At 38.4% G+C, this 72,089-nt stretch overlaps 1 protein-coding gene, 1 long non-coding RNA gene and 1 other non-coding gene across 3 annotated transcripts; all 3 read right to left on the bottom strand.

The window, feature by feature from the left end:
* Positions 1–38,400: 38,400 nt before the first annotated feature.
* Positions 38,401–43,708, bottom strand: LOC145220439 (uncharacterized). Its single transcript, XR_013858180.1, has 2 exons — positions 39,359–43,708; positions 38,401–38,783 (listed from the first exon to the last, which is right to left on the bottom strand). It is a non-coding gene; the product is annotated as an uncharacterized LOC145220439 (long non-coding RNA).
* Positions 43,709–43,930: 222 nt separating this feature from the next.
* Positions 43,931–44,004, bottom strand: Trnas-gga (transfer RNA serine (anticodon GGA)). The gene has a single exon. It is a non-coding gene; the product is annotated as a tRNA-Ser (tRNA).
* Positions 44,005–53,072: 9,068 nt separating this feature from the next.
* On the bottom strand, positions 53,073–55,279 carry LOC145218061 (galactosylceramide sulfotransferase-like). The gene is made up of 5 exons (XM_080085450.1): positions 55,089–55,279; positions 54,410–54,538; positions 54,115–54,309; positions 53,862–54,009; positions 53,073–53,345 (listed from the first exon to the last, which is right to left on the bottom strand). Exons 1-5 carry the CDS (start codon positions 55,277–55,279, stop codon positions 53,073–53,075), a joined length of 936 nt encoding a protein of 311 aa, XP_079941576.1.
* Between the last annotated feature and the right edge of the window lie 16,810 nt (positions 55,280–72,089).

Genomic DNA, 72,089 nt, shown 5'->3' with positions numbered 1-72,089 from the left:
CTATTGTTTAACAATGGAGACGGTCGATTCTCACTTTCACTTTGATTTCATCTTATCCAGTTGCACAAACTGACGCCAAATAAGGATATAGAATTACTTCCACCTTTTCGCGGTCCCCGCAAAATGCCCTAAAGGACCGCGGACCCCAGTCTGAGAACCGCTGCGTTGACCATTTTTGCGATCCAAACACTTCTATTCCGAAATAAATTAGAATATTGGGAAGTCACACGGACGGCGACACGAGAAAACGTTACATACGATACTCTGATCCTTGTCAATTAACTTTCTGCGCAGGCTTCTGTTCAGTTAAGTTTTTTTTTAACCAAAAAAAATAAACGATGGGAGTCACAAGGACCTTTTTAAATCTGAAGAAAAATGCCACTGTAAAAATGTTTTTATGTCTCACGCATTCGACTTTTAGTTGTGAGTTAGTTCCCTGCATAATAGGTACACAGTTAAATGAAAGTTCCCACGTTCTCACATAGCTCCGAATGCTGTGTTTTCTTGAGACGCGGATTTTTATTTGTGTATTTAACGCATATTGTTAAATATCTAGTAACAAACAGGTATTGTTACGCGCGCACACACATCAAACAGTAACAGGTACGTTAACCTGCGCGCCGCCAGTTTACCTCTTATCGTTTCATGGTATAGACGCGGTTGTAGCTATCTACACGAAACTTTCTCCGTTGGTACATTAATTTTATAATATATACAAGTAATTTTTCTTGAATTCCGGACTTTTAGGTACATTTTCACATTTCTCCCTGACGCAGATTTAAACACTAAATTCCCTGACATGTCAGGGAAAATCCGGACGAATGGCAACCCTAGTTTAAGGTAAATGAAAGCGGTTTTCACAGGTCAACTCTAAAATACATCTAGTAAACGCATACAAAATATCTTTAGAATCTAACCACCCCATCATAAATGAGAGGCGTACAACATAAGCGAACGAAGGCCATGACCGCTTTAAAATGATTTTTCGCCCTGACGACCCATGTAGGGTATACAGGCTCCAGATCACAAACAGTTTAAGGTAAATGAAAACGGTTTTCACAGGTCACATGTTCTAAAATTCTAACACCGCCCGATAAGAAATGGGGATTTTTGCGTACCACAAGCGCTACTAATCGGGGACTTGAGCGATCTCACTATCGCGTTCGCTTATGCGCATCGAAGCGTGCTATTTGCCTTTTTCTTTTATCACCATTGCCTCCTTATAAACGCCGTTTTCGCGTTGCTACTTAAAAAAGTTTCTACACGACTCGGACATTGAGCCGCTGCTCAATAAAGCTTCAACCGCTTCACTGGTGACCTTCAGACTCTAAAACGGACTTTGAAGGTCATGGAACACGCTGTCTGTCTCAAGCTTCCCACGTGTCTTGTTTCAAGTACGAGCTCTGTTCCAAAATGTGGCAGATAAAACGAAGTTTCTTTACGTCGACTCGGCACTGGAACTATACCTTAGCACACTGGAACTACGTACAGCAGTGTTAGTAATATTCCTGTTGGAACGGCATCTGCAACACATGCGTATCAAGTACAACGCCTACTTCCAAGCATTTGCGATTTCCTGGCACAAACAAGCAGCGCGACTCCTGTACGTGCCTCTGGATATTTGATTTGTTTGAAGGGCAGCTGGCAACAGTTGAGTGCAAAGCACACGCACAACGCTTGCTTCAATCGATTGCTTTACCCGGCACTACCGTGCAGCGCGACTCCTGCACTTGCCTCGGGATATACGATTTGTTTTGCCCGATGAAGACCCGACTGATCTTCATTATTTGGCTAATAAAGCAGCCGTGTTGCGCTATTTCGTGCACCTCAAGCTAGCTAAGAGCACCGCTTTGCTCTGCTACGCTACGTCATTCCGCAGTGCCCTAGCAAACACGTGCAGCACGCCATCCGAACTAGCTTTCGAACACACCTCTTCGGGCATCAAAAACCAACCCGTTTTTTGGATGAAATCCTCGCTCCTGAAACTGCCAGTCATCTGTTCTCCACGAACACTGTTTCCGCGGCACATGCCTGAGGATAATTAATTGGATTTTCGGCCAAGGAAGTACCGACTGTTCTTCCTAAATTATTGGAAGAAAACTTTTAACTTTAAAAAACGACTTGAAATTATTGCTTAATTTTTGCAAGGACCATCGCAAAGACATCGATGCGCATGCTCAATCTACCCTAGCAAAACAACAAAGCTGTAATTTCTTCCCAGTAAAGTGGTTGGCGCTTTCAAAAAAGTGTCGCACTACAAAGTTACAAATACGCGCCGACGCCAACTAAACTTAAAATGGCTTTCAAATGAAAGGTTTAGAAAAAATGTTCAATCGAAATATTGTCAGCTTTATGGGGTTAGAAACACGAAGGACAGCATGTCAAACACTACCAAACGCACTAAAAATCAACAATTTAACCACGCCTCCGCGTCTTCCATTGTTTACTGTACTTGCCGCAAACCCTGGAATGACGACGATCTAATGATTGAATGTGAAACATGCTTGGAATGGTTCCACCCAAAGTGTGTGTTCAATGACGTCAACGTTCTAAAGTACACAGCTGACGAGTGGAATGGTCTTCATTTTAAATGCAACGAGTCAAACGATAGTTCAAATTGGCCACCATACTCTGTATCATGAACAACCTACAGCGACAATCTGCCAAAGCGATTCCCCAGAAGGCTCGTTTTCATACTTAACTAACATAGAATCGGATGACGACGCCACCGTCTGCTCGTCAAATGGGCATTCCTCATGCTCTCAAACCACAGATAGCGACATAGAATCGTTGCCTGACTTCGTTACACGAACGCAACAACTGACAAATCTGATGACTGTTGGGTTCCCGCAGAAGTAAATAACGAGATGGGAAAGTATACAAAAAGTGTTGTAGACTACACGGCAGCTCTCGATAAAAATATAGATTTTTCTATTAGTCTCGAAGAATGGAAGAAAATGGCCGAATCCAGGGGAAAACATTCGTTTTCAAACGATTTGTACCAAGATGTCGTTATTTCAAATATTTGCAAGATATACAAATGCTGCGTTCCGTGCATTAGGTATCACTAAAAGTCCTTGCTCTGTTTTGTATATTTCCAATTTGGACAAAAGCTACAACGAAGGTTATGTGCAACTCTATTGTAATCATAAAAACTGCTGTAATTGCAACATTACCTTTGTGGTAACATTTTTTTCTTTTCAAACCCACATCAATACTAATGTTATAATCTCGGGGAAACGCCAACACGTTAGTGGGTGTACCCTCAAAAAAACGAATCCATGGCCTGTTTCGGGCCAAGGTTCGAAGATCGCATAGAAGTCGAAGTGCGGTTCAAGTTCATCGCAAGTTGTATAATTTATTAAGTGACGAGGAACGCTTACTCGGATCTCACACTTTCCTACCATCGCAATCACTTCTGCGGAACATAAAAAGCGAAGAAAACCTCAAACATCGCTTTAGCAACTTGTGGTACATCAATGCCGACATACTTCGACGGGCATGGGAAAAAAAGCCAGCAACCGTTTATCTGAATGATTTCTGTCCACCCTCCATCTCTTCAACTGTACACCAACCCGGAATAAAAATATTCAACGCGTTATGCGGTAAAGATGTTTTGTATTTTGATGCAAGCGGCAGTGTCTGTAGGCGACAGGAAGGGTACTCCAATTTTCAATTTTATACCTTATTGCTTCGAAATCCGATAAAGGGCCAAGTTCCATTGCCAGTTGCTGTAAATGTTACGACGCGCCATGATAGTGAGGCTATTGCCGCCTTCCTATCTGGATTTTTTGTTGATGTGACCAAACTTTCCTGCAAAGCCAAAAAACCGCATTGCTAATTGTTGATGGTTCCATGGCTATGTGGAACGGGGTTTAAAGGCTTCATGCATTGAAACGCGCCTTGACTTCTATTTCCGCTGTTGGCGAATTACTACAGGCGTTCCCCTGTTTCATGATTTGACCAAACCGATAGTACACAACTGCTATAGTCACTGATCGCTTGCAGTCATTGCTCATTAAACATCAAAATAAAAATGATGAAGTCAACGAAGAATCAGATTCATCTGCGACCGATGTTTTTTATTTTACACTCGTTACGACACCATGCAAAAGAAATTTATTATGTCCGACATCTGCAAGTCGCACCTCTCCCTCGAGAACAACTCCGAGAATGTTGTATATTATAATCAGATAATGTGTCGAAAGGTAATTGAAGTTAGTCTGTCCCGAGTTTGCGCGACTGCACACTTGATGCTGGGTGACTTGTCTCGCCATATTGACAACCAAAAACGCCTATGGAACAAGTGGACCAATATAAAAAATATTCAAAAAAGTGTGAAAAACTCTGTTCTTCTAGCTTTTAATCGATCTTCAAAAAACAACCAAACCCAGGGCATAGTTGAGCAACATTTCGGTGATCTCAAGAAAAACTACCTTTCTCGTACACGTATTGCTAGAATCGATGATTTTGCGGTTATTTATCGCAAAACCTTGTTAATACAAGAAAAACAGTTTGCAGATTCCCTGCAAGCGGGCAATAAACATTTCCGGCGTGCTGTCAAAAACTGGTTTTGAAACAACTGTGATGTTGCTGCACCTATGGTGGAATCAAAATTAAAAGAAAGCAAAAAAATGGTTATTATTCTTCAACCAATTGCGGCAGAGAAATTCGTTTTGAAAATGCACATGGTGCCGAAGGAATCCCGTTAGTCATCACCCCCATATTGCGCTTTTATTTGGTCGATCCAGAAAACCAATCTTTTAGCTTGTCTTTGGCCAAAACCGCCAACCATATTTGGCAAAGTATGACATTCGATAAAACATCCAAAAAAGAATCTGCACTCATAACGCCCCGACAACGCAAGTTGACCTGGATTGATCTGTGCTCGCTCTCAAAATCTCCCGGTGACAAGACATGTACCGCTCTGGTACAAAATATCTACACTCCCTAAACCATGGGCTGGCTGACAGATTCTGTCGTAGACGCCTCAGTAGTCGTTCAGTTTGGGCATTTAACAAAGTCGCAAATGACATTAAATTTTGTTCAATAGACTGTTCCCTAACAAAACAGCTTGTCATTGGCAATACGTTAAAAAAAACAGAACTCTCCTCCATAATGCGCAGCTCGCAGCATAGGGAATTGCGGGAGATTTTGTTCTATCCGTTACTGTGGAACAATCACTTTGTACTGTTGTACTTTTCCAGGCGTGACTTAAAGTTGCGTTTCATTGACTTTTACCAGTGATCTTTGCCTATGCGTGAAGCAAAACTTTTTTTCCCTACTGGAAAGATATGTCGGAAAAAGTATCACTTTTGAAACTGACGTGGTTGTGGAGCAAACCGACCAGTCCAGTAGCGGCATCTGTGTATGTTTTGCATTCGATGACGTCTGTTGCCAAATCACAGGATTACAAAATTCTCATTTTAATTCTCAAGCATTTAGAAGATGGATGGTATATGTGCTAGTGGAAGATTCGCAAAATTGTGACAACAATATTAAAAAAGTTGTAAAAAGGAACAATTTTGATTTAAAAGGGTTAGATAACGTAGCAAGTATTTGCTGGTTTAACAGTGTGATTCATGCAATTGTAAACTTATACAAAGGAAATGCATCTTTAAACAGTCCCCAAATATGTCTTACTAATCCAATTGCAAAAGTAATCCACGATTTGTCGACGAACGTACACTGTTAAAAAAGTTCGTAAATTTTACTGTGTGCGGCCGCGTAATATTTTTCAGTAAAATCGTTTTACGCATGCTGTTCCGTAAAAACGGCGTGGTTTCGTTGGTGCAGGAAAGCCAACCAATCACAATGGCGCAATTTCTTTTTTCTCTTTTGTCTAAGAGAGTTCTCTCAGAAGTTACGGGCAAAGTTGTCTGCTCGATTAAAAGTGAAGTGTAAATTTGCGTTTTTACATCTATTACCATTTGCGTTTTTACGTCTATTTTGAATCCTGATTTTGTGTATTAGTAACAAATGTAGGTTTCTTAGTTAAACGATCCAGTAGTTGTGTAAGACGCCAATACAGGTATGTGGTATGTAAACAACTTGAATTATTGTGTTGAGGCAAGTTTTAGGAATATGGATAGTGAATATAATTTTGTATGTTCTTTGGAGACATGTGAAATGTGTTTTGATTCCATTGGACCCCTAGTCAAACATATCAAACAACACTTGCGATTGGGATTTGAAGTTGCCTGTCCTGTTTCTACATGTAACAAAAAGTACGGAATCGTGTCGTCTTTTTCATCCAATTTGTCACGATGTCACATGGTTAACAGTAAGGACCCACAATGATACAGATATCACCCGATCTTTTTTGTGGTTTTATTTCATGCTCCAAAACAAGTACTTAGTTCCAGCAAGCACAGTAAAGAAAATTGTATTACATATCCAGGGACTGTTTAGTCAATATTCTGCAAGCATGCAAGGCACTCTTCAAACTGTGCTAGCAAACTATGAGCTGTCTGAAGATATAATACTAAAGGTCTCGCAAGATGTTAAAGATCAAGGCCACTTAAATCAGCCCATTTAAGGGAACAGTACTTGCAAAGTCACTTCCATTACGTTGCTCCAGTTGAAATAAAAGTGTTTTGGAAGTGGAATGCTGAAGCAACCTTTCAGTATGTTCCAATTATACAAACATTACAAGCTTTGTTCACTGATGAAACTGTACAATACCAGTTTCTTCACCCGAAAACCAGTTCATCCAATTTGACTGATTTTTCTGATGGTCTGGTGTGGAAACAAAACTCATTTTTCACAAGAAATGATATCACTCTAAAGATCTTGTTATACCAAGATGCTTTCGAAATTGCAAACCCTCTGGGGTCAGCTAAAAGAAAACAAAGTGTTGGGAGTTTATTTTACACTTGCAAACTTCTATCCATTTAATCGGTCTAAAACTGACAACTGACAACTTGTTCTGCTGTGCAAAGATCAACATTTTAATGCAAATACTATGAACACAGTTCTTCGACCTTTAATTATAACACTGGGCAACAAAAAATATTTTTTTTCTGGTGTCTGTAATGTTTTAACTGATTTTGACTAATTCTAGTGCCCTGATTTCAAAAATGCAATCGGTTTATCTGTATCACGTCTAGTTTTCCTGTTACGGTACATCCACGTTTGAAAAACAATCCATATGTATACACTATAGTGAAACTGGTTTTGAGTATTTTATTTGGAATTAACATTATTGCAAGAACAAAATTTTGAATTTAATTTTAAATGTAACAGGTAGACACACTCCTAACCAACAAAATTCAACACATAAAACAAAAAAATGGTTTCAAATTTGTAAGTTTTTAGGTATATCGGATATAGGCCTACTACACATGTACTTCTGTAACTTTCGGAAATGACTGGGAGCAATATCGTCCCGTTTAATTGACCAACGACAGTTAGCCAGGACCACATTATTTAGACACGTTTCGTTTTACTGATATCCTGTTGGAACCTTTCAGCTTAATTCTCATCATTTATATCCCCTACGTTTTAAGGGAAGTGTAGCTTTATACTCATTTTCGTACCAAATTTTTCAGATCTCTTAATAACTTAGTTATGTACTCATTCTAATAGATTTAGTCCCTTTCTACTGTTTTTGTCCATTACTGCAATATTCCAGTCAACATTAGGTAAGTGGAGCCCATTGCTTGTCCTAAACCCCTAAAGCCACATCGAAGTGTGCAAGATATGCACATTTGATACAGATCGTTTTTTTCTTTCTTTTTAGTTGTGTTGTATGGGTACTCACCAGTAATGTAGCATAAAACATCTTGTTAATTAATGCAACACCTTATAGATGACCTAGCCACTATTAATTTTAGTTTTACCACCTTGCTTTACTAGCCTGAAAATCACTCCATAAAACACGTATAGTTTAAAGCAGTAGTTCTCAACGGGGGCGCCAGCGCCCCCCTGGGGGCGTTTGCTCTCACGAAGGGGGCGGTGGAAAATAATTGGGCGATTGGGGGGCGCTGGAAAAATATAGAGCAGGTAAAACGAATCAAAACGTCAAAGTCATTTTGTCATATCTTCCATCATCGACCAGTAAAAGTAGATTTGACTATTCTCTTTATTGTGTAATGTACAGTGAATACTTTGTTTGCTGCATGTTTTTGATGGTGATGTCACAATGCATTTTATACAAATCACAATGCGTCATTTGTCGGGGCTTGTCTGCGCTTTGAAAGCTAAATTTGCAGGTAGCAATTGACTCGTGCTTGGCCGAGACGAGCTAGAACCCGAGTACTTGGTACTTATAGCATCGCGATTTTTGATTTTGATGCTTAGACCAGGGGTCACCAAACTACAGCAAACTTCGACGTCATTTCATGCGGCCTGCGCGAGTGTTTGATGATCCAAAAGATGTTTGTTTTTATCACAGACCAAACTAAAACTATCAATGACTTTATTATTGTGCGCGAACAAATGGCTTTCTATTGTTAATTGTGATGGAATAAATGAGTTTTGCCTGTGGAAGAGATTCTAAAATTTTTAAAACAATTTTACTATTTGACAGTACTTTAATAAAGATTGCACTTTTGTTGGTCCCGGAAAGACGCGCGTTAGGGCTTGCAACCTATGTGGCCCTCGAAAGATATTTTTAATGTTATACGGCCCGCAGCGAAAAAAGTTTGGTGATCCCTGTGTTAGACAATCACTACAAAATCAACGGTTTTTGTGGCATCTCAATTGAACTTTGTTTACTGCTAGCGTATAGAACAGGGGCGGGCAACTTCTCCAGTCGGCGGGCCTGATATGGGAAAATGAAGCTTGGCGGGCCGGATTCCTGAATCGATACATTAATCGCGTATTTATCCAGTGATAAAACGGATTTTTGACCACCTAAACCAGTGGTTCTTAACCTTTTTATAACGGCCGAACCCCTACTATATTCTTCAGCCTTTGGTCGAACCCCAAGTTACATCCTAGGTTTTTAACCCATTTTGTTTGGTGGGTCATAATTAGTTTTTGTTTAAACGTAGTGGCAACAGTTACTGTTTGTCATTTTGTTAAATTCTGACATCATAATACAAGCAACTTGTTTCAGGATTGCTTTAATTCCGGCAACTTTTAGTTTTTACCAAAATGAAGCATTGTATTTTTAGCATCTGTACACTAACATGAAAAAGATGAAGTAATAAGTTTTTACTGCCAACAAAATTTCGTTGTTTTTCTGCTTACGAACAACGCGAACAATGCTCTTTGTTACGTCAAAAAAAGAAAAGAAAACCTTAGTGCAGGGTTGCACAACCATTTTGCTAGGACGGCCGCGTCGCAGAATCTTCTTTTACCAACGGCCGCCATTTGCCTGCTTATTTTTGTTTTAAAATATTTGGTTTATATCATGCATTTACCATCTAATAGCGCCCAAAAAGCCCAGATTAATTTCTAGCTCGGTGCATAGATTGAGCTGCACAGCGAGGAGATCAGTCTTAAGTGTTTATGATGTCACAATCTATATTGTGATGCTTGTTGTGCCTGTTTTGTTCGCATTGTTGGCACACAATAGGCGTACAAAAAGTCTGACACATATGGTTATTAGGCTGGTAATCTCTTTTTAGTACCACAAAAACTGTTTAGAGCAGTTTAAAACACCCCTGCCTAAGTTTAACCTTCCAGTGTTTCGATATTAAGCAAATACAAATTGCCGTTTTTAGCGACTATAGACCCTAAAGTTTGACAAAAACGAGTATTTGTATTGTACTTCAAAAAGACCTTCGTCGAACCCCTGATTCGGCGTTGCCGAACCCCTGGGGTTCGATCGATCACCGGTTAAGAACCACTGACCTAAACCAAATACAATCAAGAACGTCACAATTACAATACAGTCCAAACAATCTAACTGATATAACATAAAATTATTCACCACAGCAAATTTAATGCATAAACCACAAACTTAGATACTGCTGAAACACTAACTAGGCTACACGTGTGGAAACAAAGGAAACCGTGGCCACACACATGGTTGGCAGTTATGTCGTAACAATGGATGTATGGTGCAATGGTAACAACGGCGGGATAGTTTTTTTGCTATTGGGGAGCGTTACTGTCCATTACAACTATAATTTGACGTAGTAAGCAAGTAGTGGGGGATTGTAGCAGACTGTGGCCGCGGGTCACATTATCATGTAAGACCAGAAACTGTCCGCGGGCCGCTCAAAATTCCGTCGCGGGCCGGATCCGGCCCGCGGGCCGTATGTTGCCCGCCCCTGGTATAGAAGGAGGGTACCCAAGAATAAAAGTGACTGTTAAAAAAACATCAACTAGTGTTAACAATCTCAGTTGCAATTTGTTACATAAAAAACGGTGTTTCGCTTGGCGTTGCCTCTCTTTACGTGTTATGCAGAAAGGACCCTAAGTACGGCCCTGGGGGGTGAAAAGGGGGCCTTAAAAAAGTAAAAACATGGAATTGGAAATGCTTCTGACGTCACAATACACCGAGCGTTAACGTGAGGTGCTCGACCAAACAAAACAATTGCGGTTTCGGCCCAACACGTGAACCAAGCTAAAAGCAATGAGCACTGTCTGTAGTCAGTGGTATCATGTTGAATTGACCATTAAAATACTTATGATTAAATGCTAAAACATAGCTTGTTAAACAGTCGGATCTTAATTATCGCATTGATATTGTTTGTGGAAAAAATCGTTTTGATTTTTGTCAGTTTTGAGGGGGGCGTTTATAAATACGAACACGTAAAAGGGGCGGTACAAGAAAAAAAAGGTTGAGAAACACTGGTTTAAAGTTACCGCTAGCCTGCACCAATCATTTTTAGACAGAGCATAAGCATAGAACGCATTTTCATGCTATAAAACTGACTGCACTGTAGGAAATTGATGTGTATAATGTAACAAAACTTTAACAAACACATAAAAGCATGATTTTAAAGTCATTGAATCAATATGGTCATAAATTTTGATTTTGTAAATAACTTAAAAAGTTGATCTGATTGAAGAAAACCGTAATGATTTTTAAAATCAGCACCCCAAAATTAGTCAATATCAGTTTTAACATTAAAGACACCAAAAATTGTGTTGGCCAGTGTAATCAATGATTTAAAATTTTTAGAAAGTAATGGGATCGATTTGGGATTTGCAACAAAAGTTTATGGAAGCATTTTATGCGTAGCTGGTGACAATCTTGGCAGTCACCAGATTGGTGGGTTTACCTCCAACTTTAGCACAGTATCTCATATTTGTCGATACTGTACCATCACTCAAGATGACATTGAAAGAGATTGGGCTGTTGAAAGTCCAATGAGGACAATTGAGTCCTACAATTTATGTTTGAATAAAGAATCTGGTTCTTCCTCCAGTCACAATCAGGGTTTTAGCAAAATAGCATTTTCAATGATTTGCAGTATTTTCATGTATGTTCTCCTGGTTTACCACCATGCATAGCCCATGATATGTTTGAAGGGGTGATAATACAGTATAACATGATGCTGTCTATTAATTATTTTGTCAAAAGGAAATGGTTTAGTGTTGATTATCTTAACTTTAAAGTAAAGGGGTTTAAATACATGAATCGAGATCGGATGAGCAAACCAGCCAGAATTGCTCTTAGTGGAAAAGGGCTGATAGGCAATGCTATTCAAAACTGGTGCTTTCTCCGCCTGTTTTGTTGTTGTTAATTTTTTCAAAAGTGAAAGATGTGGAAGACCCGATATGGAAACTTGTGTTAACTTTATGCTTAATAACTGAAATTGTGGCATCTTCATCAGTCAGCAAAGCTGCTGTTTGTCATTTAAATTTTTTGATTTTAAAGTATTTGCACAACAGAGTTATGGCATTTCCCAATGTGCCCTTAACGCCTAAAGCATCATTACATGAGACATTACTGTAGTGTTAAATATGAGTTGTCTCGGAATAAGCAATAAAAACCGAGTCACTATAAATGTTCGCTGATGAGTCTCATGGTTACAACCGTGTCACTACAAATTAGAAAGGTATACCACCGTCCTTAACCTCCCAAGCTCCTGAGCTTGTCAGGACCGGAGTCCTGGAAACTCCCCACACGTGTCTTGCACTTCAGTTCGTTTGTTTATTACTTCTGGAAGGCACAAGAAATAATAGGACCAGAAAGAGCAGAGAAAAGATCGAAATGAACGAGTGCGGTTTATATATATACTCCGGATAAAGGCGTTAAATCGTACACATGTGCTCTTGCGATTGGCTCTTGCACAATTACCACATAAAGCATCGTCCAATCACAGCACGAGACAAAACATACGGTTAATGCACATAAACACCAGATCACAAAGTTGCATCTGCATCCTAATTAACTGCGACAGGAAATATTACAAAGTCCGAACACGATTTGTCATTACAGTGGGATTTGGTTGCTATACATTTTAACTTCCTCGCAGCCTTTGGGCTAGCGAGTCAAAAACGAGCTATTTTGGTAAACAAATATTGCAAAGTTTGCACAAATTATGTCGCAACCGCTACTTTACCCTTGCTCTATACTTCAGTTTGGTCCCATAGCTCATACATCAACTCTCCAGTTTGAAAGTAAGCATTCTTACTTTAAACAGGTCATCCGACGCACAAAAAACTTTATTAATGTTTGTTCAACTTTAGCCCATAGCCATCAGCTTCTCCAGGCATGCTTGCTTGAAAATTCATTTTTTTGGCCCTGATATTGTTGCTGTTTCACCACCAACCCAGTTTTCAATGATGACTGTAATTCAAAATGGTGGTTTTGATGTGTGGAAATGTGTTCTGCTAACTTCTGCAAAATTCCAAGGTGTCACTTACGTTGTAGGTATGCTTGTTGTTTTATCAAAACGTGGGTATGATTTACAAGTGGGAGTTATACATGCCATTTTTATTGTAGAATCTAAACCAGTGGTTCCCAACCTTTTTGTCTTGGTGACCCCTTTAAAAATTTTCTTAGATACCGCGACCCCCACTTATATCCTTTCCTAAATGCATAATTAGAAAGGCAGCACTAAAAATGTTTTCTTGCATTTATTGACAAATCAATGTGATGGTTGACCTTGTAGGTCTGCAGCTAACCGTGAAATTCGAGGTTGGGTGCTAGACAGAGCCAGTCTCATGTCGTCTTCCACATTCATTCTATTTCTTTCCTTCGTTTTCATATGTAGAAGAGCTGAAAAACCACTCTCGCATAGATACGTCGTAGCGAAGGGCAGTAACACTTGAAAAGCCAGCTTAGAAATTTGTGGGTATGAATCATACATTTCACACCAAAATTGAGAGAGTGACTTTTCATGGTAGCGAATTCGAGCAGATGAGTCATTCTTAAGATCAAAATATTGATCTTGGATTTCATCAGGAATGCCACTTGCAACCAAAGAAACGGAAAACGGATTTTGAACAAGTGTAGCTTCTTGCTCTTGGAGTTCTGGAAAGTAACGTTGGAACTCGGACTCCATGGTCTGCAGGTGTGCCACAATCAATTTTTTTAAATCTTCGAACTCTTCACCCGTTTCTTCGATGCAAGAAACACTGGACAATCTGTCAAACATAGCAATGTTCCCAATATGCACTTTTCGCTGCCAGTTTTTCAATTTTGAGACGAATGCCTTGACATTATCATTGAGTTGTATAATATTTGTGTCTTTCCCTTGAAGTTTCAGATTTAGGCAGTTCAATTTTTCAAATATGTCCGCCAAATAAGCCAGGCAGTTCATCCACTTATCATCATTGAAGTATGACAAAAATTCCCTTTTATTTTTAAATTCTAAAAATGCCTGAATCTCAACCTTCATCTCATAAACGCGATTAAGAACGTTCCCTTTGGAGAGCCAACGAACAGCTGTGTGGAAAAGCAACGTTTCGTGTGTTGAGTTCATATCCTTGCAAAGTTCTTTGAACTGACGTGAGCTGAGACCTCCTGCTTTGATAAAATTTACGTTTTTCACAACAGAATTCAATACATCTTTTAGTTGAGCTGGTAATGTTTTGCTGGCAAGTGCATATCTATGGATGAAACAGTGCGTTCCCTTTGCTTCAGGTGCAAGCCCCTTGACTTGTGTTTGAAAGCCAGACTGCGATCCCAACATAGAAGGGGCGCCATCGGTACAAACTCCACAAACATTTGTCCAATCAAGTTGGGCAGATTCAAAAAAAGTTGTAATCTTCTTCATAACATCTGCACTTTTTGTAGTAGTTTCCAGCTCACTGCAGAAAAGAAATTCCTCTTTGAAGTCACCGGAATTGATATACTTGACAAAAACGAGAAGCTGAGCGCATGAGCTAACATCTGTTGTCTCGTCTACCTGAATTGAAAACATCGGAGAAGCCTTGATCTCCTGTATCACTTGCACTGTTACATCTTTGGACATATCCGATATGCGTCTCTTGATAGTATTGTTAGAAAGAGAGACTTGTTTAACTTTCGCCGCACTTGCATCCCCGAGAACCAGCTTTACTGTTTTTAACAAGCATGGTTTCACAAGTGTTTCCCCAATAGTGTGAGGTTTCTTTCCTTTGGCAATTTCCAGTGCGACTTCATAGGACGCCTGATGTACAGCCACATTTACCTGATGAAAGTTTCCAGTAGCATCAAGCCGTTGCCGCTTGAGACCAGCTTCATGGCGCTTAAAGAATGCTGCATCCTTTTTAGCATGTTGAGGGTGCTTGGTTTCCAAATGGCGTTTCAATTTTGATGGTTTCAATGATTCTGCGCTAAGAACAACGTTGCATAGAACACACTGTGGCTTCTCAACACCATTGGTCAATAAAGAAGTAAAGCCGAGGTTAATGTACTCTTCAATGTATTTTCGTTTTTTCTCCATCGAACGATGCTCCCTTTAACTATTTTTTAGCAATCTCGAGTCTTGACTGATCTCTGTTGTCTAATATACAAGGCTACTTTGTTAATAGAGTTTCAATTTACAGTGACTGTTACAGCGAGAATTGCTTAAATGTGCCTTCTTTCTCTGTTTACCAGTGATATGACGTAACAAAGCGTCTGCCAGGATTGGTTAGAAATCTCCAAACGTAACAATGCGTTTGATGTCATTAGTGTCGCAATCTTGTGCTGGCCACGTTTTACAGTTTCTTTCTGTGCTGTGAGCAGGCTTTTTAGTAGTTGCAGTTGTGGTGGATCTAATGTAGTTTTTGTAGATATTTATGTGCTAACAATATAGTGAATTATGTGCAGCTATAAAAACATGAAAGCTAAAGTTATTAAAATGCTGAAACGTCTTAGTCCGTCAAAGTGCTTGTAATTCTGTCCTGGACTCCTAACAAGTTGGTACGTAATTTGAATGTGTAAATTGTGTAAGTTAAATGTCGTAATACTGTTTGTGTATGATTTAAGAAGTATTGACTTTCTTAACGTGGCATATTCCTAAGTGAAGTTTATCGGCCATATTGAATGTGCGTATTGTTGCCGATTTGTGACGCGTTTCTGTTCGTTTAACAGAGAACCAATGCTGTTGTGCAACCAAGGAGAAATTTGTACCATCAGGCAGACAGTGTTGCGTTCAAGACAAATTAGGAAACCCCCTAGTGCGGCGGTCGGTGCAGATCCAGGCTGTGCAGATTTTTAAATAAATTACGGCCGCTACAGTGACTGAACGCTTAGTGTAGGACCTACAGTCATATTTATTACATCACAGTGGACGCATACTGGATGAGTGACACACAATAAGGCACATACTACTAGCGCACCGGTACCTCGCCCTACTTACATTCACTTTTGTTGTTGCATGAGCAATAGCTTCGCGACCCCCTATGAAATGCTCTGCGACCCCCAAGGGGGTCGCGACCCCCAGGTTGGGAACCACTGATCTAAACTGTACTTTGTTGTTTTCCCTAACTTTGCTCATTTTTCCCCACAACATGGTGTTTATGAAGTCAATAATCATGATGGTACTTTCAAATGTGTTTGCATTGACGAACTGTTTAACAAATTGCCATTGACCAAAAAACAATGTTTGTTTTGAAACAATGCATCTTTGTAAATGGAGGCTACTTTGTTAAAACTACTTCCAGAGTTGGAGGAAAATCCAGCCAAGTTCGAAGATTGTGTTTCACACTTGCACACCCTTGGTGTTCGGGATGTAAGTGTTTTGCAACATCTAGAATTGGAGGAACTTCTAATAAAGTTTAATCTTGTACAAGCAAGAAAACTACTGAAAGCAGCCAATCTGCAACCAGGTATTTTGTTGTTCATTTGTACCGATACCAGTATTAAGAATAATAAGGTCACATCACATGTTATTTTGTTACTTTTTTAGTTTGATCAAATTCTGGATTTTCAACGGAACCACTTGCGTCCGAACCTAACACCAGCTTTAGTCACCAGGGTTGGTAGCCTATAGCACGGTCCAAAACGAAAAAAAAAATTGAAAACAAAATTTTTGTTTCGGAATTTTGTTTCGAATTTTTTTGATTTGCGCATGGTGACGCTAGAGGGCTGTGGAGTGTTGCATTATTGTTTGTACTGACTGGGCTCTAATTATACGATCGTAAATCATTTTTATTAGATAAAAGTTACTTTTCATTATTATTGCCAATCATTCACCGTTAAAGGAAATTATAAACAGAAGTTAAGATTTCAAAATTAAATTTCGTTTCGAATAACGTTTGCAAAACGAAATTTTGTTTTCATCTTGGGTTTAAAAACGGAAATACAAGTTAGTTTGGGTTCCACCGAGAAATTAGTTAAATTTTGCAATATTAGTGGAAACAAATAAAATTGTAACATAATTATCTGGCAATTACGATATTCTAGAGTTGTTTAGCGCGACTCTAAAGTATGATGATTTTATTTGTGAAGAAAACAGATCAGTTCAGTGATAACATTCTCACCACACGTTAAGTTAGAGAAACATCAAGCGGTTTCACATTAAAGTAAAGCAAAAACGAGACTGTTTGTCGAGATAAAGTGAATCTTCCACTATATATGCCAAAAGATGATAAAAGATCTTGTTTACAAACAAATTTGACCGTGTGTCGAAAAAACAAATTAGAAAGGAAGAATTTGGTTTCAAAATAAAATTTCGTTTCGAATAAAGTTTTCAAAACGATATTTTGTTTTCGTGTTAGGTTGGAAAACGGAAAACGCGTTGGTTTTGCTTACACCAATAAATTAGTTGAATATTACGACACTTGTGGGAATAAATGAAACTGTGATGCAATTTTGTTCCAAATTATGTATACTCAAGTTGTTTGATGCAACTGTAAAGTGTAATGATGTTTTATGTGTAGAAAACAGTTCATTTCAACTATGGAATTCTCACTTTCACAGGACAATCAAATTTTTTTGTCAATGTTTCTTTTTGAAAAAATCTTGGTTATAACCTGCAAAAACGAACAAGTTCAATATTAAACGGTTTTCACGAGTCAACTTGGAATCGCAAACAGAAACAGCATGCAAAGTTTCAGTTTGTTCAGATAAGAGATCCTGAAATGACAAGCGAACATGATACTTATTTGCGTGGGGACGACCGCTAACGCGATGGAAGTAGGTCGCTGTTAGTATACTTTAATGGCTCTTAGACACGAACGAATTGAGTTAAAATTAAACGGTTTTCACGAGAAATCTTGGATTGGCAACCAGAAACAGCATGCAAAGTTTCAGTCTGTTCAGTTAAGCAAAACCGAAAGGACAAGCGAACAGGATACTTATTTGCGTGGGGACGACCGCTAACGCGATAGATGTAGGTCGCTGTAAGTATACTTTAATGACTCTTAAACACGAACGAATTGAGTTAAAATTAAACGGTATACACGAGTCAACTTGGATTTCCGACCAGAAACAGTATGCAAAGTTTCAGTCTGTTCAGGTTAGTCAAACCGAAATGACAAACGAACATGATACTTATTTGCGTGGGGACGACAGTTAACGCGATAGATGTAGGTCGCTGTTAGTATACTTTAATGGCTGTAAAACACGAACGAACAGGTTTAAAATTACTCGATTTTCAAGATCCAACTTGGATTTGCAACCAGAAACAGCATGCAAAGTTTCAGTTTGTTCAGTTAAGCAAAACCGAAATGACAAGCGAACATGATAGTTATTTCCGTGGCACGACCATCTAACGCGATATATGTAGGTTGCTCTTACTATGCTTTAATGGATCTAAAACACGAACGAACAAGTTTAAAATTAAACGGTTTTCACGAGCCAACTTGGAATCCCAACCAGAAACAGCATGCAAAGTTTCAGTTGGTTCAGATAAAAGATCCTGAAATGACAAGCGAACATGATACGTATTTGCGTGGGGACGACCGCTAACGCGATAGATGTAGGTCGCTGTAAGTATACTATAATGGCTCTTAAACACGAACGAATTGAGTTAAAATTAAACGGTTTTCACGAGCCAACTTGGATTTGCGACCAGAAACAGCATGCAAAGTTTCAGATTGTTCAGTTAAGCAAAACCGAAATGACAAGCGAACATGATAGTTTTTTTCTTGGGCACAACCACTAACGCGATATATGTTGGTCGCTCTTACTATGCTTTAATGGCTCTAAAACACGAACGAACAAGTTTAAAATCAAACGGTTTTCACGAGCCAACTTGGATTGGCAACCAGAAACAGCATGCAAAGTTTCAGTTGGTTCAGATAAGAGATCCTGAAATGACAAGCGAACATGATACTTATTTGCTTTGGGACAACCGCTAACGCGATAGATGTAGGTCGCTGTTAGTATACTTAAACGGCCCTAAAACACGAACGAACTGAGTTAAAATTAAACGGTTTTCACGAGCCAACTTGGATTTGCGACCAGAAACAGCATGCAAAGTTTCAGATTGTTCAGTTAAGCAAAACCGAAATGACAAGCGAACATGATAGTTTTTTTCTTGGGCACAACCACTAACGCGATATATGTTGGTCGCTCTTACTATGCTTTAATGGCTCTAAAACACGAACGAACAAGTTTAAAATCAAACGGTTTTCACGAGCCAACTTGGATTGGCAACCAGAAACAGCATGCAAAGTTTCAGTTGGTTCAGATAAGAGATCCTGAAATGACAAGCGAACATGATACTTATTTGCTTGGGGACAACCGCTAACGCGATAGATGTAGGTCGCTGTTAGTATACTTAAACGGCCCTAAAACACGAACGAACTGAGTTAAAATTAAACGGTTTTCACGAGCCAACTTGGATTTGCGACCAGAAACAGCATGCAAAGTTTCAGATTGTTCAGTTAAGCAAAACCGAAATGACAAGCGAACATGATACTTATTTGCGTGGGCACAACCACTAACGCGATATATGTTGGTCGCTCTTACTATACTTTAATGGCTCTAAAACACGAACGAACTGAGTTAAAATCAAACAGTTTTCACGAGCCAACTTGGATTTGCAACCAGAAACAGCATGCAAAGTTTCAGATTGTTCAGTTAAGCAAAACTGAAATGACAAGCGAACATGGTGGTTATTTTCGTGGGCACGACCAATAACGCGATAGAAGTAGGTCGCTCTTACTATGCTTTAATGGCTCTAAAACACGAACGAATTGAGTGAAAATTAAACGGTATTCACGAGCCAACTTGGATTTGCAACCAGAAACAGCATGCAAAGTTTCAGATTGTTCAGTTAAGCAAAACCGAAATGACAAGCGAACATGATACTTATTTTCGTGGGCACAACCACTAACGCGATATATGTTGGTCGCTCTTACTATGCTTTAATGGCTCTAAAACACGAACAAACTGAGTTAAAATCAAACGGTTTTCACGAGCCAACTTGGATTGGCAACCAGAAACAGCATGCAAAGTTTCAGATTGTTCAGTTAAGCAAAACCGAAATGACAAGCGAACATGATAGTTTTTTTCTTGGGCACAACCACTAACGCGATATATGTTGGTCGCTCTTACTATGCTTTAATGGCTCTAAAACACGAACGAACAAGTTTAAAATCAAACGGTTTTCACGAGCCAACTTGGATTGGCAACCAGAAACAGCATGCAAAGTTTCAGTTGGTTCAGATAAGAGATCCTGAAATGACAAGCGAACATGATACTTATTTGCTTGGGACAACCGCTAACGCGATAGATGTAGGTCGCTGTTAGTATACTTAAATGGCCCTAAAACACGAACGAACTGAGTTAAAATTAAACGGTTTTCACGAGCCAACTTGGATTTGCGACCAGAAACAGCATGCAAAGTTTCAGATTGTTCAGTTAAGCAAAACCGAAATGACAAGCGAACATGATACTTATTTGGGTGGGCACAACCACTAACGCGATATATGTTGGTCGCTCTTACTATGCTTTAATGGCTCTAAAACACGAACGAACTGAGTTAAAATCAAACAGTTTTCACGAGCCAACTTGGATTTGCAACCAGAAACAGCATGCAAAGTTTCAGATTGTTCAGTTAAGCAAAACTGAAATGACAAGCGAACATGGTGGTTATTTTCGTGGGCACGACCAATAACGCGATAGAAGTAGGTCGCTCTTACTATGCTTTAATGGCTCTAAAACACGAACGAACTGAGTGAAAATTAAACGGTTTTCACGAGCCAACTTGGATTTGCAACCAGAAACAGCATGCAAAGTTTCAGATTGTTCAGTTAAGCAAAACCGAAATGACAAGCGAACATGATACTTATTTTCGTGGGCACAACCACTAACGCGATATATGTTGGTCGCTCTTACTATGCTTTAATGGCTCTAAAACACGAACAAACTGAGTTAAAATCAAACGGTTTTCACGAGCCAACTTGGATTGGCAACCAGAAACAGCATGCAAAGTTTCAGATTGTTCAGTTAAGCAAAACCGAAATGACAAGCGAACATGATAGTTTTTTTCTTGGGCACAACCACTAACGCGATATATGTTGGTCGCTCTTACTATGCTTTAATGGCTCTAAAACACGAACGAACAAGTTTAAAATCAAACGGTTTTCACGAGCCAACTTGGATTGGCAACCAGAAACAGCATGCAAAGTTTCAGTTGGTTCAGATAAGAGATCCTGAAATGACAAGCGAACATGATACTTATTTGCTTGGGACAACCGCTAACGCGATAGATGTAGGTCGCTGTTAGTATACTTAAACGGCCCTAAAACACGAACGAACTGAGTTAAAATTAAACGGTTTTCACGAGAAAACTTGGAATTGCAACCAGACGCAGCTTCCAAAAGCATCAATCAATTGATTTTTGACATACAAAGTATCAGCGCAACACTGGCTCTCCGGCCGTGACCAGTCCACAAAGGGACTGACAGTGTTTTTTGTTTGTTTTTACTTTAATTCTACTGCAAGTTTGCAGAGTGATATTACAGTCTATTAAATATCGAATTGTAAAAACCGTTTTCTTTCTACAAAATTGGTTTTAAAATTGCCAATCAAATAAACGTTGGTCGTTCATGACTAGTCCACAAACAGGTTGACATCAGGCCGTCCGTTGCTTGTTTTTAATTTAGTTCTAATAAAATTTTGGAACACGATGCTACCGTATATTTAAAATCGGACTGTGAAAACCGTTCAATTTTGTTTCGTCTTGTTCGTGTTTTAGATCGGGAAATGACCTGAGTGCTGGCTTTGGCGCTAGGAATAGAAAACATCAATACAATTAACTAGCTTACTTAAACCGAAGTATTTGCAAATAAATGCTTTTGTTTAGTAAAAGTTTCAGAAAATTTATAGCGCGTATAATCCTTGACGTGCTAACAATAGCAGGGTCTTATGTGATACACTATCTGCAACATTTTCTTGTTCATTAAGCGCTGTTTTTCCCTCGCTTTTGACGTAACAGTCAACTGTGATGACAGTCACCCAATGCTTAGCAGTCAGTGGCTACAATAAGAAAAAATAAGTATGATGTTCGCTTGTCATTATAATTTGAACAGACTGAAACTTTGCAAGCTGTTTCTGGTTGCATTTCCAAGTTGGATCTTGAAAATCGAGTAATTTTAAACCTGTTCGTTCGTGTTTTAGAGCCATTAAAGTATACTAACAGCGACCTACATCTATCGCGTTAGCGGTCGTCCCCACGCAAATAAGTATCATGTTCGCTTGTCATTCTTGTTGGACTAACCTGAACAAACTGAAACTTTGCATGCTGTTTCTGGTTGCAAATCCAAGTTGGCTCGTGAATACCGTTTAATTTTAACTTAATTTGTTCGTGTTTAAGAGTCATTAAAGTATACTTACAGCGACCTACATCTATCGCGTTAGCGGTCGTCCCCACGCAATATTCGGTGAGATGGACGATGGAGAAATGTAGAGCGATTTTTCCATATGGCTATCAGATATTACTGATCTTGCAGGGGATTTTAAGTCACATGCCAACCTTTCTTGGAAAGTTCTGTTAGCGTTACTTGCTTATTGTTTTCTGTTTGGCATAATCTATATTACTGCAGAGTTCGGAAGATGTTTTACTGCTAAATGCGTTTTGCGCGAGTCTCTGATACCAGATGCATTTCAATAAACCAAGAAACATTACTGATTCTCTTGAAGCACCAGGCAGATTATGACGTAACAAATACTAGTTGGCTCGTGGAAACTGTTTAACTTTATTTCAGTTTGTTTGTGATTAAAGGCCAATAACGGAAGTCACCAACATTTTTAAAGTCTATTTCAAGATCACGAAATACCTAGTCAATAATATCAATAAATCTTGGCACCAAATGTTACTCCAAACCTTACTTAAAACTGAAGTATTTGTAGATTCATGCATCGGTATTGTAAAGGTTGAAAAAAAAGAAAACTTGTAGTCCGTAGGGTTTTTGGTACTCCAGTGTGTGCAACATTTTCTTTGTTCACTGACCGTTGTTTATTCCCGCGCTTATGACGTAACAGTCAATTGCTATGATAGTGGCGCGATGCTTTGTAGTCAGTGGCTGTGGTTAGAAGTTTAGAAAATTCAATAAGCATGTAGCACTAATATCAACTGAATTACTATAAGACGCACCATTTTTGGGATTTTTCACGTCTAACCTACCAACAAAGTATTTGTACTTTGATTTTGATTATAAGCAAGCAGCTTTCCACTTGAATTACGGTGAATCTTTCAGAAATCGCTTCGCTTGATGTACAAGTGTTACTTCAAACAGATTGATTGCCTTTTGTTCTTCGAATATTGTTAGCATTTTCTACAAAAATTGTTTATGTTCTTCTTCAATTCTATTAAACAGACAATTGTTCTGTTCAAATTATTTATTTTAACGCTTTGTTCTCCGTTTGTTTTACTACTGGATATTGTCAGCTGTATTGTAAAGATCGTTTATGTTCTTATTAAAATTTTCTTGAAACCGTTTTGAGGGCAAAATCGTTTCTTGAAACGGATTTCGAAACAAATTTTGTTTGTTGAAACAGTTTAGAAACAAATTTGTTTCTTGAAACGGTTTTGAAAACAAATTTGTTTCTTGAAACGGTTTTCGAAACGATTTTTTCGATCACAGCCATTTATTACTATGTCTGCCTTACCGTGTGGTAAGAATGTTATCACTGAACTGATCTGTTTTCCACATAAATGAAATAATTACATTTTACAGTCGCATCAACCAACTCGACAATATCGAAATTGGCAGATAATTTAGTTACAATTTTCGTTTTGGCCACAAATGTTTTATTACTTAACTAATTTCTTGGTGAAACCTAAATCAACTTGTATTTCGTTTTGAAACCTAACATGAAAACGAAATTTCGTTTTGAAAACGTTATTCGAAACGAAATTTTATTTCGAAATCAAAATTTTCCTTTCTAATTTCCTTTTGCGGCACACGGTCAAATTCCTTTTCAAACAAGATCTTTTATCATGTTTTGGCGTAAATAGTGCAAGATTCACTTCATCTCGATAATCAATCACGATTTTGCTTTACTTCAATGTGAAACCCTCGATGTTTTGCTGATTTTGTGTGTGGTGAGAATGTTATCACTAAAATTAACTGTTTTCTGCATAAATGACAACTTTACAGTGCAGTGTCGCATCAAACAACTCGAAAATATCGAAATTGGCAGATAATTTAGTTACAATTTCATTTATTCCCACAAATGTTTTATTACTTAATTAATTTCTTGGTGGAACCTAAACCAACTTGTATTTCGTTTTGAAACCTAACATGAAAACGAAATTTCGTTTTGAAAACGTTATTCGAAACGAAATTTTATTTCGAAACCAAAATTTCGTTTCTATAGTTCCCTTTCACGACACAGGATCAGATTCGTTTAGAATACAAGATCTTACATTATCTGTTGGCGTAAATAGTGCAAGATTCACGTTATCGCGATAAACAACTACTATTTTGTCTTACTTCACTGTGAAACCCTCGATGTTTTGCTGATTTTGTGTGTGGTGAGAATGTTATCACTAAAATTAACTGTTTTCTGCATAAATGACAACTTTACAGTGCAGTGTCGCATCAAACAACTCGAAAAGATCGAAATTGGCAGATAATTATGTTACAATTTCCGTTTTGCCCACAAATGTTTTATTACTTAACTAATTTCTTGGTGGAACCTAAACCAACTTGTATTTCGTTTTGAAACCTAACATGAAAACGAAATTTCGTTTTGAAAACGTTATTCGAAACGAAATTTTATTTCGAAACCAAAATTTCGTTTCTATAGTTCCCTTTCACGACACAGGATCAGATTCGTTTAGAATACAAGATCTTACATTATCTGTTGGCGTAAATAGTGCAAGATTCACTTCATCTCGATAATCAATCACGATTTTGCTTTACTTCAATGTGAAACCCTCGATGTTTTGCTGATTTTGTGTGTGGTGAGAATGTTATCACTAAAATTAACTGGTTTCTGCATAAATGACAACTTTACAGTGCAGTGTCGCATCAAACAACTCGAAAATATCGAAATTGGCAGATAATTTAGTTACAATTTCATTTATTCCCACAAATGTTTTATTACTTAACTAATTTCTTGGTGGAACCTAAACCAACTTGTATTTCGTTTTGAAACCTAACATGAAAACGAAATTTCGTTTTGAAAACGTTATTCGAAACGAAATTTTATTTCGAAACCAAAATTTCGTTTCTATAGTTCCCTTTCACGACACAGGATCAGATTCGTTTAGAATACAAGATCTTACATTATCTGTTGGCGTAAATAGTGCAAGATTCACGTTATCGCGATAAACAACTACTATTTTGTCTTACTTCACTGTGAAACCCTCGATGTTTTGCTGATTTTGTGTGTGGTGAGAATGTTATCACTAAAATTAACTGTTTTCTGCATAAATGACAACTTTACAGTGCAGTGTCGCATCAAACAACTCGAAAAGATCGAAATTGGCAGATAATTATGTTACAATTTCCGTTTTGCCCACAAATGTTTTATTACTTAACTAATTTCTTGGTGGAACCTAAACCAACTTGTATTTCGTTTTGAAACCTAACATGAAAACGAAATTTCGTTTTGAAAACGTTATTCGAAACGAAATTTTATTTCGAAACCAAAATTTCGTTTCTATAGTTCCCTTTCACGACACAGGATCAGATTCGTTTAGAATACAAGATCTTACATTATCTGTTGGCGTAAATAGTGCAAGATTCACGTTATCGCGATAAACAATTACTATTTTGTCTTACTTCAATGTGAAACCCTCGATGTTTTGCTGATTTTGTGTGTGGTGAGGATGTTATCACTAAAATTAACTGTTTTCTGCATAAATGACAACTTTACAGTGCAGTGTCGCATCAAACAACTCGAAAAGATCGAAATTGGCAGATAATTATGTTACAATTTCCGTTTTGCCCACAAATGTTTTATTACTTAACTAATTTCTTGGTGGAACCTAAACCAACTTGTATTTCGTTTTGAAACCTAACATGAAAACGAAATTTCGTTTTGAAAACGTTATTCGAAACGAAATTTTATTTCGAAACCAAAATTTCGTTTCTATAGTTCCCTTTCACGACACAGGATCAGATTCGTTTAGAATACAAGATCTTACATTATCTGTTGGCGTAAATAGTGCAAGATTCACGTTATCGCGATAAACAATTACTATTTTGTCTTACTTCAATGTGAAACCCTCGATGTTTTGCTGATTTTGTGTGTGGTGAGGATGTTATCACTAAAATTAACTGTTTTCTGCATAAATGACAACTTTACAGTGCAGTGTCGCATCAAACAACTCGAAAATATCGAAATTGGCAGATAATTATGTTACAATTTCCGTTTTGCCCACAAATGTTTTATTACTTAACTAATTTCTTGGTGGAACCTAAACCAACTTGTATTTCGTTTTGAAACCTAACATGAAAACGAAATTTCGTTTTGAAAACGTTATTCGAAACGAAATTTTATTTCGAAACCAAAATTTCGTTTCTATAGTTCCCTTTCACGACACAGGATCAGATTCGTTTAGAATACAAGATCTTACATTATCTGTTGGCGTAAATAGTGCAAGATTCACGTTATCGCGATAAACAATTACTATTTTGTCTTACTTCAATGTGAAACCCTCGATGTTTTGCTGATTTTGTGTGTGGTGAGAATGTTATCACTAAAATTAACTGTTTTCTGCATAAATGACAACTTTACAGTGCAGTGTCGCATCAAACAACTCGAAAAGATCGAAATTGGCAGATAATTATGTTACAATTTCCGTTTTGCCCACAAATGTTTTATTACTTAACTAATTTCTTGGTGGAACCTAAACCAACTTGTATTTCGTTTTGAAACCTAACATGAAAACGAAATTTCGTTTTGAAAACGTTATTCGAAACGAAATTTTATTTCGAAACCAAAATTTCGTTTCTATAGTTCCCTTTCACGACACAGGATCAGATTCGTTTAGAATACAAGATCTTACATTATCTGTTGGCGTAAATAGTGCAAGATTCACGTTATCGCGATAAACAATTACTATTTTGTCTTACTTCAATGTGAAACCCTCGATGTTTTGCTGATTTTGTGTGTGGTGAGGATGTTATCACTAAAATTAACTGTTTTCTGCATAAATGACAACTTTACAGTGCAGTGTCGCATCAAACAACTCGAAAAGATCGAAATTGGCAGATAATTATGTTACAATTTCCGTTTTGCCCACAAATGTTTTATTACTTAACTAATTTCTTGGTGGAACCTAAACCAACTTGTATTTCGTTTTGAAACCTAACATAAAAACGAAATTTCGTTTTGAAAACGTTATTCGAAACGAAATTTTATTTCGAAACCAAAATTTCGTTTCTATAGTTCCCTTTCACGACACAGGATCAGATTCGTTTAGAATACAAGATCTTACATTATCTGTTGGCGTAAATAGTGCAAGATTCACGTTATCGCGATAAACAACTACTATTTTGTCTTACTTCACTGTGAAACCCTCGATGTTTTGCTGATTTTGTGTGTGGTGAGAATGTTATCACTAAAATTAACTGTTTTCTGCATAAATGACAACTTTACAGTGCAGTGTCGCATCAAACAACTCGAAAAGATCGAAATTGGCAGATAATTATGTTACAATTTCCGTTTTGCCCACAAATGTTTTATTACTTAACTAATTTCTTGGTGGAACCTAAACCAACTTGTATTTCGTTTTGAAACCTAACATGAAAACGAAATTTCGTTTTGAAAACGTTATTCGAAACGAAATTTTATTTCGAAACCAAAATTTCGTTTCTATAGTTCCCTTTCACGACACAGGATCAGATTCGTTTAGAATACAAGATCTTACATTATCTGTTGGCGTAAATAGTGCAAGATTCACGTTATCTCGATAAACAATTACTATTTTGTCTTACTTCAATGTGAAACCCTCGATGTTTTGCTGATTTTGTGTGTGGTGAGGATGTTATCACTAAAATTAACTGTTTTCTGCATAAATGACAACTTTACAGTGCAGTGTCGCATCAAACAACTCGAAAATATCGAAATTGGCAGATAATTATGTTACAATTTCCGTTTTGCCCACAAATGTTTTATTACTTAACTAATTTCTTGGTGGAACCTAAACCAACTTGTATTTCGTTTTGAAACCTAACATGAAAACGAAATTTCGTTTTGAAAACGTTATTCGAAACGAAATTTTATTTCGAAACCAAAATTTCGTTTCTATAGTTCCCTTTCACGACACAGGATCAGATTCGTTTAGAATACAAGATCTTACATTATCTGTTGGCGTAAATAGTGCAAGATTCACGTTATCGCGATAAACAATTACTATTTTGTCTTACTTCAATGTGAAACCCTCGATGTTTTGCTGATTTTGTGTGTGGTGAGGATGTTATCACTAAAATTAACTGTTTTCTGCATAAATGACAACTTTACAGTGCAGTGTCGCATCAAACAACTCGAAAATATCGAAATTGGCAGATAATTATGTTACAATTTCCGTTTTGCCCACAAATGTTTTATTACTTAACTAATTTCTTGGTGGAACCTAAACCAACTTGTATTTCGTTTTGAAACCTAACATGAAAACGAAATTTCGTTTTGAAAACGTTATTCGAAACGAAATTTTATTTCGAAACCAAAATTTCGTTTCTATAGTTCCCTTTCACGACACAGGATCAGATTCGTTTAGAATACAAGATCTTACATTATCTGTTGGCGTAAATAGTGCAAGATTCACGTTATCGCGATAAACAATTACTATTTTGTCTTACTTCAATGTGAAACCCTCGATGTTTTGCTGATTTTGTGTGTGGTGAGAATGTTATCACTAAAATTAACTGTTTTCTGCATAAATGACAACTTTACAGTGCAGTGTCGCATCAAACAACTCGAAAATATCGAAATTGGCAGATAATTATGTTACAATTTCCGTTTTGCCCACAAATGTTTTATTACTTAACTAATTTCTTGGTGGAACCTAAACCAACTTGTATTTCGTTTTGAAACCTAACATGAAAACGAAATTTCGTTTTGAAAACGTTATTCGAAACGAAATTTTATTTCGAAACCAAAATTTCGTTTCTATAGTTCCCTTTCACGACACAGGATCAGATTCGTTTAGAATACAAGATCTTACATTATCTGTTGGCGTAAATAGTGCAAGATTCACGTTATCGCGATAAACAATTACTATTTTGTCTTACTTCAATGTGAAACCCTCGATGTTTTGCTGATTTTGTGTGTGGTGAGAATGTTATCACTAAAATTAACTGTTTTCTGCATAAATGACAACTTTACAGTGCAGTGTCGCATCAAACAACTCGAAAATATCGAAATTGGCAGATAATTATGTTACAATTTCCGTTTTGCCCACAAATGTTTTATTACTTAACTAATTTCTTGGTGGAACCTAAACCAACTTGTATTTCGTTTTGAAACCTAACATAAAAACGAAATTTCGTTTTGAAAACGTTATTCGAAACGAAATTTTATTTCGAAACCAAAATTTCGTTTCTATAGTTCCCTTTCACGACACAGGATCAGATTCGTTTAGAATACAAGATCTTACATTATCTGTTGGCGTAAATAGTGCAAGATTCACGTTATCGCGATAAACAATTACTATTTTGTCTTACTTCAATGTGAAACCCTCGATGTTTTGCTGATTTTGTGTGTGGTGAGAATGTTATCACTAAAATTAACTGTTTTCTGCATAAATGACAACTTTACAGTGCAGTGTCGCATCAAACAACTCGACAATATCGAAATTGGCAGATAATTATGTTACAATTTCCGTTTTGCCCACAAATGTTTTATTACTTAACTAATTTCTTGGTGGAACCTAAACCAACTTGTATTTCGTTTTGAAACCTAACATGAAAACGAAATTTCGTTTTGAAAACGTTATTCGAAACGAAATTTTATTTCGAAATCAAAATTTTCCTTTCTAATTTCCTTTTGCGGCACACGGTCAAATTCCTTTTTAAACAAGATCTTTTTTCATGTTTTGGCGTAAATAGTGCAAGATTCACTTTATCTCGATAATCAATCACGATTTTGCTTTACTTCACCGTGAAACCCTCGATGTTTTGCTGATTTTGTGTGTGGTGAGGATGTTATCACTAAAATTAACTGTTTTCTGCATAAATGACAACTTTACAGTGCAGTGTCGCATCAAACAACTCGAAAATATCAAAATTGGCAGATAATTAAGTTACAATTTCATTTATTCCCGCAAATGTTGTAATATTTTACTAATTTCTTGGTGGAACTCAATACCATCGCTTTTTTCGTTTTTAAATCTAACACAAAATAAAATTTCGTTTCGCAAACGTTATTCAGACGAACTTTGATTTGAAAAAATCAACTCCTTTTCTTAGCTCAAGTATACCATCAAGTGGCCAAATATTTGGCAAAATTTTGTTTCCTAGTATTATGTTTTTTTCCCAAAAATTTCGTTTTGAATTTCGTTTCGAAACGAAAAAGTGTCGTACGAAACGAAATTTCGTTTTTCAAAACGAAAGTGAAAACGAAATGAAAAAACTCCATACAAAAACATAGGCTGAATATGCCCTAAAGAGACACCACACGGGCAGTCAGTAACGGGCGACGGTTTTTCTTGCGAGTGCTTACATATTTGAGTACAACATACGTGACACAGTACAACGTATGAATATATTGATATTTAATACCCGTCAAGGCCACCTATCACCACACGGGCACTTGGAAAAGTCACCGCACGGGCTACGCGCATATACGAGATAACTTGTCCTACGTTTTGCTTTATATTCGCGGGAATAATGGACATCTTCGTTCCAAAAATGAAAGCTTTATGTAGCAAAGGCTTCACTGTATCCAAATATTCCAAAATATTAACGTTTATAATGCTTTAAGTGCACCTAACAGGGTGCACCACACGGGCACTTGGAAAAGTCACCACATGGGCTACGCACATATACGAGATAACTTGTCCTACATTTTGCTTTATATTCGCGGGAATAATGGACATCTTCGTTCCAAAAATAAAAGCTTTATATAGCAAAGGCTTCACAGCATCCAAATATTCCAAAATATTAACGTTTATAATGGTTTAAGGTCACCTAACAGGGTGGTAGCATTTGGTCACCACACGGGCACTTGGAAAAGTCACCACACGGGCTACGCACATATACGAGATAACTTGTCCTACGTTTTGCTGTATATTCGCTGGAATAATGGACATCTTCGTTCCAAAAATAAAAGCTTTATGTAGCAAAGGCTTCACAGCATCCAAATATTCCAAAATATTAACGTTTATAATGCTTTAAGGCCACCTAACAGGGTGGTAGCATTTGGTCACCACACGAAGATGGTGAAGCCTTTGCTACATAAAGCTTTTATTTTTGGAACGAAGATGTCCATTATTCCTGCGAATATAAAGCTAAACTTGAGACAAGTTATCTTGTATGCGCGTAGCCCGTGTGGTGACCAAATGTTATAGGTGGCCTTAACGGGTAATAAACATCAATATTTTCATGCGTTTGTACAGTGCCATGTATGTTTTACTTAAATATGACATTATTACAACCGGCACTTTGATACGTTTTCGAATATATAGTAATACGTAGAAGCACTCAACAAGAAAAACCGTCGCCCGTTCCGCTTGACTGACTGCCCGTGTGGTGACTTTAGGCTACCAACCCTTCTCCACTTTTCACGTCGACACCTTAATCCTTATCTTGTAGTCGCTGTGAAAGTGCGCGAAGATTCTTCAAGTGATCTTCTGCCTTGGCTCCGCTCACTAAAATATATCATCCAAGTAAACTGCAACACCTGTAAGATCTGCTGTCAATTGTCCCATTATTTCCTGGAAGTAACCTGGCGCAAAACTTATCCCAAAAGGTAGTCTCTTTTGAAGTAAAACTCCTTGATGGGTACTTAATGTAAGTTTTCTTTTACTTTCAGGACTTAGAGTATTTGATTATATGCGTCTGCTAAGTCAATTTTGGCAAAACCATGTCCGCCTCCTAGCTTGCGCATTAGATTTTCAGGTAAAGGTAAGGGTTGGCGATGTGTTTCCAGTTGTGCATTTACTGTCACAGAATAGTCACCACACACACGTATAGGTGGATTAACCTGTCCTGGTAAACACTTTTTCCATATAAGTACTACAGGAGTGCCATAATCATTAAATTGAACATTTTCCCAAACTCCTTTTGCAATACCAGCTGCATAAGCTTGTGACAGACTGTCCTGTAGGGCAAATGGGACTGGTCTGGGCTTGCAAAAAATTGGTTTGGCACTTTTCTTAAATTGTACATCAAGTTCAAAATTCTTTAAACATCCCAATTCATTTTTAAAAAGATCATGAAACTCATCACATAGTTGTGTACATGCCTTCTGTAGGGATATATTTGGTCCACCAGCATTAACATGAAATACTGTGGAAAATCCCAATTTAACAATTCCATCTCTGCCAAGTAGATTCAGATTTGGCACATAAGTTACAATAAAATTAATGTGACTCTTCATTAGCATATTTGAAGCAAGGCTTACTTGTTTTGGACAATTTTTTCCAAGTGTGGGCAACTTGTGTCCAGTAGCAGACTCAAAACAGACTTTAGTTGATTGAAGTACAGGTCTTCCCAGCTTAATCCATCTGTCTTTGGTGATGAAATTTTCACCAGCACCAGTATCTACTTCAAAATCATAAACATTACCATTAATGTTAATTTTCTGATTAAGTTTGGAAGTAGCATTTACGGCTTCAACAGTTTGGAAAGAATTAACAATGGAATGAACTGGAATTTGTTTCCTCTTCTTCTGTAGCGGTCACGTGCTTTTGAACCATCATTTTGAGACTTTGGTTTGGCTAAGCATTAAGTAATGGAAAATTTTAACTTTGCAACCATGACTTTTCCGAGTTAAAGTGCACACATACCTCTAGCACAATCCTCGCTCAGTCTAAAGCACAAAATCACAACACAACTATACATGTTACGTGCTTGCAAGTTAAATTTGCATGTTGTTGTGTTTGAAAATTAAGTTTGCATGTTGTTGTGTTTGCAAGTTATATTTGCATGTTGTTGTATTTTCATGCACCCCTTGCACAATTGCCAAGTATGGAGATATTGCCGAAAATTTAAAACATTTTTACTAATTGCGATAATAAATTTGGAAGTAAATCAATTAACGGCAGAGCACGACTTACTTTTCGTGTCTTTATTACATCGTGTTTGTCAATTGTACTTTTATTGCACTTTCAGTACGAAATTGTCATTTATATGTTTTTTTCACAGAGCCCATGGAGGGCAAGAAACAATTTTTGCTATATTTGCAATGTCATTTTATCGTGTGTAAATTCTTATTGTACAGTACGTCTTTACCGCCATGACTCTTTACTCCTACCCTGTGGTCATATATAGAACACAGTTAAACCCTCTAGCGCCGAGGTATTTGTAGCGGTCACGTGCTTTTAAACCATCATCTTGACACTTTGGTTTGGCTAAGCATTAAGTAATGGAAAATTTTAACTTTGCAACCATGACTTTTCGTTCCATGGAATTTATATGCTGCTTTTGCGACATATGGTATCGAGCGGTGTAACTTTACTGTTCCATGTGTTATCATGATTCAGTAACTATTGGAAGCACATATTCAGTGTCGTTGTTACATGTTCCCGTCTTCCTCATATGTTCCAACAGCCTGACCATAAGACAGACTGTTGCGTAAACCGGGTGTTTCGAAATAGTTGTGCAATCCATTGCAGTGCTGCAAATCTTTGCAAGCGTTTAACTTAAAACAAACTAATAACTGATGTGAGTAAAAGAAGGTACTGTTCTGGAATGATCGCACGAAAAACGAGTATCAGTTTAAAAGCCAATGTTTATCGTTGATCTCTCTCTTCCATCGTATCCTTTCCTTGAGATAAATGAGACTTGATGTGTGTTGCGTAACCAGAATAAAAGACAAGAACTAAATTGATCTTTTGTGGACCATGTCGGCTCTATGCAGCAAGCGTTAAGAATCGTAATAATGAACTTACTCGCTACTGCAGACGACCGATACGAGCCACGAGAAGCAGAAGAAATATCAAGCTTTCAAGCAAACACAATAACACGCGAGCACGGGCGCACCCTCGTCCCCGCACTTCCAACAAGCTGTAGTAATATGACCTTTTATCTTGCAGTAATGGCATATAGACTCTTTCAGTATGTCCCTTCCTTCCACAACGACCACATTTGAGGTTTTTGGAAATGGTAACTGGAACTTTGTGCTGCTGCTGCTTATTTACTTTAATGGAAAATGCTTGATTTCCACTTGAAGTACCGGCAGTTTCTTTTGCAACTTTTGCTGCATCTTCTGTTTCAAGTGCTATTTTGATGGCTTTAGTAAATGTTAATCCATCTTCTACTTTAAAAAGAGATTTAAGAACAGCTTCATTGCTAACTGAGCAAATGAAACGTGTGCACATAGCTTCATCTTGGGGATTGGTAATTGACGCAAAATCACAAGTAACTGCATCTTGGCGTATTCTTGCAGCTAGTTCACTTACAGTTTCACCAGGTTTGCGCCCCATATCACTCCAAAATTTATATCTTTCTCTGATCACAAATCTCTTTGGATTGTATTGTTCAGCCATAAAAGATGTTATTTGCTCAAATTTTTGATCATTGATTTTAATAGATGGATCTTGTTGTGCTGCTAGATTTTGCAGCAACTTGTACACGTCTGAAGATTGATTTGTTAGAAAAACTTGTGGTGTTTTATTTTCTGGCACAGAGTGTGCTCCTATGAAGGTCAGAAATTTATTATTATAATCAGTCCACAGTTCTGCAGTAGGATCAAAGGCAGTAAAATTTGGTACCGTACTCGTAGTTACAGATCCAGTAGTTGTACTGCTGGACATTCTCTGCAAAGTTTCCATAAAACTATTCATCTGTTCATCGTGGCGCTTAGATTGCTGTTCCATAAGAACTTTCTGTTGTTCAAGTTGTTGCCTTAGAATTTCGACCAGTTCCTTCGTTGTCATCGTGTGATACTTTAGTTGAAGGAAAGTAGCATAAACAAATTGCTTAAAAAGTGATCACTTAGATCGATCCGTAATCCTCGTCGCCAATCTGTTGTATTCGCAACTCACGCGGCCACGCCGTAATTCGAATAAAGCAACAAGGTCACACATAGTGAAATGCGGTAGAACGCAATCATGCGTATCAGTAATAAATCATGCGTAAAATAATATATATGACGCTAACGTTACGGTTACAGCAATAAATGATGCGGTAACAAAAGTAAATGTACAAAAACACAACAATGGCCTTTACTTTCCACTCACGTTCTTACTCTCATAAAAGTGACACAGCTTTTCGATACATCTTAATTGTTGTACCAATACAAAAAGGCAGACATGGATTTCATACTGTAATGATTCAAAACATCGATACAACGCTCATAATCGGTCTCAGAAATAGTGGAAAACTTCATGGACCTGAAAAAGGCAGAACATTGTTTTTCTTATAACTGGACATGTACTCAGGGAAAAAAAACTTTGTCCAACGCACACTCAACCAAGGCACGTAAAAAGGAGGCGTAGGGGTGGTTTGGTCAAGAAAGTTACGCATACTAGAAACTTAAATGCTGACATGTGTAGCATACGAGGCAGGCAACGGTGCTTGTGATTCAAAAGCTAACAAAAAGAAATCTGCAAGATGGACAACCCAAGAAGCTGTAGCTGTAATCAACTCTATCATCAACGAAGCAAAAAAGATTCAATGGAATGAAGTAAAACTCAACCCATTCGAACTAAAAATCGCATTAGTATGCGCAGCGTTGGAGGCCAGGAATGTGGAGCAGGATGGCATCAAGAACTCACCACACTTCTGTCTCCATGGGTCCGCTGGCAAAGGAAAGACACTATTGGGCCAGTTCTTATTCCCTATGGAATATGCATCAACTTTGACCAATGACAGTCAGGGCGTAGGACAAATGGCCCTGCGTCACAAGCACAAGGTGCTACAGATTGACGACGCAGGGTCGGCGTTCTTCAACAACGACGCCCTGATTGCATCGGTCAAATTTATGTTTCACTCAAACTGGTCCGCCAAGACCCATGGAGACAGGCAGGATAACAAAGCCACCTGCACATTCCTGACCACCAATACAAAAAACCCCATAATAAAGATGGCTTGTCTGGGTGATTTACAACCTATGAAGAGGCGCTTCATTGAAGCATTCTGGCCAGACGATGCCAAAGCACCTCAAACTGGAATCCAGAAGGACATACAAACGTCAACAACTGATGAAATTGTCATGGAACTAGCAAAAGAAACAATGAAAGAACTTCTAGAAAACGAAAAACCAGTTGATCCGATAATATGCCCTCTAGCAGACTATATCAATAATATCGTGGAAGCGTTCGAGGAAACCGACTCAGAGGATAATACAGAAGACGAAATGGAACATGAAAGCACAGCGAGAGGAACAAAACGCAATAGTCAAGAAGAGCCATGTACCAGCACAGCGGCACAAGCTAAACGAAAAAAGTATGAAGCTGTGCCACCACTCAAAACAAAAGAACAGTGGGACAAAGAACAAGAAACAACAGAAGAAGAAAAAGAGAAGAATATACTGGAGAATCTAATCATGCCTGCGCAATGGCAGGGGGATTCAAGAAGGTGTGAACACCGAGGCTGTGATGCACAGTGCTTGTGTGAGACAGAAAACTTAACAGAAACGGATACAGATAGCAATGCATCAGACGATATATTACTGAAAATCATAAAAGAAGCTGGAACAACTAGTAGTCACTGTTGTTACAAGAAAATCGAAATTCTTAAACAACGTTACGGCTATGTTTGTGTGCTCTGTATGTGAGGACAAATTCAGCAACGCAAACCAATTCAAGTCGCATCAGAAAATTTGCGAAAATCTTATCGTTTCTGAGTGTGGGACGGGGTAAGAAAGCAAGCTTGTTTTGTATTTTTTTACACTTTCATTTCAACTTATTTTGCTTTCTCACTTACGATTTGCCTTGTTTCAGCTTAACGCGAAACATTCGCGTTATAAGGCGAACGTCTGCAAGATCCGCAAACAGGCTAACAAAACGCAAGTACTGACCATACCAGTGATGACCACGTCGACACCAAAACGGCAACCTGGTCCCACCACGGCATCTCTCCCTTTCCACAGGCGGGGACGACGAATCACCGCTGAAGTTCGCCGCCGACAATCAAATTGATAGCATAAGGGGCTCGTTCAATTACCGACTGCCAATAAACAACGACCTAATGTATATATATTCCACGACAGTTTGCGTCTGTGACCAGGAGCAGTCAAGTTTTGGCTTTATACTACGGAATCTCGACAATAAGAACGTTATTGTCACGCGTCAAACAACAATTCTGATGGTTTCGATTTGCTGGTGCTTGTGTGGAGCCGCGAAGAACTTGTTGTGTTCCTATCGGGTGACAGTAAAACGCCGAATCGGCGGGACGTCGCGGACACCGCTCAATATCGGGTAAATTGCTGACGGTAAGTGCTATTAGGGTTGGGTTGAGGTTTTCTAATAGTATATGATTCAAAAAATGTACCTGCCTAAAACTTATTCAACTATTTCCTGACATTAGGCAAAAATGCTATGGCGGGACGTCGCAGTAGATAGCGGGACGTTTCGGGCGCGGAATGTAGTGTTCGGCGGATTTTTTTTAATGATTTTCTATTATAAAACCTGATCCCAACCTTAATAGCTCCAACCGTCAGCAATTTAACCCGATATTTAGCGGTTTTCACGACGTCCCGCCCTCCATTCCGCCCATTCAGCGTTTTAGTGTCACCCGTTCCTACCTGATGTTTTACAACGCAACACTGTTGAATAGGCACAGGCTCAGCATAAGAACCGCTCCTGGACGGAGGTTTTATACGCAACAACTTGTGTCTGTTGTGGTCTTTTTCGCAAACTGACGGAGGCTGTGAACTTACAAAATTCGCACAGGGCCTCAGGGTATGTGTCCAGTCGGTGGGTTGGAGTGTCGCTAAATTTGCGGGGTCACACTAAACAATCTCCACGTTGTTACGCCAAAAAAAAAGATTGGACTAAGAGTTCTTTTGGATTTAAATCATTGGAACAAACCATTCAATTCGAAACTTGTTTTTACGCGTCACGGAAAGTGAAGGCTTTGATACTTGTCAACGAACATTTCGAATTAATTAAAAAAACTAGACCAAAAGGAATTTCACGTTTCGTACAGGGGGGATAAAACACCGAATGAAAACAATTGTGGGTTGTCCCTTGAAAAGTTCGCGTCGCGCTGACTTGACAAAAAAATCCTTGCGGCATATTACGGCTTGTGATCTATATTCGGAAATAAACTTGGTGAAGATGTTTTTGAGTCAGGTAAGATTTAATCTCAAATGAGACAGTTTTAAGGAAAGCACGCCAAAAAGATATAGGTTTTAGATGAAAGCGAGATTGAAGCGTTGCAAAAACAGTTTGATAGGCAGAAAGAAAGAGTTGTCGGAGAAAAGCTTCCAGGAGTAATAAGAAAATGGTCAGGCGAGTTTTATGCAACAGGGAGTATAATTGAGTGTGAGGTGACTTTTCTGTTTCATTATCCAACCACATCAGTAATTGAAATAAGCTATTGCTGCCAGGCATAATGTAAGACCAAGTATTGCTCATCCGTAATTGTTTTGTTTCAAGTAAAAGGTTGCCAAATAGGATTTCAAAACTATTTCAAAATAACAGTAGACGCAAGATCTTACAGCCAAACTGTTTCAAACACAATAGACTGGTTACTAAATTAAAAAACACATAAAAAACAGTTCACCGACCTATGTCAATCAAATTGATTTTCATGGGAATGATTCATAACCTAACGCTTAGCCAAACCGATGTACTTCAATCCTGACCAAGCACTCCGTGATTTCCATTTTGTTTCTCCATGTTTCGTAGATCCTCCGCTTCTCGCAACACCCAACTACCGTTGACAGGAAGTAAAGGCCATGACTTTGTTCTTTTATTTCTTGACGCCAACACGCCCCATTTTGTCGCCTAATTTATGGCGTTTCAATAAACAAAAGATTATTAATCTTATATTTTTTTGATGATTTATTGATGAATATAAAATTTTAATTGTTCCCGTTGCTACCAGCTTCACATTGTTTGCAATTCACTGTTGGACGTAACATTGAATTGCTGTCAAGTTGTGACACCTTTGACATCCAAAACAAGAAGTGGAAATTAGTTTCGTGGATAAAAAAACAAAACCTTTGAGTGCGTCTCAACAACTGCAACTGTTTTGGCTCCGAACCAGGCATATGACTCGTTTTGGGAGTATTTAACAGTTTAGCTCAAATGGCGTTTACCCTTGAAACAAAAGGTGCTTTTCCTTATTTTACAGTCTCTTATGTTGCACAAAAGGAAATGACCCAATCTCTTTATGTACCCAGTGAACAATGTTGATGATCAAGCTGAACAAAAACAGGTCTCCAAAGCTTAAAGGCGGTTTTAGTACTGAACATTTCAAGAATCCTAAAAAGGGCTTGATGTAAAGAATAAAACGTATTAATTATATTTACGTCCCTATTGCAGCAGTAGCTCTTCTAACAACCTTTTTACAAACATACCGGTAAATTTTACGATCCAGGTCCCCGTCCTTGACGGCGTCTTCGCAGACAAACATAAACAACTTTCCAAAGGCTATGGCAAACAGTACAACATTGCTGCAAGAATTTTTCAACATATCTTTCCCACAAGAACTAGAGTTTGAAAAACACTGTCCATTACTTAAATGTGCTGGTAACTAATACACCCAATTGCATAGTCACTACTACCTACTGCAAGCCTACCCACAGTGGACTCTACAGCAAGTGGAACAGTTTTGTACCACATTAACGTTACCTCGTTAATAAAGGGTATATACCATAAACGCCACCTTGTTAACTACCTCCTAAAAAGGGCATATATCATCTCAAGTTTTTATAAAATTATAGACCTATAGTTTGGAACAGTAAATTCCATGCTTGCCTCCAATGAAGTCCCATTTTAGCGTAACCGTGAAAACGGAACGCGACACATTTTGAGCCAATATTGTTTTCATTATTTTCTGGAAAAAACATTCTTGCCTCCAATGGATACCCTGTCACCTTCCTTGACGGGAGCACTACATTTCGGATCTTCACCAAAACGATAAAAAAAAAACACAACACATCATAACGGTATAGCGCGAGATCGGAAGAGATTTGTGGAACGCGTGATACCGATGTAGAGCTACGTGTTATCCACAATCTGACAAAATTTTGCAGTTTATTTTCTGTCAAAGGACCGCCCTTGCAACAACCTTCGCTGCAGTGTTGTACACATGCTTACGTGTTCGTGTGGGTCCTGCTATATCGGCGAGACGCAACGAAATTTAGTCACTCGAATAAAAGAACACCAAACCAACGAAAAATCGGAAGTGTGCAAGCATCTTCAAACTCACCCTTTGAACAGGGTGGGTCAATTTTGCCGAACCTGACATGTTGGACGTTTCGTTTATTAATTTTAGAGTCGCTTCAAATCCAACAACATGCACCGGGGCTGGATGTTGACAGAACCAAAACTTTTCGATAGTGGTACCAAAGAAAGTCTGTCTTTGGCCCACTTTCCCAAAACGGTGTTGGTCATTTGGAGTGCAGTCTATCTTCCATCGTTTGCTGTTTTCCTTGTTTCTCAATTGGACAATGCGGAATTGTAGTTTTATAAATAAAGAAATTAGTTTTATCTTCCAACAAATGTAATATTCTGCTTACAAGAAAGACGATTATTACGCATGTTTTAAACGAATCGGGGTTAAGAACCACTGAAATAATTCAAAGAATTTACTAAGAGCCGTGGCGAGGGCTGAAAGCCATTCAGTGGGAGTTTAGGATAAATTTTATGACATTAAAACCCAGGAAAACTAGTTGAATCTGCACGAATTGTAAATAAGCTATTGCTGCCATATTTTTATTCCGGCGTTTCGACGTCCTATACAGGTGGTCTTCATCTGGGTATTATCCTGCCAGAAGAGCTCTATAAACTTTCTGCACGAATCGTATTAAGTGGATTAGCCTTTAAACAGCATTTGGTACAGACTTCGAAAACCCAAATTCAAATTCAAACAAAAACCCAAATTCGTTAGAACTTGGTAAATACTGGTTATGTGCACAGTCTAGAAACAGGAAAATATTGCAATAACCCTTTTTTCCAAGAAATCACCTCGTTCACCCAGGCCGAATGATCTGGCGCGCCTGACCCATAAACAAACATAAAAAAACGGACAGGGATTTGTCCCCGGGATTGTCCTGGGTTTGAACCCCGTGAAAAAAAATGAAAAACGGAAAAGTGGAGAAGGCGAACAAGAGCAGCGACTCTAAATAAAAATCTAGGCAAGTATATGCAGGGCCGTGTAAACGACCTTCAGGTTTGTACGAGTAAAAGAAAACAGATTTCACACAAAAAGCAAGATAGTTGTGTACCTGTCGCATGCCGAAAGACTGTTTGGCGAGACGCTGCTGTGCTGACAAGTTTATACCAGATTTTTCAATAAATTCTCAAGATTATTCGGATTTGCTACAAGCAGATGAATCGTTAGGTGATTCCCACTCGAACTCAGCAATGTACATATGTTGGCACAGCAGTTTCCGAATGTTATGGGTTTACAAAGTTGTTTGGCTTTCTCCAAGTTTGCGGATAATCACCCGGTATACACGCCCACTACACGGAAATCACTATCTAATATTTTTTCACTAAACAAACAAACGATTGTTGTTCATGACAGCACCCCAAAAGCGCACTATAGCCCTTATCCAGACTTGTTTTGTGTGAACATAAACAACTAAATTGTATTTTTCTTTGTGTTTGGGTATTCCTCCAAAAAACGTGCAAGTCGGCGAAAAAAGTTTGCAAAAAGTGGTGTCATGGTGGCTTCAAAAGACAACAGTAAAGAAGAAAGACTTAAGCTTTTCAAAGTGCAACAAAGAGAGTTTTCAGATTTCTGTATACTGTCCGCGACTTTTTAAACTGGTATAATAACTGAGATGTAGTGCCGTTTTTAGAAGCACTTTGTAGCTTCTACCACGGGATCGGTGTTGCCCCATTTGGGAAGCTTAGTGTCCCGGGACTCACTTTTCGTTATCTCATGACAGGGGTGAGTCCGGACATATATTTTTTCCTATTTGGTTAACGACACCAGGCTCTTCATCGACTTACCCGGGACAACATTTTCGGAACCCCACTATCGTGTTTCATATCACCACAATTCGTTCTGTACAGTTGTGCTTCGACGTAAGTGCGCTTTACTAAAATTCGATCTCGCAACTTATCCCAATATCCATACTAAACCGTCTTAACAGTTAAGAGAGGTCACGTAGCGGCCTATCTCACTACAATTATCGTGTTCTTGTATACCACTGCGAACCGGATAGATTGCCTCCTTCCCTCGTTCACTCTCGTCTTACGCGGCATCAAAATGTACCGAATAAACTATTCGCTACAGATTGTGTTTGACTGCGCAATCGTACAACGCCCAATTCCTTTTTGCAAGCAGTTTTTCAAAATCCCACCATTTGTGGGTCCAGATGTCACAACTCTTGTTGATGACCTTTCAACTGATATAGTGGAAATGCTGTTCCGTGCTTTGGCAGAGAAAAAACAAACAGATGAAGTGTGGAAGAAGATATTATCCACCAACTCTCTAGTGACTAGTCTTTGTGCCCCAAGCAGTTGTTTTCTCCAAACTCGGGTCTTAACGAAACTGTTTTTTTATTATTTTTTTCCCTAAACAACGGACTACTGATGATGATCAGCGAATTTACTTCTCGCAACAAATGTTGCCGAAAACGCTTCTAACCAAGCACCTCTGTGTCAGAGATATGGTGCTCCTATCGAAAATATTTGCAGTCAAATTGGACCACAAATTTCAAGTGTGCTATTTCTGAAATAAGAAATCATAGAATTGTAAAGATCCCAAAAAGAAGCTAAGGTAGTGTGAAACTGAATTTATGTGATGATTTAAAGCATGCTCTATGGACATCATTACAAGCAGTTCACCCCTCTACGACCCACGTATCTACGGTTGGTACCTTCAACCATACTTGTTCAATCTCTCTGAATCTCACTTCGTCGTAATAGCACCGAAATATCAGGGACCTTCCAATTAACGTCCTGTCGGAACTGTCCTTCTGGGGTAAATTTCAAGTGCCAATTGTGGTAAAAACATGACAACCGCGATCGCTCTGTAAGTAGCTGATAATTTCGTCAATGTTCCTTCCACTTGTCTATCTTCACTTTGCATATAGTCGAGGTTGTTTATTTTTCGTTGACTAGGGGTTTACCATATCTGCGTGAGTAAAGTTCCAGACGGTTTCATTTAATATCTGTGGCGACACCAAACATGCGTAATGTGATCACGCATGTGGGCGGGCCCATTTTTCGCTACATAGCATTGCCGTCACAAGGCAAAAAGCGCAGTCTTGTTTAAGATCGAGCTCTTTTAGCAGCTTTTCGTTCGCTTGCAAGAAGCAAAAATCACCATGTAGGTTGCATATCATGCATCTAAACCAGCAGTGAAAACGCAAACTTTCGAGTCTCCCAGGAAAAGAGTTGTAGGAATTAATGGAGGATATAGGTTACTTACGCTATTATCTCTTATGACAACTGTTACGACAGAACAAATGCCTTTTTTCTGCGGAAAGCAGGTCATATGAATTCCCGAATTAAAAACGCCAAGAAGCGTATTGTTTGTGTCGGACAGAAACGCAAGATATCTGGTTGGCCCCTGTAAGGCAACCTCTACGTCATTTACAGTAAGCGTTCCGAAAGGAACCATTGTCCATGGAATCGTTGAGCTGGAAGATCGCGCAACCGTATCTCGGGTCGGTGTTGGCCCATGAAACCAAACAATTTTCCGAGGAATCCCGGTCAAATCAGAAATTCTCGGAAGACTGATTAGTAACATCGCCCATGACACAGGGTTGAAAAAACAAAGTCATCTGTCACAAATGTTCTAGACCACAACATCCTGCAACCCAGTTACCACGGATCACGGGCAATTTCTGTTCGTCTAGAGTAGACTATCGTTGCAGAATCATAGTACGCCAGGCCTGTTCAAGGCGTTATACCGAATCAGCTGGTCTCCCAAGCATTCCCATATGGCAAGGCATAGACTAGAAAAATCTAGCCTGCGGTGGGATTCGAACCCACGACAGGAGTCTTTCCGGGACTCGCGCTCTACCAACTGAGCTACACAGGCTCAGTGGAGAATCCGCCGAAAGTCGAATCACAAGCACCGTTGCCTGCGTGCTGGGAGACCAGCTGATTCGGTATAACGCCTTGAACAGGCCTGGCGTACTATGATTTATCGATATGTATGCCGTGATCGCTGGTCTGCATCGACGCTTCAGGGCTGATCCCAGTATGAATATGTTTCATCGTTGCAGAAGTTATTGTTCTAGTGCGCCGGTTTTTTCACTTCGCAGATACTCGTTTTTCACGTACAGTGTTAATTGTTTTATCGATAGGAAATGGTCATAGCGAGTTAACGCACTATTCCCAGGTCATTGCAATGCAAGATATGTAAGAGCGTCGAATCGCTCGGTGGATTGCACGACGTTACGTTTTCGCTTAGACACATTTGCTGACTGTTTGTTTTTGGCAGGACGTTTACCAGTGGTGGCGAGGTCGCGTTTTCCCATTCCGGCTCCCCATCACGAGCTTAGGCGGAGCTTGCTCAACAGTCCGGTCCGCGACCAGACTGACATGCAACTGCTTCAACTAAATGAATCGACAGTTATTAAGTGGTAAGTATTACTATACTATGAAGGTAGCCATAACCAAACTGTTAGAAGTTAACCACTAGCACGCCAACGTCGCGGAACTAAGTTTTTAACCTGCGTACAGGTACAAAGATTAAACGCATCTCGCCACCAACTAGACGCTGCTGCAAGGATCAGCGTATCCTTCGATAAAAACTTTGAGTGTAGCGGCACCACTGTGTAGCGGCACCGCAAGCGACAGGAGGCCACAGACAAAGAGCTCGTCTCTCAGCTGTGTCTTCCCGAGCCTGCTGTGCCAATCATAATTTTACAGACATACGTACCGCCCAAACCAACCTGGCCAAATCCAATTGGAAGAGTGGCTGGCACCAAAACGGGATGAGCGACGTGCTCACAAAGCAGCAGAAGCTTTCCAGGGCCATCCAATTTTTTTTTATAGGAATTTGCGTTATAGTTTGTGCACTGTATTTTAGTAATATTTCTATTATTTGTATTAAATGATTGCAATTTCTATGTGTTTTACGGCATGTTTGGAAGTGCAATTGTTATGTTTTTAGGTAAATGTGAGTGCAATTTTGACGTGATTGTAGTTCGCTGTTATGAACAATATACCGTGAAAATTTTGCTATTACTTTGGTGCTCAGTAAAGCAGCAATTGCTATCAAACTTATTATGTCAGATATAAATATAACAACGTATTGTGTCCGTTTTGGGGTGAAAGTTAGTAAAACTGATAGACAAAAAAAGCTTAAGTTTATCGCTAGATGTAAATGCCATAGAATATAGTCGCGCAAGTGGTGTACAGACAGCAAACGTGCGAGAAAGGGGTCCAGATAAGGTCCAACAAAGATACGAATGAAATTAAACACCAAATTTAAATTGGCGTGATAATTATCAGCAATTACGAGTAAACCTGTGAAGCGGAGAAGTTATTAGCACAACGCTGCAAGATATCCACCCCGAATATGCTTAAAAATTCCCTGTCCAGCTTTACCGGCGATCCTTTGGCGGCGCAATATTTTTGCTTCTTTTCGGCTACGTCTTGCCCCCTCTAGCTAAAAGAGCGTGTTCTTCAAGCCTTAAATGATGCAAATCTTCCACCTCAATCTAGTTTTGAAACTGGAGAAATACTGACATCGAGTTCTCTTTCTCCAAATCTGAAAATACTGACTATTAGGAGTATATTCTGGGTAACAGAAACACAAAGTGATGCCCAGAGACAAGTCTGCGATCTAAGCTACACTTCAACAATAATGAAACTCAAGAACCAAAAAATTCACCCACTGAAAAAATTCACCCAAAAATTCATGATAGATTATATTATTCAAAGTTCGCAAATCTGATCATTACTTAGTTTGAAACCTATTACAAGCCAAAGGTGAGAACTATCGTTGGATGAGATGAAAATTGCCTTGAAAGGCCGGTCGATAATCAAACAATCCAATCTAAACAAGCCCCACAAATGGGGATACAAAGCATTTGTTCTTGCAGAGGCAACCAGTGACTATGTTCTGAAATGGGATTTGTACACAGGCAAACATGAAGAGGAAGACACAACAGTGAGTAAAACACGCAATATAGTAAGGAAGCTGTACCAACCATATTTTTATCAAATTCATCGTATTTACATGATCAGTTATTATTCAAACCCATATTTGGCAAAATAATTTACACAAAAGCACACTACTGGCCTTTGCGGGACAGTAAATTACAACAGAAAGGGAATGCCCAGCCAATTGAAACAACCACCTTCCACCATTGCTTTTTTGTGGATTCTTAAATCATGTTTTTCTTTGTATGACTTTGTAACAGGACTGTATCATAAACTGTGTAAGATATCGGTGGCTTACCAAGCAGCTTGATTTGACTTACTGGTTCAAAACTCGCAAGGATGTCGTATGGTGTAGTTTTTTTGAGCGGATCGGCGAAATTTGTTTTGAACTTGGTTATATTTGCTGTCGCAGTTTAATTACGACGCAGTTGCTACTTGGCAAATCCTAATTGCTCTAGTCGTGTTTTTTGTGATGTGAATGATTTGGGAGAGCCAAGCCTGGGTGGCGTGTGTTTTCGTGTTTATCGCTTCGTGTTGTTGAATTTGGTCCGTCGCCGTGCAAGTCAACAAAAAACGCAAATGATACCGTCTGTTGTTTACACTCATGTTGATTAACGCGTGACAATGGATCGATCACTTGCTATTTCATATTTGTATTTTTTGTTTTTCTAGAATAACAATTGCTACCTAGTAAGGTGGCTTTTCAAAATAATGGCAGTTTTTATGTCCTATAAAAGGCTAAAAACTAGGAGCAGCACCCCCAGTTTTTAGGCACGAGGCGCCACTGCTTCCATTGTCATTTACAAATACGCATTTTTAAAATCCAGTTTTGTAAAACGATTGCCTCCACCAGCCAACATGGCAAAAATATCAGTTACTTTAGGCAAGGGTTATTGCTCTTACGTTTCGGACTGGATTTAAGGTTACTTTAAAATCTCAGCACAATCTTACTGATCCATCCTTCTTCAATACGGGTACGATAGTGATTGCCCACTTACTGTAAGGGACGGGCTCCAAAATGCTCTCAGATGTCAGCCTCTCTGATTCAGTTTCACCTTTTTGCTTTATGGCGTATGGAAGTCATCTTGCCTTGCAGAAAACGAGTTTTGTGTTAGATTTGAGGTACAACCTTTCTTTAATTCCTTTTGACGTTCCTAATTTGTCATCAACCACCTCTAGCCTCTAAACTCTGTAACTAGCGGACATTTAGTTACATTAAACTTCAAACAACTAAAATATTCGTGACTTCCAGATTTATAGGCACCTGTTTCACTTCTGTTGATCTTCAGAAGTGCTGAAGTTAAAATTCCACTTGCTTCGGTTTCTGCAAGTTGATGCAATGTGACCCCTATTCTTCCACATTTGTAGAACGTAGCACTTTTGAAAAAGCAAAAAATGTCCAGAGCTACAACATCGACCACACGCTCTTCGCCCTCTTTGGGATCTCATTCCTACTAAACTTGTTAACGGCCATTTCACTATTTCTCATAATTTTTGTATCAGCATCGGCCTTTTCTAAAGTGTTAGCTGTCAACACGGCCTGCGAAAAGTTCAAATTATTTTCGAGTAACAATCGCCGTGGTATGGTCTCCGAAAGTATACCACAAACAAATCTTCCACATTGAAAATTTTCACTCAACTTTCTGATAACAGCTGCATATTGATCGACTGATTCTTCAGGCACTTGATTCCACTTTTCAAATTTGAAACGTTCAGAAATTTTTGAAGTGGTGGGGCAAAAATGTTCCGTTAAAATTTATACAATCTCCTTGTAAGCAGTGTTTCATACCGGAACGGAACGAAATAAATAATTTTCGGTCCAAATACCGGAACGAAATACCGAAATAAAAAATATTCAAAATACCGGAACGGAACGAAATACCTTTATTTTTTATTTCGGTATTTCGTTCTGAAACAATCCGGAAGAGTTGCTTCAAATACAATACAAGTGCTTCGTTCATATTTATTTTAATACAATCATAAGTTACTATGACATCTGTTTTGTCATACATGTAATGTGACTTAATGACCACCAGACAACCATCTTCGTATGTTGCAACTTGCTTATACAACTTATTTTAGTGTAAGAGCTTGGTCTGCATCAGGCATTGATATTTAACGTCGTTAGATGTTTTAGCCTGCGTGTGGAACTGTCTTTGGAAGATTTTTTTTTCGGTTTGAGTAGTGGAATATGTGCGGATGGTATCATAACAGTGATATATGTTACGATTTTCGTTTTTATATTATTGCCAGGATATTTTAGATTAAGCCTTAATCTAATCATTAAGGGCTGGGTCGAAAAAGAACAAACCAAGCGTGGTGTTTTTTTTACTGAAGTAGAGAAGAAGCAGAAAAATAAAATAAAATGCAGGCATTGCAAATTTGTTTTTTGAAGGGATGGTTCACGGCGGAAACATGTTAAAACACATAAAAAATGTACCTGTTGATGAATGGATTGACTTTCAAAGAGAAAAAGTGCCATCGCAAACAAGAAAGCTGAGAAACTTGCTAAACAAATAAACTTTTTTAAACCAAACAACAGCCAGTATGCTATAGAAGCGGTCACCAAAAATGGTCTTCCTCTTTCACTGTTTGAGGCGTCTGGGATAAAAAAAATTGTTAAACCCTCTTCTAAAGTCAGCAGATCTTACACTTGGCCGCAACAAGATGAGAGATTTGACGATCGAGGCAGCTCAACACAAACGAGAAAACTTAACTGGGCAATTGAAAGGTGAACTGGTTTCTTTGAAAATTGATTTGGCGACGCGCATGGAACGTCATTTTATGGGGATTAATGTTCAGTTTGTCAACGGGAGTGACCTTGTTTTAGCAACATTATCCGTTCAAGAGATGACAACTCGTACCAGAGCAGTTGATTTAGTTGCGGTTATAATTCAAACTTTGTCGTTGTTTGGTATCCATATGTCGCAAGTTTATACAGTAACCGCTGATAATGGCAGCAAAGTGATAAAAAGCGGTTGTTTGCTACGTGATCATGAAGAAGATGAACAGCACAGCAGTGACGAAGAAAATGATGACAGTGATTGGCAAAGTCCTGGAACCGACAGACAATTGCTTCAAGAAATAGAAATGTGTTTGTTACAAACAGATACGTCTAGAGGTGGGCCAATTTCGGTGAGATGTGCTTTACATACGCTACAGTTAGCCATTTTAGACGCCTTGAATTTTCGTAAAGCAAACTGGGATCAATTTACGAAGGACCTGGATGATGCCATTGGAAAGGTGCCACCAACCCCTCAAACATACGCTTCCTTTCAAAAGTTGGTGTGGAATATCTCTAAAAAGAACATTCCCAGAAGTATATACTTGGACTGTCCGGTGAAAAGCAAGGACTTATACGAAGATCATTTGGCCACCTACAATCAAGACCCATTTTCTAAAGACACAATCATACGTGGAAATACCATTCTCGACCACCTCAAAAATGAGAAACTAAACCGTTGGAAAGAAATGATTGAAAGTACCGACTTGCGTCACAACAGCAAGAAGGCCTGGAAAACCCTCAAACCCCCAATTTTTCTTTTATTCGCCATTGCCTCTTTATTAACGCCGATTTCGCGTTGCTCTATCTCTTTCACGTTCTAACATGACTCGGACATGGCGCAGCTGCTCAATAAAGCTTTGACCGCTTCAACTTCATACATGGCAATGTGCAAAATTGCGTTTGTGTCGGTTGGTAAAATGAAGTTTATTTTAGGTTGTTTTGCGAACCGACGTATCCCGCTACATGTAACATCCGCAATAAGACCAACACCGCGAAAGCAATTTTGTAGAACACAAATTAAATGATTTGAAATAATATAATTGATCCGTTCTTGGTCGCCCGTTACAAAATAACCTTACGACATTGAATGTGTTACGCTTGACCAAATAAAAAAACAACTTCGGGTCAAAACAATTAGATGCGTGTTTTTTTCTATAAAACGATTCATGCAATGTAAAGACGAGCAGTTTTTACAGGTAATTTTATTGCCTTGCAACATGATGATATCTTAGGAATACGATAGTGTCTAGAATGTTTTGGTCAAAGGTAATAATCTGATTATGTACAAGCAATAAAGTAAGAATATGTGCAAGCAATCAACAAGAATTTGTATGCTTTCTTCTAAATCAGTTGGTAAATAGTTAGCGCTGTGCCCTTCTCCCTCACTGCTTTCAGTGTGTTCTTACATGTCCACAGGGAATCCGGCAATTTTTTGGTTACCCCTCTACCATCGAGTTACTAAATAAAAATAGTAATATGTAAAAAAAGTCATATTCCGGATGACCTTGATTTCTGTTGTTTAAATTGTGCAAGACAGTTGTCGACAAAGTTGTATGGTTGAAAGCTTTGATTGGTGAGTGACGAGTTGCTGTTGATGTGCAGCAAGCGTGACAAGCCCATAATGGAATGCTTACAGCGTCAGAAATGTTTACGTCTCAGATCGTACCATTTTTGCTTTGGGCATGTGGCTAAACGACCTAAACTATAGTTTGTTTAAAGATTACAAATGCAATGTATCCAAATTGTAACTTATGTTAGTAAATGTTCGGTAAAGTATTCAGTTCTAATATAGTCAGTTGTGTATGAAACTTGGTGTCACATGTGATCCAGAAATTTTACCGCGCAACCTACAACGCTAATGGTAAATTTGGGCCCACAGATACAAATCGCACATTTACGCCGAAGTCTAAACAAAACTACACCTAAAATTACAACACTGTATTAATGTCAAAAAGCATACTTCAATAGAGAGGCCAAGCAAAAATGTTTTTATTGTCATTATTGAAAAGATCAATTGTTAAGTTTCTAGTTCCTGCATACGCAATTTTGAACATTAATTTTGCTGGTTTATGAGTTGTTTAATTTTGTTCATGGACAATGGCCACATTTTTATCGGCATGTACTACTTGTGTTACATGCAAAGTATGCTAGCAAAAGCATTAAAACTGCTTCTAAACAAGGAGAGATTGGACAGCATTCATCCTACCAACGTATTGCTTGTCTCGGGCATCTCTTTCCATATCGTCATGATGACGTTTTCGCTACATTTGAGTTCCCAAGGCAGATCCTTTTTTTGTAAACGCGACACTTTCGTTCCATAATCTTTCTCCGAAGACCTCATCCTTGGCAAACTCCCACAGTTCCTTTCGAGCACAGTCTTTAAAGTACTCTCCGCTCATTTGAGTAACATCGTCGAATGAGCAGTATAAATATGTTTGGGGAGCATACGTCGGTTTTCCGAGTTGTTAATATTTTGTGTTGAATTTAACAAGTGCCTTTGAAATCCCAGGTAATCTCTTTCACAAAATCTCGATTGTTACAAATACTCTTATACTTGGGAACGACAGTTATCATTTTCTCAATGCCTTGGTTTAGTTTTGTGGCAATCGTTAACTTTCGCCAAGCTTATATTTTAAGTTGTCTCCCATTTATAATAATTTGCATTCAGTCACTAAATGCACATGGGTATGCATTTAAGGACAATACCCCTTGCTCTTGTTTGATTAAGGTTGCAGCAATATCTGATGTGATATGAACAAGCTTTTGCAATTAGACCGGTCGAGTCGCATCGTATTCATACTGCTGGATAAATTGCGTGTACTCTGTGGTACGTACAGAACAATGCAATAAGCCAGCTTCCTCTTCATCGTACCGAAGGGAAAAAGGCAGTGCTGTTAAATTCTACAATAGACAAAAGGTATAATTTGCTTCGGTGCATTTGATCTAATTTGTCTATAAGCATCAAATTGTAAAGCACAAAAAACACATTCAAAGATTAAGTGCAGTCTGCTACTCCTAATGGCGTAGATATAGTTTAACTCAGGGGTCTACAACGGTTGTCCCAGGCTAATTTTCTAGAGACCGCGGGCCACTAAATACTACACGCTACCAATCATAGAAAATAGGCAGTTCATGGTAACTCAGTGGCTAACGGCGTTATTTTTGTTGACCTCCAAGAGCTCATGACTTTACAATCTTACATGCGTGTTCATCAATGCTTTTTTATTTCATAAAATTCAACAACAAAAAAATCAATTGTTTGCGCATAATTCCATATCTTAGTTTTGCCTGTGATGTCTCAATCCGCTCTTAATCATTGATATGCGTAACCAATTGATAATATGTAGGTAAAATAATTCATAAAGCTGTAGTGAAAAAAAGGTTAAATTACATTTACTAACTTAAGCTGATTAATTGGTTTTAGCATTGAATGGAGCGTGGACCGCGGAAAATTACGAGACGGCTGTTATGTAAATAAAATGGTTTGGAAACCACTGACCTATAGCCTACGCATCTGAAAAAGTCAAATGCGACCAGCATAAGTGGGTTGGCCCTCAAAAATTTCCTTATTCCCAAGCTAAACAAAAATAGTGTACACAAAAAACTTAACGGATTTTAACTTTACGCTTTGATGAGATGCATTATTTCATCACAATAATACTAATAATCTATCACAACGGTTAAATTTGGTATTTTAACTTATTTATTTTGAATTGTGAAATACTTGAAGGGGAAATAAAACAAACACATCCTTTAAATTTTACATGATATTACTTTGACTTTTCATTGCCAATAACGCCGTGGGCCACATGTGGCCCGCGGGCAGCGTGTTGGAGATCCCTGGTTCAACTTATGTCGTCACTGAGCGTACAGTGGCAGTCTTTCCTTCGTCATGTTTTTTTTCAAACAATCACTTTTCGACAATAATGTTGGTGACGTTAGGGTGCCTTAAGTGCCAATGACATCATATTAGTATTTAAATTGTTACACGCACGAATTAATAACCAACGGAAAAATTGTAGCAAAACGTATTCATAAAAACTCTTGTGGGTTAGTCATTAGGGTACAAAAATGACGCTTCATCAAACTAAAATACAATTGAACAAACAGAAACGCGTGCGTGATGCAAGAACTGGTTTGTTAAATACGAATTTCGATTGTAAGAATCTTTCTTCATTTTTAACTTTTCTTATGTAAAGTTTGCCGATCTAAGGAATGTGCAGGGGCTCTTTCCAACCCGGAAGTATGCATTTTCCGTTATTTTCGAACATATAATTTTGCAACTCCGCTTTTAATGAGGAGTTTATAATTACTTCTGTAGGTAAACGATTTGGTCCTACAGCTGACGGCCTGGTTTGTCTTTTGCGCAGTATTTCCAAATCCTTCGCCATTTTCTCCCGTCCATATGCGTCAACCCGTTTCCAAAGGGTTTTGTTAAAGTAATCGTAAAGTACAATATCCAGAACACAAAAGAAACCAAACTGTTACGGAACACAACGTTACTTTAACCCAAATCAAACCTAGAAATAAGAATGCGCGGTATTCGAATTTAACTATCGCTGCTTAAATAACAACAGAAGTTTACTACTCCTGCCAAGTCATGCGACTTAACGCGTAGAAGCTTATTGTGAAGCGAGTAACAGTGTTATACATAATATCGGATTCCATAGAGAGCGTTACAAAACTTTTTCTGTGCTTACGTACAATGTTATAGAGTTGCTGAAAGTTTTTCTTCTCCTGTTCATCAATTAGGGATTTTCGATTATAAAAATTTTTGTTCAAACAGGCAAAATTGCTTACAACATCCCAATCGCAACACAGTAGATCCTAACACAAAAAGTATATTTTTTGGTTCAAAATATAATATTTTTTGGTCCACAGTTTAATTATCTTTGATGATTAGCAGCAAATCTTTTCACAGCGCTTTTAAACAAAGTCGTTGTTGGTTACATTTTAAGTTAAAACATGTTAAATATAAGTTTGCATCTCAAACAAGCCTTTAGGAGTATGAGAGACTCCTCAAGATATCCAAGTAGTATAACTAGATCCATGTTTTTATCCAATTCTGGTATCTGTCTTTTAATTTCTTTGTCATCGTCCAACATCGAGTCAATTCCTAAATCATATGACTGAGAATTTCGGTACCTGGACACAAAAGTGGGTTTCGTTTTAATCGAATATTTGTGACAGATCCAGAAGACATTTCATCGCATTCAAACAATTTCTTTGCCGCATTTGCGCAAAACTTACCTGAAATAAAAAGGAACCGACGAATTGAGCAAGAATACAGCCTTTGAAAGGAATTGAGCAGTGTTGGCGTCTGCACCCTGGTTGACGTAAATTGATGGCATTTGGTCGCAGTGGAACGAAGGCGCTTTCAGTTTGGGGAAAAAGTTGTAAGAAGAAAGAAAATTGTCCCATGGCTTTCGAATTATTGTAAAATACCTAAAGTAAAATATTTGTTGGTCTTTTTCACTTGTACGCGAAATTAGTTTACTTAACATTACTACCCAACATCAGATGGGCAACTTAACAGGTAAAATACCTTGTATCGGGATGAAAACATCTTTTCATTTCATCCGCATCAAACCTCACATGATTTACATTAATTGCAGAGTCTTTCGGAAAACTAAACTTGCACTTGAAGCGGCCTCGGAAATTCCGCAGTCTGCAACTGCAAAATACAAACCACATAAAGCAGAACCTACGTTATCTAATGGAAACGCAACCGCGTGATTTAAATAAAATGTAACTGAGGCAAACTGTTCAAATGTGACAGTTTTAAAAGCGGTGGTACAACATTTGTTGATTCCTAGCCTCATTCCAAGCAGGCCCGTAGAACACAAAACATTACAAGGGCCTCAATGGGAAAAACTTTTGTCGTGCTTTACAACAAAACGGAACATACCAGATAATGCGAAAGCAATATAACAAAACTTGGATTGTTTTCGCTAATGGTTACGGCAAAAATGGTGAGTAAAATTATGCAATACACATGCAAGTTTTTGTATGAATCGCAGCAGAAAGAAGTCAAATAGATTCGAATATTTTAGCGGATCCGGAGTAAAACTGCCCCAAAAGTTACTCTTTTTCCGAACACAAGTGTAATGCGCAAAATTCTGTGCTAATGAACTGTCAAGTGACAAAGGGCAATGCCACAAAAAGGAAACAAACGTTCTGATTAGTGGCAACAAACCAAAATCTACGATACCTTTCGTTATAACACCACATTAGCTGAAATTACAAACCTCACCTGTGACACGTTATGTTTATTCATGAATTTGTGGAGCAACCACTTCGTAGTACTTGAACCAGTTTTATGAGTCTTTACAAACACGAACTTGAGCATAGGCATGGAACATTTTTCATTTCCTATTCTGATCACTGGAGTAACGTTTACGTGTTGTTGAGGCATTGGCTACCAAAATATGACCGTTTCAAAGACAATGCACAATGATAAAGGTATCAAAAATCGTTTGACTAAATTCAATATCACCCGTCCGTTCTCAATTCAGCTTTACTTGCAAACTTTTAATGACGGGTGGATGTAGATAATCTAACAGATTTTCCAGAATGTGGCAAACTTCGTGTCAAAGGTATTTTTGCATGTAATAAAATATATCAGTTGTGTTACACTTATGTTGATTGTGACAATATGTCTTAATCTTGTTTGTATTTGTACAAATGTTGCTTAGAAATACGCAATTAAATAATTTTCAGATTGTTTACCGGAGATACAAAATGATAATGAGACTGCAACACATCCTTCATCCTCATCTTCACTTTCAACTACATCCCCCTCAGTAGAAACTGATGGATGGTTGGTTGCATACAAGCTTCCAAAATTTCCAAAGTACATTGGTGATGCTTTGGAGGATTGCAACTATCCAAGCAAACTAATCCAGTATTACAAGAAGTGAAATTTGGTAGATGCTTTCACTTTTTTATTTAGCCAGAATTCTTATTGGGTCCAGAAAACTAATCACAAGACCAATCTGAGGGCACAAACAGAAACATTCAGTGTGCCATGCCCCCCCCCCCCCCCCCTTCAAGAAATTTTGATCGGCTGTTTTATTATTGAATCTTGCAATTCCAGACAAAACTGTAAACAGCAATGTGCGCTATTTTTTATATGGGCGTAACGCATTGGTGCTCGTCACACATCTCAATAAACAATGCATGTCAATCTAGGTCACTTGGCTTCCAACTGCGCGTATGACGTTACAATGGATTTTATAATAGCTTTGTTATGTCACAGTCATAGAAGTGAAGATAATTCCCAACATGATCAAGGAGCAACCACTGTTAGAAACAACTGTGTCGAGGTAGCAACTTAGGTTACTATTGTTTAAAATGAAGCGAGGTAATAAAATAAACGCATATTTTTTGCCAAAACCTAAAATGGCCTCGGAAAATTCAGAAACAGAAATAGCCGGGACAAGCCAGGGTAACAAATCTCCCAAGACTTTTGAATTACTTTCGGATGCTATTTCGCCATTAGATATTGGACATGTTATTGATACACCAGTTATTGATGACAGGAAGCGATTGGAATTACTTGACAATGTTTGGTCTCCATCTGACAGTTTTGTATGGCCTTTTTCCGAACGCAAAGAAGGTGAAAAAACTCGAAAAAAATATCTTGGAAAGCAGCACATCAGCGGGTTGTACGATTGCTTTGCATTTTCATAATTAAAGGACTTTTCTGCAAGTATTGTGTTATATTTGCTCCTCAGGAGATTCGCGGAGTCAAATTAAATCGATTAGTCAAAACTCCTTTGCAAAAATATACACATTTAACTGGAAAAGATGGTTATTTGACGTCTCATTTTGCGCATGGCTTTGTGAATGTATACGACAAGCAACAGAACTACGCCTGCGCATAAAAAATGGGATTGGCAACGTTTCCCAACAAGCGAATTCGGCTTTTGAAACGCAGCGACAAAAAAACAGAGATGCTCTGAAGAAAATTATACGAGCAGTGGAACATATCGGAAGACTGGGGTTGACGTTCCGTGGCCACAGAGACAGCGGCAAATTGGCAGTTGACTCAGAAAACCTTTACTCTCAAGGAAACTTTCGGGCTCTCCTTCAGCGTATGGTCCAATCTGGCGACACGGTTCTCGAACGCCGTTTTAATGAAGCTTCTCGCAATGCGCAGTATATTTCTCCCATTGCTCAAAATGAGCTGATTGAAGCCATCGATATCACAATGCGTAAAGTTGTAGTGAGGGAGGTATGCGAGTCCAACTTTTTTGCAATTCTAGCGGACGAAACCACCGACTTCTCGAAGCAGGAACAACTGAGCTTGTGTCTCCGCTAAGTTCGCAACTTTCGCATTTGCGAGAGATTCCTATGTTTTGCCGAGGCACCAGATTTAACTGGAAAAGGATTGGCAAAACAGATTATTGGTATACTTCTAGACTCCGGAGTGGACATTTCTTTTATGGTGGCCCAGGGGTTATGACGGCGCAGCAGCTATGTCTGGGCAACATAATGGCGTGCAAAAGTATGTCCGAGACAAATGTCCAAATTCTGTTTACGTACATTGTGCGGCACACAACCTGAATCTCTGTCTGTCAGACACGATGGGTCGAAAAGCAGGCTTCTGTTTTAATATTCAGAGAGCTTTACCCTGCTGTTGTCGCAGCATTAGACTCTTTGACTTCGTGTCCTCGCAACGGAGGTAAAGCGCTGATGTTAATGAGAGCTATCAGTGAGTAATCATTGTTAGTTGCTCTTGAGGTTACTGCAAGAGTATTGGAAGTTACTAAACCATTAGCAATGCTCCTCCAAACTGTCTCTTTGGATTTGCATAAGGCTTCAGCATCTGTAAACAACTGCGTTGAAACATTGAAGCAGATGCGAGAAGATGACACATTTTCAATGTTATTTTTGAAGGCCAAGGCACGCCTATAACACTGCCCCGAATTATTGGACGCCAAGTTCACAAAGGAAACGCACCGGCCGATTCTCCAGCGTCGCACTACAAGCGAAATGTTTTTTACCCCTTCATTGATACTGCCATATCACAGCTTCGTGAACGGTTTAATGAGCAGTCTGCCAAGGCACTGTCCATGCAGTCTCTTCTTCCGAAGTTCTGTGTAAGCGAACCGTTTGGGCGGATCGAAGTTGCTGTTGAAGAGTTGGGTCGATTCCTTCCAGGGCCGAAAGATACAGTAGAAGTTGAGTTTTTGCGATGGAAAAACCACTGGAAGCGACAAGAAGTCAAACCAACAAATATAATTGTTGCGTTGAAAGCAGCAAGTGAACTGCAGACATTTCCCTGCATTTCGAAATTGCTGCAAATATTTTGTGAAATTGCTGCAAATTTGGTGCACTGTGTACCCCATTTTCATTAGAGGCAAAATATAAAAATATGTGGAAGAAATAAAACTGCAGTTTTGTTTAAAAACAGCTGTTTTTTGTTTTAAACAACACATTTAAGGTTTTACAATTTTTTATGTGTGTATTGTGACATCTCACAATAACAGATGGTGGCCTGAACAAAAAGTTTTTTTCGACTGACGGATAGCATTGTGGAGGAAATTTTGCCTGGTAATGTTAGCGACACGGAAGATGTTAGTTTTCTAAAAAGATTATTGTTGCTTTAAATTCACTTGATGACTGCATAGTAGTCAAAAAGCCAGAGACACTTTCATGTAACCTCTCCGTTGGGCAACCTTTTTGCATGCACGGGCCAACAAGTAGTATTATATTGCGGAGGCGGGCCGCAACGGTGGTCATGCAATAATAACATAGCAGTGCTAGACAAAGTCAAACGCACAAAGATTTTGTCTTTGTACGTAACAATGCCTCCTTTTTGTAATAAACTAATAACTATCAACATTTAATGTAACAACCTTTTGGTATAAATTTGGCTTTAACACATAAAGTTCGTCCGGCCGATCAAAATAAAATGCGAGTCGCGGGCCGCTCAAAAGTTGCTCGTGAAAAGCATACAACCATTGTGTATCATTTGACAGAAGGGAGGACGCAGGATGCAATCTGCAAGGAGGCAGAAGCTAGCCATAAAACCTGTGTCGATTGGTGTGACATTCTTCGGGAGGTAAAAGATTAAAAGTAATTAACCAGTCGTGCAAGGTTGCTTACAACTCCTCTTTCTGTCGTTTTCTGATTTGTACAAAAGAACTGCTAAGACGCCCCACCATCATTGGCGGGCCAGAGCACGTTGTGGCTAGAACTGCTAAGACGCCCCACCATCATTGGCGGGCCAGAGCACGTTGTGGACGAATCTTTCGTGGCCAGGAAAAATCCAAGCGCGAATGCCCAGGCACGACCGGTCAACAGTGGGTTTTTGGTGGAATTGACACCGAAATAAAGTATGAATATATACTTAAAAGAAGACCGTAATAGTAATTTTCGAAACAATCGTTTTTAGGGAATGCTTCATGTCGTTGGTTCCATCAAACCCTGGAAGGAGTGATACTGAGGCACGTGTTGCCAGGCATAGAAATTTAGTCCGATGAATGGCGGGCATACAACAACTTAGGAAGTATGCAAAAGACGTTCCATAGCAAGTAACAGATTGCTGAGTTTCCCCATCTTTTAGATATAGGATACATACACCGGACAGTAAATCACTCTGTGCAATATGTATCAGCGAAAGGATTCCATACCGACGACATAGAAAGCCTGTGGATCAGTTCCAAGAGGGAATTAAAGAGAGGGAACGGTGTTAAACGGGACTTCATCCCAACATATTTGGATGAGTTTCTATGTCGCCAAAGAAGACCAAAAAACAGGTACTTTGCGAATATAATAAAATCCATCGCAGAAACGCCAAAATACCAGTTTTGAAAACACGATAGCGTTTCCGCTCAAACTTTGCAGTCATTTATAGGGGCCTTGCCTCCATTTTTTGCCACCCTGCCCGACCGATTTGGTTCGCTGATTTTTGTGTTACGTCATTGTTTTAATTTTTGAAAAACAGGTTTTGCTGCTTCAGCCGCTGTATGGCACCCTTAGGGGGGAGCAGCAAGCCTGGGAGGCCTCAAACAATAGTAGGTGCACACACCTTTCTTACACCGGCTATCGCTTGTCTCTCGCTGGTCTCAGAGCCGAGACGCAGCCTTACAAACATAACCTCATTTCCCCCTATAAACCATTCGTTTGAATAAGGTGAAATCCCTTTTTTTGAGAATATGATAAAAATTTAATTTAGTATATCTCCAAAGTTCCATCAGAATTTTTGCGGGTACGAAGAATGCTCTGACTTGACAAAGGGGTACGAGCAGAAAAAGGGGTTGGGAACCACTGTTAAGTATAGGTATGTACGGAATGTATATTTTGTACATAGCACCAATGCTGTGTATCATTTTGCACCTTATCAGAATTTATATTACTTATTTCTTTGCAAATAGTTGTATCCACTCCACATGTAATTTTTTTGCATCACAAAAAGCGTGTACCATATTCGCTGTGGCATACGATGACACATCATTGGCCGATTCTTACAAACAAAAAGAAGAATCTTTTTTATGGCTGAAACTGCGTTACATTGACATTGAAGCCTCAGTAAAGACCAAGACAACAAACACATTATACAATAATATAATATTGGTCTTGTACGAGGCGTTTTTTAGGGCTGCGTCTTTTTGTGGCAAACGAATTGTGCCTATAGCCAACGCGGTTGTCGCCACATCTTTTGGTATTGGTCTGCCTTTGTTACGGTGCCTCTTTACATAATCGTAAAGTGCACAAGTAAATAAAAAAGCGAGCACGAGCTAGGCATAATCTTCGAGGTTTAAAACAACAACCCGAGGCTACAGAGTACACTTCCTAAGTAACGAGGTAGAACAAGTACTAAAATCTTGCCAACAGCAAATCGCAAAGTTAAGCGAAACCCTGATCCCGCTAACATGCCCGAAATGTCACGCCGAGAGTTTCAACCTATTTCTTTTGCTATAATTGATAAGATAAGAATAAATTCGTGATAAGAAATCAATGTGATAAGAATGAATTTTTGGAGCGATTAAAGAATTTCCACTAAAATAAATTTTCCTTCGGACCTATGCATTTCAGCAACACCAGAGCATGCTTAACAATGTAGCAATAATAAATTTTTAGAGCGATTATAGAATTTTTAGCAAAATAACTTTTTCTTCGGACCTGTGTTTTTAGCTAGCACAGCATTATTGCCTTGTGACAAAGTAAAATAACATTTTTTGTCTAATTAACTAAACAGTTTGTAAACCATGGGAAAACGAACTTCTCCAGTAAAGTACGAGATTGGTGTCAGTGGAAAGCAGACAGGCTACCTCCGTGCTGAAGCTGTAATACCCCTTCCTTCCGTGTTGTTGGTGACCGATAGCAACGGGAGGAGCTTTGCTCACCCGGGTATCATGTAACAGTGATTTCTTCGTCTTCAATGCAATGGGGGTCGTAATTAACCATGAATGCATTGAACTGGAGTTTTGGCGAAAGTGCGATAACGTCTTGGTGGTTTTAGCACTTGGCACTAACGACGGCGTCTTGCAGCGTGTACCCCCAAGCGCAGATATAATTGCGACAAAGTGATTTACGTGTATACAGTAGTATATTGGATCAGAGGAACAGTCAAGTATATGGACGTCTACTTTTGTAGATTATTGTGGTTGGAATTCTTCAGCAAAGGGGGAATCACGGGCACCTTGTTCCAGAGATCAACAAGGTGTTGCGCAACCATCGGCCGTGATCGAGAGCTTTGGCACGGTCGCCTGCACTTGTCTGACGTCGGTTTGCGTCATTACATGGCCAGTCATGTAGCTCATTGGTTCCCAACCTTTTTTTAACGCGACCCAAATACTGACCAAAATTTTGTTGAGTGGTTCCTCGCGACCCATGGTCATACTATTTTGGTTGTATGTTTGCCTGTAAAGCTTTTTGAAAATTGCTACGTCAGTTTGGCAAATCAATAACCTTATAAGGAACAAAAACGGTTGTTTTTTTTTGACCAAACTTTTCCATTTATCCCGAACTCGGAGCTGAATCGATGTATTATTAGCCAGACAAAGCTCAACTGTGAGCTAACACATCTCTTTGTGACGTCACAAAGAGTTTTTACAAATAGCTCATCAAGCTGTGATGAAATTATTATTGAGCAACAATTTAAAGGCGTAGATGCTCTTACTGTCACTAAAACGAGCGACCCAAAGGTTGGGAAACACTGATGTAGCTAATATTCATGCCCTTCTTGCTGCTTCCAGAGTGTCAAGTAAGTACTTGTTAAATATTTTTTGTCTCAGAATAAAGTTTAATGGCTTATCCCGAAATTTGTTATCCGACTTCGCCGAAACAAACGCGAGGAAGGAAACTAAGTAGAAGAAATTCTGAAATCGGCTGTGTTTTTGATGTGTGGCTGATCACATTCGCCCTCCTCCAGAAAGACGTCAATTTGGTAGACATAATGACCTGACAGCTTCAATCAGTTGGATACAGACAGACAGGACTAGTTTTCGCTGCCACCCAGGAAGAATTGCTCTCGGAGTATATTTAAGATTAAGCCAGGCAGTGACCAATTTCAGTGAGAACGTGGGCCTGACAATTTGCCAAACAAAATAACATAAAACACGTCCATCAAGCTTAGCTGGGATATACTTTCTGTCGCAGGATGAGATTGGTTTCAAGGCGATAATCACACAGTTCTTTCTTTTCGAACAATAACTTATTTGAAGTTTTTTTTACAAAATTCACGAAATTTATAACTGTCATGAAACTGGAGTGACCTATCCTCAAAAACCAGATAAAGTTGTTGCGACTAGAGGTTTCAAAGCTGGACCAAGAACATCTAAAGTTCCTAAAAGAAAACGCCACACAGCTATTCTAACTAGCTACTTTGAAAGAAAACGAATTAAATTCCCGCAATGTAACCCAAAAATCTTCAAAAAATCTGTTTGTCGTCATTCTAAACAACAAGCAACAGCAGATTGTAGTTGTATTGTTGGTGGAGACAAGTTCTCAATTTTATGTCCAGGTGATAGTTGGAACCCCGCAGATTGTAATGATGGTTGTTCGGAATTAGTAACGTTGAAACTTTTTACAGCCTAAAGAAGAAACTAACGATGCTTTAAAACCGACATCGGTGAAAATGCGCATGAAAAAACGAGTAAAAATTCCAGATTTTTTGGGTGACCATTTTTTGATCAGGTTTTTAAACGTGTAGGTGGGTATAATTTTAAAAATGCGAATGTATAAGGGTTGCTGTATCTGACATTTTGATAAGACAAGTTTATCCCATTATTATCGCCTTGGGATTTTTGTTTGATGGTTGTTTATTGATTTCTTAAATAAACAAATTAACTGTTTTTTGATGGTTCATTGTTTCACAGAACAAAATTTTCTCATACAGTGTTGCCTTTTCGTCCAGAAGCACCAAACATGCATTTTGTGCAGTTGGATAAATTTAGAAAAACAAAAATCTATTATTTTTGTTTTGTAAAGCGCTTACTTTTTGTTGATCAAATATACAGTAGAACAGAAATATGTTAACTTTGCGGTTATCATGTTTTAGCAATCATATCCTGTTCAGGACAAGTGCCGGCGAAGTATGGAACATAGTGAACGAAACCTTGGTTCAGCATTTTAACCAGGCGTACTCTTCGAAATGGAATATTTTGCGAATCCTACGGAATCTCACAGCAGTGGAAAATCGAGTTTAGACTTTTGTAAAATTAAAAATATTTCTAAGCAGCGTTCCGTATAAACCCAAAAAATAATACAAGAACGATACATAGCATTATCATCAAATCTATGAGAAGAATTTTAGCTTTTTGTCAAAGAGTTTCAGCTGCAAAGAAAACAAAATATGTACACAGATATGCTGTGAAAATTTAACCAGATTTATTAAGCATGCTTGACAGGCTCCAGTAACAGTTAACACCCTAAAATTACCCAAATTCACAGTAAATGGTTATAAATGTGTATTAGCTACAAAAGTACATTATGTGAACAGTCCTTTGTTGCAAGAAAAGTCTACTGAAAACAAAATCTGTCCTACTACCTCTTATTGTTGCACCATAAACTAACATTTCGTGTCCAAACATTTCGGGTGTAGAAAAAAAATACCTAAATTGTCTTTTTTTTGGGGGGGGGGGGGGTGTTAGCTAATTAACTTCGAGATAAAGTACTAGAGTTTAAAAAAAATCAGGCAATTAATGTGTTTTTCCCTATTTCCTCTGTGGTATTTTGGACACAACATGGTGTGCATGACTTTCTAATCGTACAACAATAGGTTGGACAACTTGTTTTTAAAATAGATTTTAGTGCCAATTAAATAGGTGTTGTTTCTAAAATAATTTGTGAGAAATTTGTATTGTGGCGAAAACAACCCCGCTGTTTTTTTTCTGTAGTCAGTCACAAAAATGTAAAATCTTTAAAGCACAAAATTGAACCACAATTGCTTAATTACAATTTCATATTTTTGAAGAATTTTCTCGGGTAGTATTTGAAGATGAAGGTACACTGTCAACAGAAAGATCATCCTTTGCTGTTGTGGGTTATTGCAAAGTTATGTAGAAATGCTGTGGCAACAAATACGGCAAAATAATTGTCCAACTTGGTGCATAATGAAATTTCTGGTTGTGTGACTTATTGTAACAGGTCTCTGTCCAGCAGTTAAAAGATTACGGAATGGGGTTAAAAGATAGTGCTTTATGGGATATTCACCACCTTCAAGCAAACAGCCAGAAATTATACCATCTTAAAAGTTGCTAAAAGTTTAAAAGGAGACAAACTGTTGGCCTGGAGAAGCGTAACCTCTTGAAAAAATCGTCATTGTCGAACCGCTTAAATGTATTTTAATAATCTTTTAAATTTCTGGTGTCGATTGACAAGGTGTCATCTAACATGTCAAGAAAATAAGTTTCTGCCTAATTATCAACAGACCGTGACCTAAATAATCGGAGGCTCAGCGATAAGCCAGGCTTCTACATTTGGCCCAAAGTGTTTACTTACATGTGGTGAAGTAATACACAGTACAAATACAGTAGACCCTACAAACCTAACATTTGGATAAATATAAGTTTTCTAATGAAGTATCGCAAAGGACCATTTAACATACTTCATGTACACTAATATTTTTTCTACACTTAATATGAAGAAGGCTGTCTGTCTGTTGGTGGTTTTCTGACTAACGAAGATACATGAAAATTGAAACTAATGGACTATTATTCACACGCACTTGTACAAAATTTGTGTTTAGTTATAGAACTTACCTTTTCTACAGTGGAATTTTGTGGGCAGAAGCAAGTAGAAGTGGACTAATCACTACTAATTTTTTGCATGTACAAATATTTTGTTCTTTGCAATGGATGATGAGCTTCAGAACAACAACCTCAGTTTTCTATATAACATGTGTTTAATTTTGTCTTTTTTAGATACCTCTCAACATCAAATAAATTGACGCAAGCTTGTACCCGCCTTTTTCTCTATTGTTTGCCAAATCTGGTCTTCCAATGAAACACCTAAATAACTTTCATCTATTTTGTACAGTGACACCCCAGAATGCCAATTGTGTATCATGCGACACTGGGAAAGGTCGAATCTCACCCTGGGCATGCAAGCCTGACTGATCTGGCTATATTGAGGAGTGTCGCCTCTGGTATTAGTGCTCAATGCTTTAACGAACAAAATACTTACTACTGTTGTTGTTTTTTGGAAACATAACATTCATAAAATTCAGGCTTTTTCCAACAATATTGATTCTCAATGTCTTCTGCGAGCTAACATTTTTCTCATGAACAAGGAAAACCAGTTTCTTGTTGGGTCAGTTTACTTTGTTAAGTTCTACGCTCAAAAGTATGTTGACAAATTTTCCTGCTCTAAAAATTTGCAAATCTGTGGCCCGCATAGTTTTCATTTGGATTTTAAAAAAAAGTTTGTCCTTTGGGACCGTTTGTTGTCAGGAGTTGGATATTTCATGTACTGAATATTGAACCACCATTTTCTAAAACTAGTGTGTGGTTGAATTTTCATTTTATTTGCGAACCTGCCACATCTTTCAGCATAATTGTTTGTTTTTGGTATTTTCATTGTCAATTGATCCAATACATGTGTGCTTGTGAAAGGTTTTTTTTCGGTTTATTTTTTTGGGGACTTCTAACTGGCAACAACATTTCGAAGACTCTGTTTTGTATCTGTGAGAAGTTCTGAGGACATACATCTTCTGTGGAAACAAGTTTTTCTTGCAGCAAACTAACAAGTTTTTCATTTCTTTCAACATTTTAGTTGTCTGCCTAAAGTTCAAGTTTAGTTTATTTGCACTTAAATCAACGAAAATGGATTGTAACCAGTGGCGCAACTAGCTGAAAATTAAGGGGGCAGGCAACGAACTACCAATACGACTTTCCCATAAACGATTGTATTGCTAAGTGCGTATCATAGATTGGTCGAATGGTCCGACGCGCTTTTCCACTAATAATCTAAAAAAAACTTGGATTCGCCCTTGGATTGTACGGCTTCGAATGTCGTGAAAAAGTAACACTTGTAGTACGGCTTCGAATGTCGTGAAAAAGTAACACTTGTAAGTCACAAAGTCCATTGTAATAATATATTGACGTTTTAAACTAAGGCATTGTTTCGTAACAAATAAACTCGTTCGACTGGATGTTTACACGTTAATCTTTCAATCTGTCTACTAATGCTGTACCATATTATGTGTAAGTTGCTCGTGATCATTCCTTGTGCATATTTACGTCAGAGGCATCAAGTTGGAGTGGAAACCAAGTAAATTTGTTAATAATGTCTTGTCCATCTAAGAAAATGAAGAAAATTACGTCGTTTTTTCAAAAATCTGTTTCGGATAGCGGACCAGGAACTGACATGTGCGAAACCAATGCATTGAATAGTTCTGCAAGCACATCTCAACTTCAGGTTTTAGATAATTCTATCTTTTCGGGCGATAAGGCTCATCAACAAATATTACCACATGGATCAACGCCAGGTATAACAACAGTTGCAAGAGGTTTAGCATATCAGCTGGTTTAAAATCGGAACTGCTTCGGAAACCGTGGACACCTTTCGGTTCAGTATGATTTTCCCCGCTACTCAAGAGGATAGATATTGGTTGGTGTACAGTCCCGCAAAAGAGGGAAGTTTTTGTAAATATTGTGTGCTATTTGCACCAAAAACCGTTGGTGGGTCGGCCCTCGGTCTGCATGTGGAAGTCGCATTTTCTGGAGCACAACACTTGAAAGCAGTTCTGAATTTATTGATAACATATGGAGATTCAAAGATAGCAACATATGTAAACCAGACTCCGAGAAATGCGACGTATCTTAGCTGGAAAACAAAGGACGAGTTTATTGAAATCATTTCATCTGCGTGTACAAACATGTTTGTGCGTGTGTATGTGTAATTTTTTTGTGTAAGAAGGGGTAGCTGACACGATGACCACAGAGTCTTTCGCTACCCCGCACATTCTCCTTTCATTTAATTTTTCCCGTTTTTGGTGTTCAAATATTTGTGCGAAATAAACTTACTACTTACTTACTTACTTCGAAAGTAATTCGAGAAAAAGTCGTAGAAGAGGTCTAAAAGACTAGATTTTTTCGGTACTAGCAGATGAATCAAGCGATGTCAGCAATACCGAACAGTTGTCTATCGATGTGACAGGGGAAAGTTTGAGTGAACAAAATAATTCAGTTGCTCACACAATGTGGATTGGATAACCTAAGGGGGCAAGGATATGATGGTGCAACATCAATGGCCGGTAAATTCAATGGTGTTCAAGCTGTAATACCAAGGCAGTATCCGTTGGCTATCTATGTGCATGCCATTGTATAAACCTGACCTTGTCGTCTTCAAGTAGTATTACAGCAATAAGACATTCAATGAAAACAATTCAGGAATGCATTACTTTTCTACGTGGTAGTCCCAAACGTACAGCTGCACTACGCAACGTCATTCAAGCAATTTTTCCCAATTACAACAAGACCACTCTAGTTGCTCTTTGCACAGTCAGATGGGTTGAAAGACATAATGCCGTCGTTTTGTAGAGCTTTTTCCTGCAATTTTGCAGTGTTTGCGCTTGTTGGAGGATTTTGCAGTGTTTGCGTTAGGCTACAGGGTAAAATCTTTGTACTTCATTGTATCTGCACTTCTGCAGTGATTATTAAATTTAAAACTACAAAAGACAGCCAACGATCTCTGATTGTGGAATGGTGCATGATACCAAACGAATGTTTGAACATGTCCCGACAGTTGCAAGAAAAACGTCCAATGACGTTTATAAACAACCTTAAAATCGCTGACGAAAATTTTATTTTGCGATCGTGTAGAAACCTCCGTTCGAATCCTACTGATGAAGAAGTCGAAGGTTTTTTTATGATAATGTATTCCAGCATTTTATAGGATCTGTCATTTCTGAATTATCCGGGAGATTCAAATTACATTTTCAAAAAGTGAGTCACTTTGGCGATATTATAGACATGTACGAGAGAGATTCGTTGCATTCAGCAGACGTTCTAGCGCAAGAGATTTTCCGATGAGCTTTGAAATGGAAAGACACCAACTTCCTTTCTTTGCCTACATCGATTCATGAAACTCTGCCCTATGCTAAGAAAGAGAAGCCAACCCGAATATTCACTGCTTCTTAAAAAAATTCCTCACAATACCTTGCACTAGCCTACTGCCTCAGTGGAGAGAACCTTTTCTGACCTCAAAAGGTTAAAGTTGTGGTGTTAAAAGACTAGCCTACTGCCTCAGTGGAGAGAACCTTTTCTGACCTTAAAAGGTTAAAGTTGTGGTGCTAAAAGACTTAGCGGAATTTCAACGATGGCTTTACATAGAGACGTAATATACAAAACAAGTTGTTGAAAGATTTTTGGCTGAAGCTCCACGCCGATAAACATTTTATTTTTGTGTGTTTACATTTTTGTGTGTTTACATGTAAATACGTTTTCAAGTTCCAACAAAGATCGTTGGTGCGGTTATTTAGGTTGTTGTATAAATACATCGCAAAAACTTCGTTTTTACCATCGCAATACATGTCGATAAAGCGATTTACTGCTGTACCGGCGCCTTGTCCTGTCATTTGAAGGTTATTGTTAGCTTTGGTGCGAACGAACGTGTTTTCGGCGCTGTACGAGAGCCATTATACGCAATAACGCCGATACAAAAGGGACCTGGCATGACGACGAACCTGCCCCCCCCCCAGTTGCGCCCATGGGTGACATTAATTAAATATGTTTGCTTTCATACTTTTACACAAGACAACTTTGGAGGCATTTTTTGAAAACTTGGTATGCGACTTTGTTGAAACTCTAAAAAAATTAACAGTGTTTACATTGGCATAAGTGATACATGGTTAAAAATTACAGAGGCCACTTGGGCGAAGATCACAGAATCCAGACGTGTTTCAAGTTTCATATGAAATCCAACACAAACCCAACGTAAAATAATAAAGCACATAAAGGACGGGAACACAACATACGGAAAAAAATGCCCGGACTACAGTTTCTGATGAGCCCCTTTAAAAAAAAGTCGAACATCAAAATTGTCTGGTGAAGTACAGCTAGTTTACCTCTAAGGCCTTCCTTAGATTGTTTAAACAACTTTTTGGCAAAATGCATATCACAACACTAACAAAAAGGATATAACATATTATTTTGCAGACATTTGAAGGATCTTCATCCGACATGTCAGAAATTAAAACTTAAGTTTTCGAAATAAACACCAGACATTATCTCTTGACCAACATTATTGAAGTTAATGTTTGTTAACTTGCTGTTCGTTTGCTTTGATATCTTTAAATATATATATATATATAAAGAATAAAAAAATCATTTGAAGGATATCTTCATGTGGAGATGAATTACATATGCACTCAAGCGCTTCTGTCATCTCTGGAAACTTCACTGTTGTTTTTCTGATTAAAAAGCCTCCGATATACTGTAGATGTTATTTGGCCACGGGAAAGGTACTCTTGGCAGTTCTTTCTTAATGATAATTTGTTGTAGAAGCGTCAACAAGCACTCTGCAGCCACTGTATTGAAAACATCTTCTAAAAAATACTTGCATCCGATATTCTCTTTCTTTTTATTGTTTGAAAACGTTTCCAACAAATCTATTACAAGATGTGTCCGTGATTGCAGTTAATTTTTCGTGGTACGACTTGTCGATTGTCCAGGCATGTCATCGTCCATATTTTCAAATAAAAGGTTTAGAATGACCTCCTTTGGCAACTTTAATTGATTCTCTATAGTTTACAAGGCATTCGAAAACATCCTCTTTTAATGAAAGCCCGGTAAGTTTAATAAAGTGTCATTCAAGCGTGACGACGCAAAACGTCATAAAAGAACAAACACCAGTTGACCTTCCTCCTCATAGGGTTCGCAGTAAAATTTTGTCTCAATCAAGTAAGATGCTTGCCATTATTTATTAGTAAGAGAAACATCAAGTATTGACGGGTAATACTTGGACACATATGATCGCTGTTTAAAGCTGGCGTAACTACTGGTGAAGAAAATGTAACTGATTCTGAAAACCAAGCTATTCCTCCCCCTCTGATAAAGACAGTATCTTTCGATCCAAGAAATGTAGTTTATACTTTTATTTATAGGTAGTTGACCACATACCATATATGTTGCAATGGATTGTTTGCTGTGCCTAAGAAAAAAAGAAAATCTGCAGAGCCAGAATAACACATCAATTGTCACTACAAATACCAACTTTGAGATATGGATAAAGCAATTGCTTATCTTGCAATATCAGTACAACGCTTGTAGAAAAAATTGATCAACTAATGCAGGGGTCGGCAAACCCTGGCACGCGAGGTGATTTTTCATGGCACGCCGAGTGATTTTCAAGTTTGTAGTCTTTTGCAGCTTAGCTGTTTGATATGGATTAAGCCATTTGATTACAGTGATCTGCGTCGCTTTCCCTGCTTGTGACTTGTATTTTCCCAGCCAAACACAAGAATGCGTCTGTGTTGTCGCAATTTACCAAACAATGCGTGTGTTTAGGGTGAAGTTAACTGTTTGTTTGTCAGATGTTCATCACCAACCAGTTTGCAATTATTGTGATTAAAAACAACTGTGGCAAATAGTTGTAACGAATAAGTCAGCACTGTGCACAGTTTAGTTTTAGCGGTGTCATTTTCCATTAAATGTTCTTCATATGAGTGTAAACGTTTTTCAAACTGGTTTAAAAAAATGCCATTAATCATCAGATGTGAGATCATTTCAAGATCTGATAAAACGCTGTATGCAGAACATCAAGCATTAATCGACAGTTTGAAACAACCCATGAGAATTCCCTCAGGGACAGTGCAGATAAGGGCGAAGCTTTGAGAAAGGCAGTATGTCGGTATGGAAAGCAGAGCAGCATCTTTAAGAAAGTTACAAGTGGCAGAAATAAAGCAACTGAAAGTAGCTACAAAGTGGAAGAGGGCATCGCTGAACATGGAAAACCGCTTACTGACGGTGCATTTACAAAAGAGTCCTTTTTAAGTTGCTCTCACGTATTGTTTGGTGATTTACCAAACAAAAATACTATTATTTCGAGGATAAAACTATTGCACTGAGAAACGCAATTAGTGATTCATCGACACGAAACAGAATCCTGCTAACCTGGTCCCTAGGGGTATACATCTATCAACCAAAACTGTGGTTTGATGAATCTGTTTTTATCGTAAAAGCGACTGCTTTGAGAGCAGGTGACAAAGACTTCATAAAGGCAGTTGCAGCAAAAGCTTTACAAATTATGGTGTATTCTGGTTTACTGTTACAAACCGGCTAAATCGAACATTGGATCATGTATTCTCGACAATAAACATGATGTTACGACTGAGGTTTAAAATGCTAGTTTAGCAGTATTTAGCAAAATGCCGTTTTCAAAAATTGCCAGGTATTAAACAGAAAGAAACATTATAGAAACAGTGAATTAGAAAACATTGAAAAAAACAGAACGAAATCCCTAGTTAGGTATGTATTTCTTTAATTTTTCGTTGAAGATTAGCATTTTTGTCATGCATTTGTTCCTCTCTTGACGCTGCGTTCACCGCCGTAGGTTTTCGCTACTACGTTTTGGTAGTGTGCACGAAACCTGGTACGGAAAGAACAAACGTGGCCGTGAATCCCGTGGCTGGACGACGCAAGGAAAACCGGATGCAACGGTTTATATAGTGCTGTCTATTTTTGTCAACTGAGTGTTTTTTTTGGGGGGGTGCCTATATGGTACAAAGAAGAAGTCACAAAATTGACTTTGGAGTGCGGAGGAGGTTCAGC

The sequence above is a fragment of the Phallusia mammillata genome, chromosome 3, assembly GCF_965637545.1.
Source record: "Phallusia mammillata chromosome 3, kaPhaMamm4.hap1.1, whole genome shotgun sequence".
NCBI lineage: Eukaryota > Metazoa > Chordata > Ascidiacea > Phlebobranchia > Ascidiidae > Phallusia > Phallusia mammillata.
This window is presented reverse-complemented; position numbering and strand designations above follow the sequence as displayed.

Excerpts from the sequence above, each read along its gene's own strand:
- LOC145218061 (XM_080085450.1), bottom strand. The coding sequence starts at position 55,279 with ATGCCTCAACAACACGTAAACGTTACTCCAGTGATCAGAATAGGAAAT. Across the intron at positions 54,539-55,088 it reads GTAATTTCAGCTAATGTGGT|TTGCAGACTGCGGAATTTCC; the intron begins GTTATAACGAAA and ends TGTATTTTGCAG. Across the intron at positions 54,010-54,114 it reads TCGGTTCCTTTTTATTTCAG|GTACCGAAATTCTCAGTCAT; the intron begins GTAAGTTTTGCG and ends TTTTGTGTCCAG.